We start from the raw sequence: 71577 nt of genomic DNA on the forward strand, positions 1-71577 counted from the left end.
TCATTGAACATGTGATTCATTCGGGTATTGATGTCGTTTGTGACCTGATTCAGTGCTTTTCCCTGAATCTGTTGTCCTTGGAGCAGCTGGCTCATCATATTGGCAAGACTCTTCATCTCGTCTTGTGGAGCAGTTTGAGCAGGCTGTGCAGGCTGCTGGTTAGTCGGTTGTTTCTGGTTGTGGAACTGAGTATTCTGAGCTGGGCTGAGGACAAAGGTTCGTCCTTGATTTCCATACCCCCGTTGGTAGCCACTGTTCTGAACTTGATTGCCTTGAGCATTTTCTGTGTTACCATCGGGTTTAGGGTTGTTGAACAGGTGGGGGTTGTTCCTCACGTTAGGGTTCGGGTGATAGTTCTTAAACTGCCATCCTTGCCCATTCACATAGCTAACCTCATGGTGGTCCTCAATCGCCTGGTCCGCTTCTGATGTAGCGTCTATGGTTCCTTTATCCTGAGGAGACTCTTCCATGATGAAGACATGGTTCTGATTACTCTTAATCAGCTGATCGACCTTGGCAGAGAGCTCATCTATTTTGCTATTGTCGATGCTGTTCACCTTTTGGGTGCGGTCTGTCTCTCGGTTGCTGTCAGCTGAGCTTGAGGCCATGTTCTCAATTAGCGCGAAAGCGCCTTGAGTGGATTGGGTCATGAAATCTCCATTACTGGCTGAGTTTAAAGCATTCCTGTACTCCCAACCTACTCCATCGTAGAAAACTCCGAGTAGATAATCTTCTTCAAAACCATGATGTGGGCACTCTCTGCGATAGACGTTGAATCGCTCCCATGCGTCGCAGAACGGCTCATCTACCAGCTGTTTAAAGGTGGCGATCTTCTGTCTCAGAGCTGCCGTCTTTGATTTCGTGTAGAAGTGGCTCAAGAAAGCGGATCTGACTTGTTCCCATGTGGTGAGCGATCCAGTTGGTAGGGAATCTAGCCAGCGAGCAGCCTTCCCATCGAGAGAAAAAGGGAACAAAGTACATTTGATGTAATCTGGTGGTACTCCATTCGCCTTAGTGAACCCACACATCTTCTCAAAGTTTTCAATGTGGTCCATCGGTATTTCTGCAGGAAGTCCGTTGAAGATCTTCCTCTGCACCAGACCTATCAAGGCGGGCTTGATCTCAAAGTCTTGTCTAGTGCAAGGTGGAGGGTTGATGGCGGATCGCGTAGCAGGTAGATTACGCAAGAGATTCCTTTGGCCAATCTGATCAACTTCCTCCGGTGCATTCCGTTGGTTTGCAGCGTTCGCTTGGATAGTTTGCTGCATCTGCTGCATCTGTTGTTGCATGAGTGCAAATGCAGCAGTAAGATCATCTTGATGATCGCCCATGTTAGTGCTTGTAGGTCTAGGCAGTTGACGGTTCTGACGTTCTAATCTCGCTAGTTCTTCGTTAGTGAGCTGATGCAATGGTCCTTGTGCGTTGCTCCGAGTATGTCTACTGGTCATGCACCTGGATCATTAGCTGTGACAAAGAAACAGAGGCGAGTTAGATATCTTAGACTTAAAATGAAACCGAAAAGTAGAGGTAAAAAAATCTGGTCCCCGTCGCAACGGCGCCAAAACTTGATACACTAAATATGAATCCTTGCTACTGCCAAGTTAACAGTTGTGATTATAGTACTTTAGATTCAATCCAGAGGACCAGTCTACACTTTACTCTTATAAATTTCAATATCAAGCTAAGAAGAAAATGGTTTTTAATTCAATTGGTGACGCGGAAAACAAGTAAACTAGAGATTGATTCAATTTAACAAGCGGCTAGCCTAGGGTATTTCATTGGGTGCTGAGCGAGAGCCAAACAATTATTCAAGCGCGGTGCAGTGCTTTCTAGAACTCGGATCACTCAGCTGGAACACCCCACTGTCGTGGTGGTGATCTCTTTGCTGGTCGATCCCATCATCTAACTGTCGTTGAGATGAGAAACGACTGCAAGCCTTAGAGGTCAGGTCCGATCAGTTCACTTACTACCCTAATATCTACTTTCGCTGATTAGGGATACTAAGCTCATTCAATACATGTCAAGCTATCTCCTAAGCGGCTAGCTAGGTGATAAACTTAGGATCTAACATCAAATGATCAGATTAATGGAAGCCTTAAGAATAGTATGGATGAAGAATAATCAAGAATAGCTTATCTATGTTTAGCTCATATTTCAACACCCTAAAAACCCTAGGCGAGCTGGATCACTACTCAATCATGATGCAAGCAATCAAACACATAGCTACTGAATGAAATTGCATAATAAATAGAGTAGTAAACAAGGGTTCAGAAGGTCTTCTCTATGAGAGAATGGATTCTTCTCCCTTACAAGTTGCAGATCGCAAAAGCTAATAGTTCTCTTGTAAAAACTAGCGTAAATCATAAAATAGGATAGATGGCATCTTTATATGGAGGCGCCAATAGGTAGAAAAGAAATTAGGGCAACAAGGCCTTAATTCCCGAAAATAGAAGCTTCCTTATTTGTCGGGAACAACCTCGGGATCACTCCGTCTGCTTGTTCTGCTTGAGAACAGTCTCGGGACTGTTCGTCTTGAGTGTTCTCCGCAAAATGCTCCAAAAGGACAGCTTCTCTTCAAACATGCTCTCTTCATTCTTCTACCAACTCCAGACCTGTAAAAGATCAAAAAGGACTAGACTGACTCGGATTATGGACTCGAATCAATACAAAAACACCTATACAATGATGTGAAAAACACCATATATCACGAGTCCAAAAAAAAAGATTCACTATAAGGTCACTAAGTTTTAGCAGAATTTAGACCACATGTTGATCATCTACGACGCACAACCAATTTATATACTTCTATTTCAGATCCTAGAATAACACAATTGCAATGAAAAATATAGTAATAGTAATACAAACATATCTATACATACAACTATTTTGGTCTAAATACTTATTATATAATGTCTTCTAATAAAGTGAATAGCTGATTCGCTTTTTATTGCCACCATAAGATAATCCACTAAAGTATATAAAATTAAACAAAAATATGTGAATTTATTTACAAGTTTATTTTTTTTCTACTAACAAAAACAAAATGAAATAAAAAGGAAAAATCTCATGGTTTTTTATGGTCATCCAACTCCAGAAAATCACAAGGAATGATGTAATGACACATCCAATTCTTAATATATAATTAAAACATAGATTATTTGACAAAAGAAAATCATCTAAAACCTTTTAACAAGAAAAAAGAAAATCATATTTCAAAAAATCATAACTAATTTTCAGATAACATGGTTTATTTAGTCTTCAAATATAATAACATGTCAAAATTTAACTATATATATTTTTAAATAAAAAAAATTATATTAAAAATTTATTCTTATTATTTAAATTATTTGTTAATTTTCATCCCGCCCGTAGGGCGGGCCGATCCTAGTATTCTTATAAAACAATCAAATATTTTTTATTCTTTGAACTTGATTTTAGGAATAATGATTTGTGTTTACCAAACTGAAAGGGTTCAAGATAATAAGTGCTCGAGTTTTGAAATGACGATTGGCTTAGGTTCATACATTTTACACCATTTTTTTTTAAATCAGTGGATGGTCCATACTTTCAACACCAGACTGATTCTGCCAAAGTCAGTGTAGCCGTTGATTAGTTCACACTTCACTCACCAGATTTTTTCATGGATCTAAATAATTTATCTTATCAAATGAAAATGATTAGATATACAATTCCGACTTCTCCTCCAATGAGAACCACTAGACCACTAGCACTTGGTTAGTTCCAGTGTTTAAACGGAACGCCTCTTTACCTCTCAAAGCTTATCTTCACAAACGTAAACGAAAACAATGTCGATTATTTTGTGTTTCTTTTTGTTTCTTCTTCTCCCCGCTCTTTTCTCGTTAACATTCGTGAAGAATATCAAAGCCTCGAAACAAAATCTTCCTCCTAGCCCACCACAGCTTCCGATTATCGGAAACCTACACCAGCTTCGAGGATTGTTTCACAGATGTCTTCATCATCTCTTCAAGAAACATGGATCTTTGATACTACTCCGTCTAGGGGTTCTTAGAATGGTCGTGATCTCATCGAGTGAAGCAGCTGAAGAAGTTCTTAAAACCCATGACACTGAGTGTTGTACACGACCCGTCACTATGGCCTCAACCGTTTTCTCGCGTAACGGTAATGACATCGGCTTTGGGGAATACGGTGAGGCATGGAGAGAGCTGCGTAAGCTCGCGGTTCGTGAGTTTTTCAGCGTGACAAAGGTTCGATCTTTCAGGTACGTTAGAGAGGAAGAGTGTGACTTGATGGTCAAGCAACTGAGAGAATTGGCTTTGAAGCAATCTCCGGTGAATTTGAGTAAAACCCTTTTTTGCTTAACTGCTAGTATCGTCTTCAGATCTGCCTTGGGGCAGAGTTTCTTGGAGAACAAGCATATCGATAAGGAAGGGATCGAAGAGCTGATGCTTGAAGCTCACAGTAACATGACTTTCAATTTAACTGATATGTTCCCCACTGCTGGTCTTGGATGGTTCATGGACTTTGTATCAGGGAAACGTAAGAGACTTCATGACGTTTTCACTGAGGTTGATACTTTCCTTAATCATATAATTGATGATCATCAATCCAAGAACTTCACACAAGATCGTCCTGATTTCATCGACTACCTCTTAGAAATGATACCGAAACAAGAAGAAAATGAATCTTTCAAGCTCACCATTGATCATCTCAAAGGAATCATCCAAGTAAGCAAACAAATCTCTTTACTTCATATCCTTACTTACATAATATAATGTTTTTCTTATGTTGATAGGATATATATCTTGCTGGAGTAGATACAAGCTCCATCACCATGATTTGGACGATGGCAGAGCTCGTTAGAAACCCTAGAGTGATGAAAAAGGTACAAGATGAGATCCATAGTTGCATTGGAGTCAAACACAAGGAGAGAATCACTGAAGAGGATCTTGATAAGCTTCAATACTTGAAGCTTGTGGTGCAAGAAAGCTTAAGACTACACCCACCAGTTCCTCTATTACTCCCCAGAGAAACAATGAGTCAAATCAAGATTCAAGGCTATGACATTCCACCAAAAACCATTCTAGTGGTGAATGCTTGGTCGATAGGTAGGGATCCTAAAAAATGGAAAGATCCAGAAGAGTTTGTCCCGGAGAGGTTTATCAACTGTCCTGTGGATTACAAAGGACATGGCTTTGAGATGTTACCATTTGGCTCTGGAAGGAGGATGTGCCCAGGTATGGCTTCAGGGATTGCGACCGTTGAACTGGGACTCTTGAATTTGCTTTACTACTTTGATTGGGGATTGCCTGAGGAGGGGAAAGATATGGACATGGAGGAAGCTGGTGTTCTTACTGTTGTTAAGAAAGTTCCTCTTGAGCTTCTTCCCATTCTTCGTCAGTGATGGGGTCAAGGAGTCTTTAATTTGAGTACAAGAAGTTGAACTGTGTAAAATACTTCAGACTAGAGTTGTGTTGTGATTTTAAGAATAAAACTTGTGGGGGAGGGGCGGGAACTAATGTTTTATTTTGCTAAAAAGTATTTTGAATTTTTGATGCACTGGTTTGTATCTGGATGTTGTATAGTTTCAACATTCAAAATTATCATCCATATTCTGTATTCAGATATTTTTGTTTTTAAACCTTTTTTGTAGTCTGATGTTTCATTTGGACTCAGATAGATATAAGCTCCTGTGAGCTTTTATTGAGCAAGATTAAACAAGGATAAAAGATGAATAATGAACTAGCTCACAGGAGAAGCTTTATTGTGCAAAGAAATTAAAGAAAAGGAAATATTGAATTTAGAGCACCAAGAACAAAAAAAAAGCTGTCAGTTAAAAATGAAAGTTTCTTTGTGGCAACCTTCAAAGAGACATGTGAAAAAGTTATTCACATGTCAATCATAGTTATACTAATCTAATCAAAAGAAACATGTGACACATTATGATATGACATTGAGTTTGATAGCTTTGTCTTTGGTTTGCGTCTAATAATGTTAATAGTTTTTGAATGATTAAATTTATTTTATATTCAAACAATTACTTGGTTCAAAAGCTTCAGGATAAGAAGTGCTCCAGTTTTTAGGTTAATGTTTCTTAACCTCTCAAAGCTTATCTTGGCAAACGGTAAACGACATGTTAACTTTATATGTGTGGACCATGACTTATCTTGCCGTGGTTAAGTCGCTTTTAAATGTATGCTTGTTTTAATATCTTGTGCTACGTTGTTATAATCACCAAAACAGAACACAAAACAAAAACAATGTCTACTGTTCTATATATTTTGCGTTTCTGCTTCTCCCCGCTCTTTTCACGTTAATATTCGTGAAGAGAACCAAAAACTCGACACAAAATCTTCCTCCTAGCCCACCACAGCTTCCTATCATCGGCAACCTACACCAGCTTCAAGGATTGTTTCACAGGTGTCTTCATGATCTCTCCAAGAAACATGGACCCGTGTTGCTTCTCCATCTTGGTTCTCTCAAGATAGTTGTAATCTCATCGAGCGAAGCAGCTGAAGAAGCTCTCAAAACACATGACCTTGAGTGTTGCACAAGACCGAAGACTCACGCCACATCGACGTTCTCGCGTAACGGTAGAGACATTGGCTTTGCGCCATATGGTGAGGTTTGGAGGCAGTTGCGCAAGCTTTCTGTTCTAAACTTTTTCAGCGCGAAGAAAGTTCGATCTTTTAGGTACATCAGAGAGGAAGAGAATGACTTGTTGGTCAAGAAACTGAAGGAGTTAGCTCAAAAGAAGTCTCCGGTGGATTTGAGCCAAGAACTTTACTGTCTAGCCGGAAGTATCATATTTAGATCTGCCTTTGCACAGCGTTTCTACGAGAACAAGCATGTTGATAAGGAAAAGATCAAAGAGTTCATGTTTGAGCTTCAGAAAGTTGGGTCTATTAGTAGCTCTGATCTTTTCCCTGGTGGTTTGGGATGGTTTATGGACTTTGTGTCAGGGAGACATAGGAGACTTCACAAACTTTTTGGTGAGGTTGATACTTTTCTGAATCATATAATTGATGATCACTTGAAGAACCCTGAAGAAAAAACAAATCAAGATCGCCCTGATATAGTTGACTCGCTCTTAAATACTATGCATAAAGAAGAACAAGATGAATCTTTCAAGCTCACCATTGATCATCTTAAAGGAATCATCCAAGTAAGCCTAGAATCTATAGCTCGCTATTATATCTTACAATAACGTTTTTTCTATATTTAAATGAATCAAAACATGTTTTCGTGGCGTTAGGTTTGTTTTCATTGATGTAGAATTGGTAACAAATTTTGAATTAATATGTTCTTAACTATCTTGCGTCTTTCTTGACCTAGAATATATATCTTGCTGGAGTAGACACAAGTGCCATCACCATGATTTGGGCAATGGCAGAGCTCGTTAGAAACCCACGGGTGATGAAAAAAGCTCAAGAAGAGATCCGAACATACATCAGAGTCAAACAAAATGAGAGAATCGATGAAGAAGATGTTGATAAGCTTCAGTACTTGAAGCTTGTGATCAAAGAAACGCTAAGACTGCACCCAGCTGCTCCTTTGTTACTCCCAAGAGAAACAATGAGTCAAATCAAGATTCAAGGCTACAACATTCCGCTAAAAACCTTTCTAGTGGTTAACACTTGGTCGATAGGACGAGATCCTAAACACTGGGAAGATCCAGAAGAGTTTATTCCTGAGAGGTTTATTGATTCTCCTGTGGATTATAAAGGACAAAGCTTTGAGATGTTACCATTTGGTTCTGGAAGGAGGATGTGCCCTGGAATGGCTTCAGCGATTGCAACCATTGAGTTGGGAGTCTTGAATTTGCTTTACTACTTTGATTGGAGATTGCCTGAGGAGGGGAAATATATGGACATGGAAGAAGATGGTAATATTACCGTTGTTAAGAAAGTTCCTCTTGAGCTTCTTCCAACTCTTTATCACTAAATGATGTCTCAAACTTTAAAGGATACAGAAGGAAAAAAATGAACTATCAAGATAAATGATATGATAAATGATATGTACTTTTATCAAAAAAAAAAAAAAAAAGATTAATGATATGTATACATGTTCTTATTTTTCCTGTCCATATGATGTCTACTTCTATTGAAATAATTTAAGCTACAAAAAAATCTCGATGGAATGATCTGCATCTTGTTGATGAAACATATAGTGTCTTTTTGTGTGAATAATGAAACAGATAGTTTACTTTTACAATATTCCAATTTCGACAATCTTTTTGGGGAATATATATAGTGAACTCCTTTCATGAAAATGACTTCCTCTGTTTTATTAAAACTTAGAAATATCGTTTTAAGATTTATTTTTATTATATATTTTTAATATGGTTGAAGTACAACCGCAAAAGTAATTCATTTGATTTCAGATATCCATGAAGAAAATGGCATGTTACATGAGAAAAACACCCTGATTAACAGATACTCTAGTAAACAAAAAGAAATATAAATCATTTATAATGGTGGAAACTTACCTTTATACGTTTTTTTTTTTTGTGAAAAGGCATAACTTACCTACCTTCATACGTTGAATAAAGAAAAAAAAATTCCTTTGATATCTCTTTTTAGTTTATTTTTATAAAATAGCTCCCAAAAAAAGTGTTATTAAATAATAAAAATACATTTATAACTTATGGTTAACTAATCTAGACTTAGAATTTAGAATTAAAAGATAAAGTTTTAATGATAGGATTTCAAATTTTCAAAACTAAAAAATAAATGTTAAAATTTTCATAACTAAAAAAAAATATTTTGGTCATTTTTTTCGAATGATTCTTTTTGTGACAAAAACTTAAAAATGATATTTAAGAGAATTGTCCAGAAATAAATGAACACTTTATTTATTTTATTATTGATTAACATGAAAAAAAATATTTTTTGATTGGATCAATCGGCTTGTTAATTTCCGAAAGACCACATTTTTTGCTTTTACGAAGTAAAAATAGTTATAGTTCAAAAAAATAAAATATAAATAGTCTAATTTAATACTAATAAATCTAGAAGTCAAAAATCAAATTTGACCCAACGAATTCACACTTATTATCCAGATACAGATCCCTACTATTGTAGATATATATCATTTATTTGGAACTGAATGTCATCTAGAAGATAGTTTGCTCTACATACATCAACCACTTAAATAAAACAAAGAAAAATACACTCGAGTTGAATTTTCCGTATGACTCCATCATTATCCTTTGACTAATATCGAAAACGACGCGTGAATTCAAAATAGCCGTGCAGATATGATCCTCTTAAGTCTGAACTTTAAATGCTTTCTTGATTCCAACGTTGAAAAGTCCAATTTAATCTCTCTTTAAATCTAAATTCTTCTTCACTCGGAATAACAGAACAGAGTAGCTAGAACACTAGATGTCTATTTTAATCTACTTCCTCTGGCTTTTGCTACTTTTCTTTGTAACAATAACCTTCACAAAAAAGTTCCAAACCTCGAAAATAAACCTTCCTCCAGGCCCACAAAAGCTGCCGATCATCGGGAACTTACACAACCTTGACGGGTTACTACACATATGTCTCCAAAAACTCTCCAAAACCTACGGACCAGTGATGAAACTCCAGTTCGGTTTTGTCCCTATTGTCATAATCTCTTCAAACAAAGCAGCAGAAGAAGTTCTCAAAACCCATGACCTAGATTGTTGCAGCCGACCAGAAACCATAGCGACGAAGAAAATCTCTTACAACTTTAAAGACATCGGGTTCGCTCCTTACGGGGAAGAATGGAGGGCGTTGAGGAAGCTCGCTGTGATCGAGCTATTCAGCTTGAAAAAGCTCAACTCTTTTAGGTATATAAGAGAAGAAGAGAATGACTTGCTGGTCAAGAAACTCTCTGAAGCTTCTCAAAAACAATCTCCCGTGAATCTGAAGAAAGCCCTTTTCACTTTAGTCGCTAGTATCATCTGTAGACTCGCCTTTGGTCAAAATCTTCATGAATCCGAGTTCATCGATGAAGATGGTATGGAGGAACTAGCGTCTAGGTCAGAGAAGCTTCAGGCCAAATTCGCTTTCTCTAATTTCTTCCCTGGAGGTTGGATTATTGATAGAATCACAGGTCAAAGCAAGAGCTTAGAAGGACTCTTCTCAGAGCTAGACGCCTTCTTCAACCAAGTGCTCGATGATCATTTAAAGCCAGGAAGAAGTGTGTTGGAGAGTCCAGATGTTGTGGATGTGATGATTGATATGATGAATAAACAAGGTGGAGAAGGTTCTTTTAAGCTCACTACTGATCATATCAAAGGAATCATCTCTGTAAGCAATTTAATCTAATCTCTCTTTCAGTGATTTTGTTAACTTTCTTGCTTAATCTTGATTGTGTTTTCTGACTTCATTAGTAGTTCTGGTTCCACTAGTATATACACTATAAGTTTTATTTAGATAACTATATGAAAAGTCAACATTTGTAACATTAAGAAAATATATACGAAACAAACATAGTATATATATGGGAAATTAGGCTCAATGACCATGAAAAAAACGGTAATTCACATTCTAGCTATTTAACCTAATATTTCTATACACACTATTACAATTATATATTAATACACTAATACCCCTGAAATATTACCGGCCCAACCTGCTACTATAATTAAATAAATATTTTAATTATTAATCTTACGAAAGTAACTCGTGTCTCACCGTCGTTCACATTTTTCTCTTTTAACTTTCACCGTCGTTCATCGAATTCCTCCGACGCCTCGACTCTGCATGTAATCGACAGAGTTTCCATCTCCTTTGTCCTTCTTTGTCATCTCTTCCGTCCTCCATTGTCACTCGTTTTCGGCGTTAGGGGTCTCTGTTAAGATTTAAGCGGCGGTTAATAGCACACCCTTTCGACCGAACTTCTCCAACTCGATTCTTCTCAGATCTCTGAAACTCTCGTAAGTTCTCCTTGTTTTCCATTGATTATCTTCACTGTCTTCTCGTCCCTGCTTATTTTCTTTCAATTTGGAGCTCCTCTCAAAATTAGGGTACATAATTTATCGAGAAGAATTTGGAGCTCCTCTCAGAATTAGGATACATAATTTATCGAGAAGAATTTGGAGCTCCTCTCAGAATTAGGATATATAAATAGAATAGTACACATGTCTGCCTTCATAGTATAGTAATTATGAAATTGTTGATGAAATTTTCTATGTTGATGGCGAAGAATTATGGCGAATAATAGAGTTTCAAAGACTCTTATGGTGAGAGACAAGACTTGTGCAGTGGCGATCACCTCTATTTCTACAATCGAAACTAGTGTACTTATTTATGCATATAGAATAGAAATGTAAAACAATATGTATTTTCATATTTTGTAATATGATATATTTTGTTACTATACTATTTTATTATGGTCCATTCTATTTGACGGTTACTAAAAAGTGGTATATTTTGTTTATAAATATAGTTTGTAATTTTCTTAAGTTCTCACTATGGCTACATGTTTTTGAATCTGTAAAAAACATACTATGATCTATATTGATAATTTAATATCACATATATAATATTATGTATTTATTAGATTTTGATATGTGGATTTAGGGTTTATATTTGGGTTAGGGCTTAGTGATTAAAGTTTAGGGTTTAGTATTTAAAAGGTGAGGTGGTATGGTTAGGTCATCATTAACTTCTTTCCATGCAGTTATATACATTTTATAATTTTGACCAGTATGTATTGTGTTATTTATTTTGTTCCATTCTATTTGGGTTTATATATTATATTAGGGTTTAGGATTTAGAGTTTAGGATTTAGGGTTTAGGGTTTAATCAATACAACTTGTCTGTGTGAGATCTTTTATGCATAATCTATTTGAAATAGAATATAAAAAATTATATGTTCAAACTATTCTATTTGAGATGGAATCGATTGACAAACTATTCTACTTAATATGAAATTGCATGATCTGTAACAAATGCGCTATCGTTCTTCATCATCGTAATGTTGAAATATAAAAAGTTCATTTCTATATAAAATACAATGGATTACTCTGTTATAACCATGTTTCCAGAGGTTATCATTTGAGAAGCATTGAGTACTTACAACACATATATTTTGGCCTGTAATACGTGAACTATGCTATATATCTATATGGAATAGCAATTTTAAGAACATCAAATATCCATTACGTTTACGTATGTTCTGTGTATTATTATCTAATGTCGATGCATACTCTTTCATCATATGTGTTAAATATATATGATGTACGCTTTCAGTACAATTCTGTGATTGTTAATAAGGCACAAAAAAACAACCACTTCATTTACTTTAGACAATGCAACTGGAAACTTGTTGTTGAAAAGGGTATAACCGGTTAGATTGGGTGCAAAAAGCCTGATATTTAATTATGTCAAAATCATGGCTACTTATTTAATTTGACACTCATATATGGCTATTTAGCCAATAAGCCCTATATATATTAGAGAATAAGTTATATTATGAGATGTTTATAAATCTGTTTCATAATGTTCTGTGTAGCTATATCATTATCATATACTGTGATAACAAGCTTATACTGAAATGCATGGTAAGAGTCAATTTGGTGACGAGTTAAGAAGTAGCAATCTGATTTTTACTCATGTACACTCCATTTCTACAACGTCTAATTAATATTTATCATGAAAAATTATAGTTATTTAAATCTTCAAATATTATACGTAAGCAATTCTCTGAATTTTAATTTTGTGTTTTTTCCATAAATTTTCCCTTACATTATGGTCTTCATTCAACACTCTTGAATTTAGGATATATTTCTGGCCGGAGTAAACACAAGTGCGACGACCATACTTTGGGCAATGACAGAGCTAATGAGAAACCCAAGTGTGATGAAGAAAGTACAAGATGAGGTTAGGACAGTACTTGGTGAATCAAGACAGAGAATCACAGAAGAAGATCTTAACCAACTTAACTACTTCAAGCTTGTAATAAAAGAGACATTCAGATTACACCCGACAGCTCCACTTTTATTACCAAGAGAGACCATGTCACCAATCAAGGTCCAAGGCTACGATATTCCCAAAAAAACACAGATCATGATCAACGTTTACGCGATAGCACGCGATCCAAAACTTTGGGCGAATCCTGATGAGTTTAAACCTGAAAGATTTAGTGACATTTCTGTTGATTACAGAGGATTGAACTTTGAGCTTTTGCCTTTTGGCTCTGGTCGAAGGATTTGTCCAGGTATGACAATGGGCATCGCGATGGTCGAGTTAGGATTGTTAAATTTGCTTTACTTCTTTGATTGGGTAATGCCTGAAGGGACAACAGTGAAAGATATCGATATGGAAGAAGAAGGTGCGGTTATTATTAGCAAGAAAGCTCCTCTTGAACTTGTGCCTATTTGTCCCCGTTGAACAAATTGAAGAGAAAAACACATCTTAAAATATGAGAAAATATGCTTTTATTTTCTCCATATTTTGTAGTGAAGTAATAATTTCTAGAATCGTATGTTCTTAAATTTTAATTTGCATTGTGGCATGGGTATTATGTATATTGAATACCATTTCTCAATAAATGCATGTAATGCAGGTTTGATGTGAAAATGATACAGCTTGTTACATAATTACATGTAGCTCTGAAAAGTATTGGTCTAACCAAAAGATAATAATATTCCCAACATATACACATTTTTCAGTTAGCGAATGTGATATGTAACTAAATGAGTGTCCTTTTAAAGCGCAGCCTGTGCTCTTGATTTTTTAACACATTTTGTTTTGTAAAATTATAGCAAAATTATATACTCTGTGTAAAAAATATTATACTGGGAGTGATTGGTTGGGTTGTAGGAAGTAGCTTTAGCTTTAATTTTCATCTACAACCTTAATTACCACTAATCATGCTTTATCTTGATTTTTAAAGCTACAACTAAAATATTAAAGCTACAGCAAAAACACACAAAAATGGTTGTAAAAATCTTATTTTCTAAAGCCTCATTTTTTTAGAAATTTTAAATCTACATTACTTAAAGTTAAATCAAAAATCCTACAGACAAAATGCTAAAGTAAATTTTCTATAGTTACAACCCAACCAATCACCCCCACTATTTGTTTATGTAAACCAAGTATTTAATATCACAAAACAATTAATTTAAAGGAAATTAAATTTCAGTTTTTGCGGATAGCCAATAATAATCTGCTCCCTTCAAGATTACTTCCCAAATACATTTATATACCAAAATGATTTTTTTTTTTTTGGAGGAAAAAAGATGATGCCAACATTTTTCTGTGGATCATTTAATATATTTAGAAGATAAAGAATGAAAAACCTTTTAATAGAAAAAAAATTATGAAGTCACACACTATAATATTTTTCTTCTCTTAAAGCATAATACTGGAGAAATGCGAACTTTAAAGAAAAGGAGGATGAGGATCTTGACTTATTCTCCAGAACAAACTTACAGAGACAGCTCCTCCTTAGATACCATAAATCCTGGCTTATAAAATTAATACCTCATGGTGCAGTCTTAAAATCAAATGAATGCTCAGATCGATGCCTCTAATTTTCGGAGGTGTTAGAAATATTTGTTTACTGATCCTACGGTTACCACATGATCTTTTTCTATGGTTTGGTTTCACTCACGATAATTTAATCATTTCTAATAGGTCGTCCATTATTTAACTACTTCAGCTCAAGCACATTTAGTTTTAGAGATTTTTTTGGATTGTACCCTAAAAAATAAATGCATTTTAACGATATATATATTCAAATCGATTATTTTAAACATTTTAACATACAGTATCTAACTATTATATGCGCTTTTACAATATTAATCATATACACTATCACAATATTTGGCAGCTATTTTGTATTAATATTTGGTTATATTTATCATTTCGGTTTCTTGCTAATTTTGCTAATTTGGATTTTATTAAAAAAAATAGAAGAATTATTATGTGAGTGTAACATTTTTTTTTTTAATTTTCCTTGACGTTGCTTTAATGAAAGATGAAAGAGAAACAATAGCATAAATGGATATTACTTTTTGTGGATATTAAATATTTATTAATAAATTTGGTATAAGATAATAGTATAAAATGTAAAATAATTATGAAATCTTTTACCTTGGAAATAAGCTGGTTCCCAACTTTGCTACCCGAACCAAACCAAAAACAAAAATAACTGAATTGAATTTTCTAAATACCTGAACGGATCCTAAAGCTTTAGAATCAAAGAACCGAAAGAACCAAAAAAATCGAACCGGAAGTGAACCGAAAATTGAATGCCCATGGCTATTTGCGATTGTTGTATTGTGTGTCTTCAATTCATGTTTTCTTCAATTTTAACGAAAAGGTATTATCTTTCTTTGTAAATTAAAGATATTTTTGCCTTGTAACCTACAAAGTAAAAATGTATAATACATAATATATCGTAAATCCTAATACAAGCATAGATAGTTAATATAATTAATTATAAAATCATATTTGAACATGTTGATATGTTTTCTTAACATTATAATCTTTTAAATATTACTAGATTATTTTCTCGTTCTCATGCACGGATATAAATATTTAATTTGAATTATAATTAATATGTATGATTTATTTTTGTTCTATTGATTAAAAATTTGATTATTTTTATTTGCATTTAATTTGATTCTTTTCTTAGATTATTCTATAATTTAATATATGCTATTTTAAAAATCAAATAGTAAAAATAATTAAAGTGTTGATCGATTCAATGTTACATAAATGAATATAACAACAAAAATCTTTTGAATCCTCATGCATATATATATTTTACACAAAAGAACTTAATTGAAATTGTTGGTTAATATCTCTACAATATTATTTAAGAATTTTATATTTATGTATTGATATGTTGAGTCGTTCTATAATATCCATGTATAGAAAATATTACCATAAATAATAATATATTATTCTTAGTGAAAAGTTTTATGGGGAAATTTCATGTTTACCACTTTTATAGTACCATTTTTCATTGTTATCACCAATAAAGAGATATTTTCAAAAATATGTTCTTCATTAAGTAGCAAAATACTCTTATACCCTTGTTCTCTATATATATAATAAATCATTATTTAGATAAAAAATAAACAAATTAGTATAATTTATATATTAAAATATTAAAACCGAAATGAAAAAAATAAATACATTTAAAACCAACCAAAGTTTAAAAATAATCGAGCAGTTCATATATTTTAGAACCAAACCAAAAATCAAATAAGTATAATTTATATATCTAAAATATTGATTATTTCAATTTTTAAATTACCAATTATTTTAAAATACTACTTATAAATTGAAATATCCAAAAAAAAAATATCCAAATAGTTTTTATCTGAATTATGTAAAATTATTTGAATAACCTTAAAGAATCAAATGACCTAAATATGTATCATTCAAAATAGCTATAATTATTCAATTACCCAATATTTAATCTTAAAACTGAAAATAGTTTTTTACTTGAATTATAAAAAAATTAACCAGAAAAAGAAACGAAGCGGAACCAAATTTTATCTGCTATTAGTTAATTTTTATAATTGTTACCCAGACCAAACCAAAAACATAAATCAAACGAATTTCATTTAAAAAAAACTAATGGAATGGAATCGAAAACTGGATGCCTATATTTCTAGTCTTGGGTTTCGGAACATGCAACTTAATTTCTTGTAGTGAACACGAAACGGCGGCTTAAAATCTTCAAATAGTCACCACTCGAAGAAAAAAATCATCTTCTCATTTATGGCTTGTCGTTAAATGGCTATGATGATTTTAATGCAAGCAGAGTCGTACCAAGGACCAACATGTCCCTCCAATTATTATTATTATTATTATTTTATTTTGTTTTGTCCCTCCAATTATTCAACAACTGTGATATGAAGAATCGTTCAAAATCATGAAATTATTCGTCGTCAACTATACGCAGTTATGTCTTCTACAATTAACACACACACACATACACACACACATATATATATATTTGCTAGTGTCTTAACAAAATTTATTGGATGATGTGATATATAGTTGAAAAACGTTTTTAGGATTCAACTATAATTTCAAAATTTTAATGATCTAATTTATATTTAAAAAACATAATTATTATAGCAATTTACCATTTATATCTTCTCTAATTTTGCTCCGTTTGTGTATAATTGTATAAATTTTCTCTAAACACTTACAAAAACCAATATATTCGAATAAATTTATTTGATATAGTATTATGGTAAAAAAATCATGTTACTAGAACAATATTCAAATTACTTAATTATTTTTGGATGATTCAAATATTTTTTCATTAGTGTACAAATGTATGATTTTTATATAGATACTATGTTTATAAACATAGTATCTATAAAAAAAATTAAATTTGACCAATATGTCAGATGAATAATAAAGTAATTGAATAAAAATTATTAGAGAAAATAATTGAACTAGATACATTTTTATAAATTAACTAAAAATATTTAAACTAATTTACTATATTAATTGTAATTATTTTGTCATGTTTAATATATTGGTTATAAAGTGAGATCACTTTTGAAAAGTGAGAAACATAACAATTGATCATATTATATATAATAAAAATAACAAAAAACACGTTCTAAAGTTATAAAACATAAACAAATCGAATTCATGTACATGTAAAACATGAAATCGTAGTCACTAACTAACTGGCGCGTGAGTTCTTTTTTCATGAGCTTTAAGCACGTAGGAAGCACAATTGCTAATTATTATCCATCTTTTGTCAACTACGTAGTTATCTCGAGGCCCTGGCCCGCCTATTAAATTTGGTGCATAGACAGTAGTGTCTCTGCATGTTTGTGGCTCAAAATCTACAAAAATGAGTTGCTCTAAAGATTGGATAAGATTTTAATTTTAATCAAGAATCATTTTATGGACATCGCCGGTCATGATATTTTGGAACTATAGACAATTTAGTAAGTCTAAAGAAAACCATCAGCTCTGTGACAAAAAAAAAACCCATCAGCTGAAATAATGGAATGTAATATTTTGAAATTTATGAAATTTCATCAAAATTTTCTATTGAAAACCATCAGCTGAAAAGGTCAAAAGAAATTTTTGTATTCACAGATGTATATGCATGCTACGATAAACCACGTTCAGGGCCGTCTAACAGCACGCGCAAGTGGAGCGGTCGAACAGGGTCCTGAAATATAAAAATAAAAAATTTAAAGATTTTTCAAAATATATAGATAAATTATGGTAAGAAACTTTAAAATTTTAGATATAATGCTAAATTTAGAGCTTATAATTAAAAAAAAATCAGACGAAGTTATTAAATTTTAAAATTATTTGATAAAATGTACGATTAAAAAAAAATTTGAACAGGGCCTAAAATTAATTTGAGACGGCCCTGACCACGTTTATGGGAGTTAGGTTTTTCAATTTCTTTCTAATGTTTCTGTGCGAATTGAGGTAGCATAGCAATAGAACCATCTCTAGATTAAAGGGATTATGCGTGTCCAAAGATGTAAAAGGGGCTTTTAAATTAAACTTATTTTATTATTTTTGCTTTAATTACGAAAAATACGAAACATAATTCTACCAATTACAACTCATGAAAATAAAATCAAAATCGAACCAACTGCAAGAGACCGATGCACACAAATCTTGATATTATGATTTTATTATTATATCGTTTACTTTTTTCACCACTTCACCATTTATGTGGAGTTGGAATCAGCTCAAGAGGAACTTTCTTGGCGATGACGAAAGCTCCAGCTTCTTCCATGTCTATGTCTTCAATGGTCATTCCATCAGGCAAACTCCAATCAAAGAAGTAGAGAACGTTAAGTAAACCTAGTTCGACGATAGTTATCCCCGTGGCCATCCCTGGACAAATCCTGCGACCAGCACCAAATGGCAACAACTCGTAATGTTGACCCTTATATTCGACAGGACTATCGATAAACCTCTCGGGGACGAAATCATTAGGGTTTTCCCAACAGTTGGGATCACGCCCTATTGCGTAAGTGTTGATCTCAATCATTGTGTTTTTGGGAATGTTGTAGCCTTGTATCTTGATATCAGACATGGTCTCTCTTGGGAGTAAGAGAGGAGCTGGTGGGTGTAATCTAAATGTTTCTTGGATCACAAGTTTCAAGTAGTGAACCTTCTCTAGATCTTGTTCAGTGATTTTTTCTTTGTTGTCACCAAGGGTTACTCGGATCTCCTGTTGGAGTTTCTTCATCACCTTTGGGTGTCTGGTGAGTTCCGTCATGGCCCATATCATGGTGATGGCTCCTGCGTTCACTCCCGCTAGAAACACATCCTGATCATAAAACGAACACATAGTTAATTATCATTTCAAATTATACACGTACCACTTGGTTATAGTACATCTCAGTAGGAGTTTCTAACCGTCATTATCTCATCAAAAAGTACTAATATTCTATTAGTAAATTTCAGAGAAATTCATGGTGAGAGAGAGAATCCTTAGAATGTTTAAAGATATTTAAAATAAATAAATAGAAAAGTGAAATATTGTTTACTCACCGACATAACTCCTTTTAGATGATCATAGGTGACTTTAAACGAACCGAGTTTGCTTTCTTTATTGATCATATCCAACATGACACTAATGATGTCTGAATGGTCTTCAGGTTGTCCGGGTTTCAAATGATCATCGATCACATGTTGAAAGAAGTTACTAAGTCTGGCAAAGGCTTTGTGCAACTCCGAGTGTTGTCCAGAGATCCGGTCAATAACCCACCCAAGACCCGCGGGGAAGAAGTCAGTGAACGCGAATGAGCCAAGATTGGTCTCAGATTCTAGCACAAGCTCTTCAACTTTGTCCATATCAACAAAATCGCACTCGTGGAAGTTCTGTCCAAAAGCGAGTCTACATATGATACTCGCGGTAAGAGAGAAAAGAGCTTTTCTCAAATCCACCAGAGTTTGTGTCTCAGCAGATTCCGAGATTCTCTTGACGAGCAATTCACTCTCTTCTTCTCTGATATACCGGAATGCTTTTAGTTTCTTCGAGCTAAAGAGCTCGAGCATTGCAAGCTTCCTCATCTCTCTCCAATCATCACCGTACTGAGCAAATCCAATGTCTTTGTAGTTGTAAGAGAACAACTTGGTCGCAGATAGCTTTGGTCGAGTACAAGTCTCGAGATCATGAGTCTTGAGAACTTCTTCAGCTGCTTCTCTTGTGGAAAAGACAACCACAGGGACAACACCGAATCGAAGAAACATCACGGGTCCATAATTTTGAGAGAGTTTATGGAACGATCTGTGGAGAGATTTGCCAAGTTGATGCAAGTTTCCGATAAGGGGAAGACCTATAGGTCCCGGAGGAAGCTTCCCTTTAGAAGGTGAGAGCTGTTTCAAGAAGATTAAAAGAAGAGGTAAGAGTAAGATGAAATACAGAAAGATAGACATTTCTTGATTTGTTCTCTCTTTTTTTTTTTTGTAGGTTCTCGTTTATGTTTTGGAGTGAAGAGCAATGAGTTGCGGACGATGTGTAATAAATAGACAACAAAGTATAGCTAACTAGCAAGTGGTAAAGTTTTGACTAAATCAATGTCATGCATTTATTGGATTAGAAAAGTTGAGTAATGGCGACTCACTCTATGTCTATGGCTCGTGGTCGATGGGATGAACCTCAATATTTGTTATTTTCTCTATGACTAATCTAAAATTCTTAAAGCATCTCTATTTGTCATTCGTTGATAGTTTAATGTAGTTTAATTATATTATTAATTTCTATACGATTCAAATGATTTATAAAAATCATATGTCATTATATATTTCATACGCGTTTTAGAGTTTTCATAAAATTTAATCTCTTTATTTTTGGTTTTCTTTTTATTATTTTTATTTGTTTAATTATAAAGTATTTGTTTAGAGCATTTGTACTGCAAGGTTTTATTTTCTTCTAAAATGAGTAATTCTGTAAAGGAGTTGAATTTTAATTCAATCTTACTTTATTTTGAAATGAAAATTAAGTAATGACCAAAAAATAAAAACATTGTTTTATTATGGGATAAACTTATTTTCTACTCCAGAAAAATAAAATAAAATTAAAGAAATTTATATTTTAGAATAAAACATAAAATAGAATAAAAACTTTAAAATTCTCCGGATAGTCCAAAAACAGTTGAACATGTGAAGAAACTACCGGCATTTTTTCCATTGAATTAAGTGGTTGGCCATTTCTAGAAAAGATTTAATATCTTCCAGATGGAATGATTATAAATATAGATAAGAGAAGTTTGTAATGGTACTAACATAAATTACAGAAAAAATAGTTTATGATTCCTAGAGTTTGTAAAATGTTCTCTAAGGAGGTGGTATTGGATCTAGGAATTTAATAGAATTTGACTTAATTCATAAATAAGAATTTTTAGTGCAATTTAAAAGATTTGATGAGACTTTAATGCATTATAATTTTTGTTTGTTTTGTTTTGTTGGATTTTAATGGATGTACATAAATTTGATAGAATATCAATATCTCTTCTTTTTTTGAACTACGAATATCAATATCTCTAAAACCTGTGAAACTTTTGAATCTTTGTATATTAAAAAGATAAAGAACATTATTTTATTCATAAACTAAAAGGAAAATTACAATTATGACTACTACATATACGTGAAGCAATCTAAAAACTTTCTTTTAAAAAAAATACGAACTATTTTATATGGATTTGGGATTTTTTTATGTAGGGTTGACTAGAATTTATAGAACAAGATCTAACAAAAGCTCATTCAGGAAAAGATAGGTACTATCTTCTTAAGATTTTATGATATATTATTTATTAAATATATTATCAACAACAATTTGAAATTTTTGTATTTAGAACTTTGATAATTACTATTTTGTAGGGATTTCAAAATACGGGTATATTATTTGTAGACATTGTATAAAATCTTACATATTAAAATACTAGCGCTTTGACGATGGAAAACATTTGTGCTATTTCTATTTTGTCATTTTGTTCTCATTACGTAAGAGAAAAAAATAATCATTAACGAATGTGAATATTTTCTCACTTTCATCGTCAACTACTTCATATCCAGCAATATGTTGTGTTTCTTACGATGATGACAAATCTCATCATAAGAGTAGGGAATTAGTTCTTCACATTTTGAATATACATTTTCCATTAAATTCCTTTGAAATGCCATTACTACAAAATCTACAGAATATTGAATAACACTAGAATTTAAAGTAATTACAAAATTGGTTACAAATCTTTAATCCAATAACACAAGAATTTGAAAGAATTAATGAAATCCATAATTGAATAACAGTAGAATTTAATGGAAACTATGATTCCTTCGAATTCCATCAAACTTCTAGATCCAATACCCCCACCTAAAGCTCCTACTAACTAACATGATTTCTACAGCATAACTCTTTTTTCTCTAAACTATTCATTCTTTTTATCCCACAATAACAATATAACCTTTATTTAAATATATCGATATTAATTTTATTACAAATATTTTTAGTAATGAATTTTTAACATATTATTCTTGTTCTTTTTAAGATCCATATTACATTATCTTCGATGCCATATTTATTTTGCTTTCATTACTAATACAATTTTAGGTCACTAAATGAAATATTAAAATACTATTCACATATTCTATATTTTAAAACTTTCAATAAATATATATATATATATACTTAAACTAACAGTCGAATCGAAATCCTTACGAGTGGGATTCTTAAATTAATTCATTTTTATAAGTAATAACTATATTTTTAATTAAGATCAATTAATAAACAAGTTAATGATTTTTACAAAAAAAATTATATTTCTAAATTATTTTATTTGAGATTCTGTTATTGGTTAGATAGTGAATTATGTTTTTTTTTGTTATTGAACCCAAGTTCCCTTAAACAAAACTAACTGTTTTACCAAAAAAAAAAATAAACTAACTATTTACCCAAAAAAAGAAACTAACTAGTTTTTGATTGGCGCTTGGAAAACACAAATTTTTTTATTATAATAAATTAGTATTTTGTGATTGTTTTCATTATTATATTACAAAATCTTATTATAACGAAGAATAATTTAAAAAAATTATATATTTGTAAATTAGTTTATATGAGATTTTGTATGCATATTTTTATGTAACTCCCTCTTAGGTTAGAGCATTTTATCTGGATCTAAAAAAAAACAAACCAAAACTGACCCAAAAATACAGGTCCGTTTCAAGACCAGAGAAAAAAAACCTATTGTGGTTTTTGGACCTACGGGTCACTGTTCGCATTCGGAACCTACCCAAGACCCGATCGGTATCCAAAGTACCCAAAATATTTTGTAAAAATTAAGTAATGACCAAAAAATAAAAACATTGTTTTTTTATGGGATAAACTTATTTTCTACTCCAAAAAAATAAAAGAAAATTAAAGAAATTTATATTTCAAATTTATATTTTAGAATAAAATATAAAATAGAATAAAAACTTTAAAATTCTCCGGACAGTCCAAAAACAGTTGAACATGTGAAGAAACTACCGGCATTTTTTCCATTGAATTAAGTGGTTGGCCATTTCTAGAAAAGATTTAATATCTTCCAGATGGAATGATTATAAATATAGATAAAGAGAAGTTTGTAATGGTACTAACATGAATTACAGAAAAAATAGTTTATGATTCCTAGAGTTTGTAAAATGTTCTCTAATGTTATTATGTGTTTTGAAAAAAACTAACATTCTAAGTGTTTTTCAAATAAAAAGTTACTAGATTTTGACCCGCGCAGGCGCGCGGGTGTATATTTTGAAAAATATGTTGATATTTGTTTTTCATGTAATTATTAGGATTTGGAAAAATGAATCCGAGGAACATAACCGATACCGATCCAAAGATATAGTACCAAACCCAAACATAAATTGATTAAATATTCTAATTATTCAAAATTTTGTTATTTAGAGAACCGAATCTGATCCGAACCGAAGTATTTGGGTATCCGAATTTATCTAAAAATAGATTTATATACTTATATATATTAATTATTTTTAGATTTAACGTATATAAAACATCAAAAATGATACTTTTAAATTGGTTTAAATACTTGAAAATATATATAGATAGTCAAAAGTAAATATCTGAAATAGTTAAAGTATACTCAAATCACCAAAAATACTTAAAATAATTATTGATTTCGTATCCAAAATTTTAAATCAAGCCAATTGATATGTTAAGCTTAAGTATTATGACATATGTTATTCAAATTTATACGTAATATATTATTTTATTTATACATTTTGAGAAATTTAAAATATATAATGATTTAAGACTTTAAAAATAATTTAAATTAGTTATCCAAACCCAAACCAAACCCGCAAAGATCCAAATCGAACTCAAACCAAAATTTAGAAACATTCTAATAAGGCTGAAATCTTTGACCCCGAAAACTCAAAATACAAACCGATCAGAACTAAACCCGTATGGGTATCCAAAAGCCCATCCCTAGTCATTATTATATATCGTATTTTATCATCATATAATTAATCGTATTTTATATGTACCATCATATAAGTAATCATATAATTAATAGTATTTTATACATACCATCATATAAATAATTACATATATTATATTTTTAAAACTTAATATGAAATATGAAAACCATAATTTGAGTTGGTATTTCAAATTGGGCTTTGTATTATATTTTTCTTATATATATTGACAATATTTTTTTATAATGGTTATTGAAAAATAGTTTAGTAAAAATCCATTTTTGAATATATGTATATTTTTGAATCAATTTTTGATATAAATCAAATTTGAATTATTATTTTGATTTGAAATATGTATATAAAGTTTAAATTTTGTTTTATGGTTAGTTTAGAAAAATTTTTTTTAGGGAATTAGATTGATCCATTTTGGTATATTTTAAAAGTGGCCTAGATAACTTTCAATTTTTTAAAAAAACATAAGCCCATTACTTTTTTTTTTTAATACTACTATCCTTGTTTTCAAACAAAAATATTTTTTTTTAAAAGACTGCAATCCATGTTTCCAAACACTCCAAATTTTTAAAAGTCATATTCAAGTCTCCAAACACTCCAATTTTGTACTTGAGTTTTAATAAGATAGATGGTTTACTGTTTCAGTTTTAGAACTTCCTTCTTCTTTTTTTCACTTCAGTTATTGTTTATGGTTTATTGTAAAACTTTATGAAATATAAAAGTATTGAAAGCACAAAACTCAATATAATCGAAAGTGAGGATAACATATGCTTTGGAAAACTCGTGGTGGTACAAAACTAACCGAAATTTTCTCTAAATTCTATGGGACTTGGACCAAGTTAATGGGGTTTTTTTTTGATAAAAAGTTAATGGGAATTAGAATACATTTGTTTCATATTTATTATTTTTCCATCTAGTTTCGCATGTCGAATCAATTGCTTCTACTGATCCCCTTCACGGTAGCATTGAGTGTCCACAACCTCTGAAATTAATTTCTTCAACTCGTAAAATACAGCCGAATCACATACATTCCAGGTCTATGGGCCGGGGCATCGTAGCTACACTCCGTTTTCTTAATTTTTTTTTTACATATTAGATTAGTCAACTTCTCTCTCCTTCCTCCTCCCTTAAAAAAGGCAATTTATGGTGCTCTAAGTTACGCTTCTCCGGCAACCGGCCTCGGCCAGATTCCGCTGTGAGAGGGCTCTCTTCTTCGTCTCTTCTCTTCCGCTTTTCGATACCTGAGACGGTGGCTTGAGGGTGGAGCTTTTCAAGGCGGTAGCAGTGGTGTTTGCACGGTGGTGGTAAGGAGTTTTGGCCGGATCTATAGCTACATGCATCAGATCTGAGGGATCGGTGATGGCGCATACCCCAAGCTCTCTCCGGCTCTTTTCTTCTTGCTCATGGTGGTCGAGTGTTCTTCGGTGGAAGTGACACGACAGTTTCGGGTTTAATCTTGGTGATAACATGACGTGGAGGGGTTGGTCTCCTTATATCTGGACCTTCGGCGGTCTGACTCTCGGTTTTCGGTCTCCTTTGAGGATGGCAGATGGAGCTGAGTCGGAGAACCTCTAGAGGCGGTGGAGGTGAGTGGGTCGCGGGGGTGCGGTCTAGATATATCCAAACATCCGCAATTTTGTTTTATTAAGGGTCCAACTGGTGTGAATATTAGGAATGAGTAGGGAAAAAAATACATAGGAATAATATTAGAGGAATGAAAAGAAAAATGATTCTTTATCAATTTTAGTAGGAACAAATTTGTTCTATATTCCTCTAAAATAGAAAGAATGAGAAGGAATGCAAATAAAAAATAATTCCTTGTAAATGGAAAAAAAAATTAGGAAAAATAAAAAATGTATTATTCTCTTTCATTCCTTTCATTCCTTGATCACCAATTACACCCTAAGTCTACAAATATGAATTTCTACAAACAGTGTTATTTGCATGAAGGAATGCTTATTTTGGACCTAACTGAGTCATTCAATACAGAGAATGCTTAACTGACCCTTCTGTAATTTAAAAAAAAAACAAACAAACTCATCTGATTTAGTTAATGTAAGTAATCGCATTATTAGAAATTAATAATAATTGTTAAGAGAAGAAATATTAATCTTCAATGAAGATGAATTCATACAGTATCTATAATAATAAAGCTGAGTTTTCTCTCACCTCAGCCCTCCACATCAGTACATAGCATGAGGCTTTTGTTGACACCTGTCCAAAAAGCTTAGCCAATCAAAACCTTTGGCAACAAACAGGTCATTCAGTATTGAGATGCGTTTTCTCCTACGCTTCGTTTTCTCTAATCAAAACTGTAGTCTATCATCTCGCTTCATATCCTTCTCGATGGCTCAGCCTTTCCTGTCACCTCTTTCCAAACTCCCCTTTCGCTTTGATTTTCTTCAGGCCCTAACCAGCAATCGAGCAATATATCAGGTTTCCTTTCTAAATCTAATACCCACCGCTCTACACTTCATTCCGTCGAAACACTTTCCAGGGTTTCTGTTTTGTTGTGTGATCATGAGACTCAAGAGATTGAAGGTAGACGACAAGAAGCTAATGAAGTATATAAAGATCCATGTCTTTAGATTGTCGAGTCTATATATGTTAGCTGTTGTCGGCTAGCTTGATAGACAAAAATATATATGTTAGCTATAAGATGATTTCTCTTACATATCAGTTTTTTTAATTTTCTGATTGTTTGTTCTTTGTGGATTTTGGCTTTCAGGAGCGACCTTATATGATTCTATGTCTACGATGAGGATGAGTTTGATGACCCCAAAACAAATATGAAACAAACGATGATATTTATTGATTACCGCCCAAGCTTCACTCTTTGTTTTGTTTTGTTTTGTGTTTTTTTCCTTTGTTACACTCATGCTGATTACTTCCTAATTAATTGAGTTCTCTGTGGTTTATTATTTTTTATGTGTGGAAAGGATCTCACTTTGAGTAATAGCTCCAGCAAAAGGTACAACTTCTCTTTTGAATTTGATACTTGATCTGCTTTCATTACTGGGACTCCAAATCAACTTATATTAGGCTAACAATCTCTCTTGCCTGTTCAATTGCTATTAATCTCGATTCTGGAGAGTTTCTCGTCGTCAAACAGGTTAATTTGAAAACTGTCTGATTTTGAATACTGTAATTTTACTCTGCAATTTGTTTTAAAATTCCCCTCTCTCCCTGAAGTTTGATTCTTATGATGAGTTTTTCGGTGATCTGTGGGCTCTCCAAGCTCATTCGTTCTACATCTCATCACCTTAATTTGTTTAATTACTCACGTATTCTATAATTTTTTTGGGTGTTTACTCTAGCGTTATTATTGTTGTTTTTATTGACTGGATTTTAGTTGCTAATAAACATACATGTTTCTTTGTTGATATTGTCCTCCGACTTCTCTTTCATCATATTATCTTAGTTATTTTTTCTCTACAATGATTTGATTTATTCATGACTTTCCTACTTTTGTTCATCATATTCAGAAGCTGGAAAAGAAAGTTAAGCTTCTCAAGAATCACTCACATCCAAATATAGTTGTAAGCAATAAAAGCTTTTGTATTTCTTTCAATGTTTGATAGACCCACCACGTTTTTGTTTCTTTTGTAACTTTTATTCTTTTGTGGGCACTGAAGGTATTTACGCACATTGAGAGAATGAAACTTTGAACATCTTCTTCCATATCATACTATATTCCAGAGCGTCGAAAACCATGGCGAATCCTCAAGTTCTTTTGTATGAGTTGAACGTTGATTGGCGCAAGGAAATTGCAGAGGCCAAACGTCGGTGTCAGTGTTTTGGATAGATTTGCCAACCTCCTTTATATATGGTTCCTTTACTTGTATGATTAACGATTGTTAGTTAACTTTTTAGACACAGCAACATCCTTTATAACGTATGTGTTTTTAACAACTTAGCCACTACCGACCACCACTTCCAGACTTTGGAGGTCATGTAAGTACAACTATCGACATAAACTGATCTCAACTAGCCTTCTTGTCTTATTAATTATTTTGCAGGGAAGGGATAACCAGCCTGGTGATGACATGCTTGGAGCTGGAGCGGTTAAAACCAATCCTACTGATAGGTTTAACAGTGCATCGCCTGAGAAAATACCTGATGGTGATAACGCTGGAATGCTTTAAGAAAGTGCTGTCGGCCCTGCTCTTCCAACTGTTCTGTCTCGATAAATCAACAGATAAGAAATTAAGAATGAACCACTAATGGAGGAGAAGGTTGAAGGGAAGAAGCCACACGTGACTTAACTTCACAGGCTTAGGAGAGCCAAAGGTCAGAATGGACAACCTCTACTCCTTCGCATTTCTGTTTTTAAATGTTTCCACTTTGACTTTGTCTACTGTTTCCTGAAATTAAACCAGCTGCTGGTTGTGTTTTAACTTTTAGTTGTAGTTGTTACAAGGGAAAGGTATTCGTTATATGTTCATAAATAAAAGTTCCTTTAAATCCTCTACACATAATCTGCTTTTATGTAGTTGAATAATAAACTTTAGGAATATCTAGCACAGACTGGGAACTACCAGCAAAAACATTGATTAATTAGTTGCATTATTGTTTGTTATGTGTCTGTGATATTTTTAGTAGTAAGAGTGCAACTAATATTGCAGCAATGCTGTATCAGTAGCGTACATGCTGCCCCACAATATGGGTGTTTACCAAATTGTGCCTCCCCACGTCAAATAGAAACCCAAAAACGCATCATAAATATTGATACAACAGTCTTTAATCCATTATATGGCCAGTACGGAGATTCAAGTTACATAGTAGGCTACCACTATTTCCACATGAGACTATCATTTCATCTGCTGAGTTTTCTTATAGTACCAAAGCTGACAAATGGGGCACGCCCAACAATTAGAGAAATATTACAAGCAGTTAAATAAAAAAAAGCAATCCCAAAAGGCTTCCAACAAATATATGAATTCCTTAACTCCCAGTTTTCAAAAAAAAAAAAAGAATGCCTTAACTCCCATTTTATTAACCAGTTTATGTGTTTTTTCATAACATACTTTCGTATCCTTCACTGCAATAGCACCATCTCTCTCACAAGATGACTAGAAACCCTTCCTCGAAGAACCGATCACTCACTCAAAGCTCCAAAAACACTCAGCGTGAAACGATCGCCGCGAGCTATGAGAAACTATCACATCCAACGCTACATCTAACGCTACACCTGAAGGACTGCACGAAACAACATTAATCCCATCGTGCTTTAATCACGGGCTTACCTCCAGCCTTGAAGACTATACCATCGGCTCATGCTAACAACAACACATACCACAATGCATTGTTGAAAGGCACAATATAGGAGGACGAGAAAGGTAAGATATTAATATCATATGTATGAGAACGTGTTCACATACTTGGCGTGTATGAAGCTCTATGGGCTCAGCTTCAAGCATGTAAGAAACGAAGCTCCATTATAGGTGGCAATTTATTCTGCACTACATGTTTTCTTAACTAAAAGTCAACTACTCTTAGTAACTTACAAGAGTACACAGAGCAAGCAACAATACACTCATTACAAATATTTACTTAGACAAACAACTGAACGAATATAACTTACAGATGAAACTACCCCTCCCCTCCAAACCCAACATCAGCCTATCAAGACACACTCCCTCCATAACATTAATGTAATAACATGTTGCCAATATAGTTCATAAACAAAATATAACAACAAATAGAGCCAAACATGAGTCACCAAATAGGTTTAAGCTGCTATCCCAAATCATCGGAAATCTAAAAACACAACAGTTATGCTGTAAAACAAACGCACATGAGAAATTAAACAAATTAAGCAAACCAATATGTAAATATATTTAGGAACTAGATGTAACCAAAGATATAAAACCTCGCGCGGAATAAAACATCATTTGTTGTTACATAATATATACTATTTATTATTTATGGCATTATTGAAACTATTTATATATTGTTTTAAGATTTAACTTTTTATAATTTTATCACATTATATTTGATTTTCAATTGATTTAGGGTGTGTGTATTAATTTATTATCGTGAAAAATTAGTTATTGTAATAATATTAAAATCTGATAATCTTAGAAATAAAATATTAGTTTACTTTACCTTAGATTTTCTTTAACTATATAAAATTGAAATAGAAATCAAATAAAAAAATTTAAATCATTATTTTTTTCTTAATTTTTTTCTTAATTTTTTAATTTAATAATTTTGTGTTCTCTAACAAAGAAAACGTTAATGATCTTTTCAACTCAAACCATCAAAATTTAATAAAGTTTACAATATATTTTTAGAATAAAAATAGATTACATTTATTTTTTTCAGTACAAAGTAAATTTTATAAAATTAAATATTTTAATATAAATAGTTTTAGTGTAATTTTACCCGCCCGTAGGGCGGGCTAACCCCTAGTTGTAGATAATCTTAAGCCGATTCAAAGTAAAAGTGTAATACATTTAATTACATCAATTTCAGTTAAACAATTAGACCGGCTATTTATACATTTTAACCAAACAGGTTGGATAAACCGGTTAAACGTAAGTTTGAGGATGCAATTCCGATTCTATAATACATTGGCCTCCGGACATCGGAGACTAAAGCCTTGATTACGGAATTGTGGAATGATGTTTTAAACGCAATTCCACAAGTATTTTACCAATTTAAAATTTGCGGAATGAAAAAAAAACGCAAAAATGCAGATTTGTGTATTTGTTGACAAAAACATGAAGAAAAATTTTCATTAAGTGGAAAATGAGTTTTAGTAAATTATTTACAAAATCACTACTTTCATATTATTAAATTATATATGTTAATACCATTTTAGAATTTTAAATAAATAGCAATAATTTTTAATGATAAATAGCTATGTTGTTTTATAATATTATAAAATGTCAATACATTATTAAACATATTGAAAGATAAGCTAAATATTTATTATAATAATTAAGGTATTTTTAATAAATTTTAGTTTTTCACATTTTTAATAACATATTGATATTTATTTTTTTATAATAAAGTGAATACTATTTAAAATATTTTAATTAATTTAACATATATTCCATCATTCTGTAAATTTACATTTTCCACGGTTTAATTATTTTTTCTGTAATTTAACTATTGTATACAACTTAACTATTTTTTCGCGATTCCAATGGGAGCCTAGATGTCGTAGACGACATGTGTCATAGTGGACCAGATATCAGCTTCCTTTTATTACTAGAAAAACTTACCTGTAGTCAACGTAAACCTATTTAATCTCATAAAAGATATTTGACTTAGTCAACTTAAACACTGCAAGTATCTGTATATAAGAGTAACTCTGATAGAAGTTTCTCACCCCAATTTCAATATTAATATATGTATATATAATAAACGTTATTGAAATGGAGATATCTCAAAATTATGGAAAATATTACCAAAATGTTTCAAATGAGATATTTTGGGTTGAGAAACCTAATAAATTATAATATTTATACTTTTTAACATTTTGAAAACTTTTAATTAGATACTCTCAATAAGGATGTTCTAATCCTTCTAATAACTTAGGTTACCTTAATATTCTTCTCTATTGACAAAAAAAAAAAACTTAATATTCTTCACTCATAACACAAACCAACCTAAAAACAACACACAACAAAAACATGAAGAAAAAAGAATAAGGATCAGATCAGTTACAAAAAAAAAAAGAATAAGGATCAGATCAAGAATGTCGATTTTTCTCAAGCTTCCCCTTAGAACCTATATAGGTCTTCCGATAATCGGAAACCTGCACCAAAGTTGGAAAATCTCTTCATAGATCATTTTATACACTCTCTCAAAAGTGTCAGAGCGTGGTGTTTCTTTGGTTTGGTGTGGTCCCCGTGTAAGTTAAATTTACATGAACCCTAAGATCTTTAAACATCTAGGTTAATCACATAATAGAATCATATGAATGTTTATAGAGTTATATGGATTCATTGTGCCTGAGAGATCTTCCTGAATGGATTGAATCATGAATGGAAGATGAATAGCTTAATCTCTTCTTATGAACTTTTAGGTTTCTCTCGCCTCTCCTACAATGTTGGTTGTTGCTTTTAGGATCCATTTGCACCCAATTGCTTAGTGTCCTTCAGGCAATGGAACAACATCCCAAACTTCATTCTTAACCATTGAGTCTATTTCATCTTTACTGGCCTCGACCCATTGATCAGAATTAACATCTTTCATGGCTTGTGAATAAGAAACCGGTTCTTTTAAATCCCATTCTCCAGATTCTATTTGATAAAGCACATAGTCATCAGAAATAACTGATCTTCTCTCACGAGTTGATCTTCTTAGTGCTGGTTCCTCGTGTGCTTCTTGTTCATTATTGGCGATATTTTCATTATGGAGTGGTGGATTATTCAACTGGTTTTCCTTGTTGTGCAACGTTTCTACAACAGGAGGATTCCTAACATTCGAAACTAAGGGTAAAGGGCTATTTACCCTAATTTCTTGAATGATCACATCTTGAACTTCCTTTTATTACATTCCAATGGGAGTCTAGATGTCGTAGACGACATGTGTCATAGTGGACCAGATATCAGCTTCCTTTTATTACTAGAAAAAATTACCTGTAGTCAACGTAAACCTATTTAATCTCATAAAAGACATTTGACTTAGTCAACTTAAACACCGCAAGTACCTGTATATAAGAGTAACTCTGATAGAAGTTTCTCAACCCAATTTCAATATTAATATATGTATATATAATAAACGTTATTGAAATGGAGATATCTCAAAATTATGGAAAATCTTACCAAAATGTTTCAAATGAGATATTTTGGGTTGAGAAACCTAATAAATTATAATATTTATACTTTTTAACATTTTGAAAACTTTTAATTAGATATTCTCAATAAGGATGTTCTAATCCTTCTAATAACTTTGGTTACCTTAATATTCTTCACTATTGACAAAAAAAAACTTAATATTCTTCACTCATAACACAAACTAACCTAAAAACAAAACACAACAAAAACATGAAGAAAAAGAATAAGGATCAGATCAGTTACAAAAAAAAAAAGAATAAGTATCAGATCAAGAATGTCGATTTTTCTCAAGCTTCCCCTTAAAACCTATATAGGTCTTCCGATAATCGGAAACCTGCACCAAAGTTGGAAAATCTCTTCATAGATCATTTCATACACTCTCTCAAAAGTATCAGAGTGTGGTGTTTCTTTGATTTGGCATGGTCCCCGTGTAAGTTAAATTTACATGAACCCTAAGATCTTTAAACATCTAGGGTAATCACATAATAGAATCATATGAATGTTTATAGAGTTACCTAGATTCATTGTGCCTGAGAAATCTTCCTGAATGGATTGAAACCTGAATGGAAGATTAACAGCTTAATCTCTTCTTAGGAACTTTTAGGTTTCTCTCGCCTGTTATAGTTGTTGCTTTTAGGATCCCTTTGCACCCAATTGCTTTGTGTCCTTCAGACAATGGAACAACATCCCAAACTTCATTCTTAACCATTGAGTCTATTTCATCTTTACTGGCCTCGGCCCATTGATCAGAATTAACATCTTTCATGGCTTGTGAATAAGAAACCGGTTCTTTTAAATCCCATTCTCCAGATTCTATTTGATAAAGCACAGTCATCAGAATTAGCTGATATTCTCTCACGAGTTGATCTTCTTAGTGATGATTCCTCGTGTGCTTCATGTTCATTATTGGCGATATTTTCATTATGGAGTGGTGAATCATTCAACTGGTTTTCCTCGTTGTGCAACGGTTCTACAACAGGAGGATTCCCAACATTCGGAACTAAGGGTAAAGGGCTATTTACCCTAATTTCTTGAATGATCACATCTTTAACTTTATCACTCCATAATGATGATAACGAGACTAAAAAATACACGCAGAGACAGTCAAAGGATGAAGTTGAAAACGATTTCGAAGTGGCAAGGTGGCTTCAGTTGATCAAAGTGATTCTAGAGAAAAATTGAAGTGAGAGAGAAGGGGACAAAGTGGTTTTATTCAAAATCATGGTGTTGCTTACTTCCCTGCCCAGTCACAAACAATGATATCAATGTGATGGGAGTCTTCTCACCTATTTTCCAATTTTGTCCAAGGTATTGCTCTTCCTGTTCATTATATAATTCAAGGAAAATAATATAATATGGGATATTACTTGGCTGATGGCATATATCCAAAATGGTCAACAACAGTACAAACTATTCACCAACCAATGGGCTGAAAGAAAAAATATTTTGCTACACAACAAGAAGCTTGTAGAAAATATGTAGAACGCGTATTTGGAGTTCTTCAATCGCGTTTTGCTATTATAAAAGGACCATTTGTTTTTCAGAAAAAATGTGTTGCATGACATTATGACTACATGTATAATTCTACATAATATGATAATTGAAGATGAAAGTGATCTTGACGCACCAATTGAAGTGGGAGTAGAAGCTCCACTTCCAGAGGTACAAACAGTAGAGAATGATAATATTCGGTTTGAAAAGTTTCTTGGTCGATTTAGAGGCTATTTGTTTCACCATTTGTTATCTCCATTCAAATGATTCATTTGTATGATCTATTCAAATGATCCATTCAGATTTTTGTGATTGTTTGAATGTCCATCCACATAGTTCATCTAGATGAATCATCTAAATAGATCTTATGTTTGTTTCTTTATTTTCATTTCCATTCAAATGAGTTTAGTAAAAAATTACCAAAATACCCTTGTATTGATTTAATCATATGTTCGATATTAATTTTAACTATATTACATTAAATTATTTAGTTTAGTATATTTACATTAGAATTATTTCAAACTTAACGAGTTTTCTTTTTGCGGTTTGGGCGGGAAAACAAAATTTTTCGGTTTTAGCGAGAAAACACATTTTTTCTGTTTAGGCGGAAAACAAGATTTTTCGGTTCTGGCGGGAAAACGAGATTTTTCGGTTTTGGCGGGAAAATAAAAATTTTCGGTTTTGGCGAGAAAACAGGTTTTTGCGGTTTTGGCGGGAAACACTTTTTGGCGAGAAAACATGTTTTTGGCGAGAAAACACGTTTTGCGGTTTTGGAGGGAACCACGCTTTTGCGATTTTGGCGGGAAAACGCGTGTTTGCGGTTTTGGCGGGAAAACACGTTTTTGGCGGGAAAACACATTTTTTGCGTTTTTGGAGGGAATACGTTTTTGCGATTTTGGCGGGAAAACGTGCTTTTGCGGTTTTTGCGGGAAAACACGTCTTTGCGGTTTTGGCGAGAAAACGTGTTTTTGTGGTTTTGGCGAGAAAACGTGTTTTTGCGGTTTTGGCGGAAAAACACGTTTTTGCGGTTTTGGCAGGAAAACATTTTTTTTTGGCGGGAACACATTTTTACGGTTTTCGCGGGAAAACGAGATTTTTCGGTTTTGGCGGGAAAATACAAATTTTTGGTTTTGGCGAGAAAACACGTTTTTTGGTTTGGCGGAAAAACACGTTTTTTTTTTTGTTTTGGTGAGAAAACATGTTTTTGCAATTTTGGCGAGAAAACACGTTTTGCGACTTTGGTGGAAAACGTTTTTTGTGTTTTGGCGGAAAAACGTATTTTGGGGTGTTGGCGTGAAAACATTTTTTTTTGTGATTTTGGCATGAAAACATATTTTTCGGTTTTTGCGGAAAAACACGGTTTTGCAATTTTGACGGAAAAGCATTTTTTTGCAATTTTAGCGCATTTTGGGGTTTTTGCTTGAAAAAGTAGTTTTTAGCACGGGAAAAAGTGTTTTTGTAGTTTTGTCAGTTTTCGTTTGTGACAAAAATGATATTATGTTTAGGTTTGTAATTTGTGAATTACATTAGGGGCATAATAGACATTATGCCATTTTGAATGAGCCATTTCCATTCAAATCATCCAAATTGGTTCAGCTGAATGGACTTTAAAATTAAGCCTAAATTTCCAAAAGTCATCCGGATGATTCATCTGAATGAATTGCACTTTTAGTGCCTAAACAAATAAAACTCTCATCTTCATCGAGATGGTCCATCCAGATGGAGAAACAAACAGGTCCTTAGAAAAATCAAAGATAAAGAAACTCATTTTGCACTTAAAAATTTGTTAATTGATACACTAATAGTAATGTTTAAGTTCAAATGTATTATGTTTCAATACAATGTAATGTAATGTTTAAGATAATAAAATGTTTGATATATATATATATATATATATATATATATATTATTTATAAGAACTTTGTCAAAACAAAATATAAAGGATCCATTTATAAATTTTGTAAGTAAAAATTATTAGTTATAAAATAAAAAATATATATTTAAAAATATTTCTTTTTAGAATTAAATATAGAGTAAACCATTGGAGAGAAACTTTTCTCTATTTTAGAGTTACTCTATTTTAGAGTAGAACTAGTCTAAAATAGAGTAAACCATTGGAGATGGTCTTAATCAGCTCTAAGTTAAAAAGTGTAACGAACAGCTCTAAGTTAAAAAGTGTAACGAACGCAAGAATTCGTTATCCAATTTTGTTGGGCTGGAATTCGGTAATGTCTGGCCCGGTTCATCGACATTTATATTTGGCACATTCTTTCATGGTTCAAATTCTAGAATACCAATCGATATTATAATTATGGCCAATATATAGTTTTTGGCTATTTTTTTCACATGCTAGTATAAACTTGGAACGAATCCAAATATCCAGAAAATTTAAGATATCCAGATCCGTCGAATTCTGATTTTAATATTTAATTCGGATTCATTCTTTTCAGATATCTGATTTTCAGATATTCATCTAAATATTTTATTATTTGCGAGTATCCGGATTCAGATCTGAATCCATAAAAATATTAATACTTTTTTAAAATATAAAACTAAAATAATACAAAAATTAAATATTCATATAAAATCTATAAAGAAAATATATATATGATAATAAAAATGATTTTAAAATTAAATTATAATATTATAAAATTTATCATATGTATAAATATTAATATATCATTGTAGTTATTAATAAAATTTAAAATTTTATATATTTTAAAATTTTGGATCTGGATCCGAATTTAAAAAACAAAATATCCAGATTTAAATTCGACGGATCTAACATTTTACTATATGGATCCGGACATTCTGAATATCTTATTTTGGAACGGATCCGGAGCAAATTTCGGATATGGATTCCATATGATAAATCCATGCTCTTAGTATAGTCGTATCCATTGAAACTTGTCAAGAATAGTTTCAGATCTGTATATTCAACAATTAGTTTAAGATTTTTAAACTTATTTTATTTAGAACAAAATAAATAAACTTATAATTTCGAAGCATAAGTTTTTCCACTATGTTCTTTTGATTTTGATACATAAACGTATAAATATCATTTAAACTGCACAAACATCCCAATTTGAGTTTTCCCTAACTTCAAAATGGTTTAATTCTTACTTTAGCACGCATACAAACTAACAAAAATCATTTTAATAAACGTCGCAAACCGGAACACAAATATATATTTGCATTTTGTTTTAAAATCGCCTAACCTTTCAAAACTCTCTCTAAACGAATAGTAAAGATCGTCATCTAAAAATATGAATTAGAACAACCCCTGATTTTAAATTGTCTCCAGATCGTTTTAATGTTTTTCGATTTTACCTGGTTTAGTTTTAGACTTGTGACATTATTACTCTCTGTTTGTTTTGTATTTTTTTTTTACAGTAATTCAATTCTCAGTTTAGTAGTTTAAGAGGAAAAAAATATTTGGATTAGTTTATATGAGAAGAATATGGTCCGGAAATTTTGTAATTTAAACCTATATTTTGTTTGTAAAAATGCTTATTAAGATAAGGATAACAAATGCTTGGATAAAACGAATATGATTCATGAAAAATTGAATAGTTTCCGGATGTTAATGTTATGATTTTTTTGTGTTACATTTAAATACTCTCGCGTGATGCCAATAAACAAATGACGTATATTCGATATGAAGTTTTGAAAGCTAATGCTAGGTTTCAATCAATCAAACAAGGGGACCATCATGGATAACGTTGGAAGATCATATCTTATATATTAAAACAGAAGTCATAACTTTGATTCATGTGTGATTTTTTCAAAAAAAGATCTAATGGACATATTCCTAGAAAGTCATCTTACATTTAATCTCTAATCTTATCATTTAAATTTTGGGCATACTAGAAATTTTTATTGGGCTATCATTAATTGGATTTAAAGAATAGATGATCCATTGTATTTATAGATAGTATAAATTAAATAGATATAATTTAATGTTGCAATATTATACCTCCATATGTTAAATATTTTAATATTTGTAGATGTCAATTTTAAAAAAATTATAAAAAAAAATTAAAATAACAAAAATCATATTATCTAACAATGATTAATCTTTACTACCTTAAACCAATGAAAAAAAATTTTAAACTATATAGTTTATTTTAAAAATTAAACAAAAATTAAATGTTTAATTATTTTCTCGATAATATAAATCTATGAAGCGAAAAGTTTAATTTTTTAAAAACTTTCTAAATTTGTGAAATGTTACAATATATTTGAATATGACAATAAAATAATATTTTACTAATTTTTATATATAGTTACGATTTAATAATGATATAATAATCCAAAAATATATATATAGAAGAAGATACAAATACATGTGAAAGTTTAAAACAATCTATTCAATGGAAAAAATATACCGTAAACTTGTTTAAAAAATGATAGACACATATATTATAATATATATCAATTTAAAATTGAAAACAAAATATTTATATAAAAATAAATAAAAACAAAAACCCGCGCGATTGCGCGGATCGAGATCTAGTATCCTTTTAAAATAGACTAGGTGTTGGTCCGCCCTACGGGCGGATGAGTTTACAATAAAAATATTTAATTTTTTAATTTTATAAAACTTTTAAAAATAATAAATATGATTTAAAATTATATTGTAATTTTTATTAAAATTTGTTGGTTTGAGTTGAAAGAATCATTAACGGATTTTTAGTGTATATAAAACTATTAAATAAAAATAATTAAGGAAAATATAATGATTTATATTTTTTCTTTTGATTTTTATTTCACTTTGTTATAGTTAAAGAAAATCTAAAATAAAAACAATTGATACATTTTTTTAAGAGTTTCAAATTTTAATATTTTACACTAATTAATTTCACACGATATTAATTAATCCATTTCCAAGATAATCAAATTGAAAATATAATGTAATGTAATAAAATTAGAAAAAAATATTTTTTAAAGTACTATATAAATTGTTTCAATAATGTCATAGATAATAATTAGTATATTTTATTTAACAACAAATGAAGTTTCATAATATATGTTTGTTTCACTTTATATTCGATTTTCAATTTATAATGAAATATTATTTATTTTTAAGTTTTTGTTACTTATCTTTTTAAAAATTATTTTATCATTTGTCGAACTTTGTCTTGTAACAAAAATTATTTGTTGAAATTTTTCTATTGCTAATTGATAATATTGTTTTTACAGATTAATATTTTTTTTAAATTAATAAAATATTACATTTTAAATTGAAGTTTACTTGAGCTTCATACCACATTATATCATATATTGTATTTCGAAAAAATTAGAAGTAACCAAATCATATTTAACCAAAATAACTTAAATGTAGTGTAACTATTAATAATTTTAAAATTAAGATGAATCTAACTGCATACATATTCTTTCTGGAAAAAAAATTCTTCAAAGACTAAACCAAAATAAGTAGTTTAATCCTTAAAAGTTTTTTGTGTTGGCTGTTTTGGTGTTTTTGTTTGTTTGGGTCATATTTTACGTGCTAGTATTTGTACGATGTTGATAAAAAAAGTATTAGTATGATGCTGTTGGGGATCTAGAAAGTTGAATTGTCGCGGATTCTTTAGAAAGATTTTTTAATGTCTTATATTTTTAGTCTGTTTGCCATAGTCCAAAGTTACCGATCACATTTTTTATAGCTTCAGTTCTAGTCTTCGTAATTTTTGAAAAAGAATACGTAGTTTAATTAAAGAAAAATGTAGTTGAATTCCATTTATTATGAAAGCTGAGATAAAAAAAAATCGAGACCATGGAAATACATAGTGTGCTCAAATTAAAAAAAGAAACAAATTTGTTCATTTTCTTGTAATAAAGCATATGTCATACCAATTGTCTAGGTTTTGTACTGATGACATGTTATTGTTGTTCTCATGCTCCAGTAATTTGTTAAGTAACAATTAAGTCTACTATCTCTAATTTTATGGATTAATTTTTTAATGCGCTTCCAACAATTGGCCATCCAGAATTTGTTTAGTTTCTACCCCGAAGGAATCGAACATTGGTTGACCGACTTCATGCTCTTCTCTCCATAATATTATTATACCATAAAGATAGATAGCATTGTCATATTAATGCTTGAACACTTGTTCAATATATGTCATATTGCAAGTTAAAGATATGAACTACTGGCACACCAGTCACCCAACTTACATAGGGAGTTAAAATCTTCGAACCTTCTTGACTTCTTGTTAATAAAATTAGGGTCGTCAAAGTTTGTGATTTTGGATTGTCACGCATGAAACACTGCATGTATTTATGAATTTATCCTCAAAATCAACTGCAGGAAAGTTCTGTTATAACTCTATGTCTATGATCTTAATTTGTCCCTACAACATAGGTTTTTAAAATTTAAATGTAGACATAAGTAAAAAAATAATCGAAGGACACGGTATGGAGTTAGAGTTACCATTAATATGTTTTATTTAAATATTTATCTGAGAGCATAGAAATTGAAAGAAAATTATGTAATGTAAAAAAATATATAATGTGAACTTAAGCTTGTAAGAAATAGAAGGGTTATAAGGTAGATCACTTACTCTGTGCGAGCCTTCTTGAGTGAGCAACCAGCTCCTGGAAGCTGTTGTTGCTATGCAATGATCCTGCCAGAATTGAGCTCATCACTTGTTGCTTCTGCTGCAGATGGACCCCTGGGGTTCATGGAGAGGTCATTACGTCAAGTGTTCGGGTCAGTGGCACTTGTCTTGTCACCATCTAAGCAATTGCAGGAAATTTATATCGTCACCATGCTGTCATCAGGATAGTTGTGCCCACCCTGTCAATGATTTTTTTATGAATTACAACGCTTCTTAGTTCACTGATTTCAGCCGCACGCACATTAGTCAAACATGAAATTTCGGCATAGAAAACAAAAAACACTGCAGACTCTGTACCATCTGAAATGGACAGCTCCACACGATATCTTCAAGTTTTAAATGTTGCAAATGTCTAAGCAGGATATGTTGGTTGGCCTAAATGGTTTATGCGATGTACACAAATGTAGTTAATGGTCTGCTTACCTGACAACACCAACAGAGGTTAAGTCACTACATGCAGGAAGAGATCCCATTAGAGCAGGATATGTAGCACAGCCACTGCCCGTTTCAATCAACTCAGCTTTTTCAGTGCACAAAACTCGGTAACCTGTGATGCAAGGTAAAACTTGTTTTAAAGATGCATTCAGTAAGAGGCGGCCTGGGAGATTGACAAAGATAGTTAAACTTGTTTTAAAGATGAAGTTCAAGATAGCTACCTCCGACGAATTTTGGATTAATGCTGGTAGCTACGATCACCTTAGGCTCGACGCCAAAAGATATCATTGAGGGAATATAGGAGACAAACCTGCTCATCGGTTTATGAGAAGGAACTGAAAGATCTAGAATTTATCATCAAGGAAATTAGAAGAGACAAACCTTTGCATCAAGGAGGAGCATGTCAAACCCCCATTAGCTCCCCTCCCTCCCCTTCTTCACGTTTCTTGTTTCCCAAAAACGCAGCAGGTGCGTGACCACAGTTTCAGAACAGCAACCGCACTTCAAATCAGAAAGAAGTATATGGGATGACACCACTGTCGTAGGTTACGTTTGAAAGGTAGATACAACCTGATTGATAAACAGAACAGTAAAAATCATATATAATAAACAGAACAGTAAAATCATATGGCAAAACGGGCAGACTCCAAAACATCAAATACAACAACATAAGCAATCACCTCAGCATTTTTCTCAGCGTTCTTGAGAGAATCAAGAACAAATTGAGCAGATTTAGCAGGCCAACGTTCTTGACCATTGGAATGCATGTTCTTAGCTAGAGCATTCCTTCCAACACCTCTGCAGAAACGGGGTGAAAGTAATAGCCTGTTTGTGAGCTATCACATCCTCAAGGTACCTCTTGGCCTTGAGCAATGGTAGCTTCCTGACAGCGTGCACTGTTTAGCGAGTGTTCTGTTTCAAATAAACAGAACAAAAAACACTATGAACAACATTATGACCTCATTAACTGAACTATTAGTCACTATCTAGAATGAATTTACCATCATGTACTGAATCTTTATAGCTATAAGAAAATTAAATTAAGATTCACCCAATCAGGATGACCATTTCAATGTCCCTGAAGTATATGTAAATTGCTACAGATCTCTGCTTTTTATCAATCAGGTTGTATTTACCATTCTCCTAATCGCAAATCTAACTAACTTCAAAAGAGACGAAAGAGAGAGTTTATACCTTGAAGTGAACCCTAAGATCGGATCCTCTAGCCTTGCAAGCTGCAAAAAACCAAACGCAAAAATAGTCAACAAAATCGAATACAAAAGAGCGAGAAATGTTACTGAGAAGGAGCTTTACACTTGGTCTGGTTATTGTGTTCTTGTGAGTGCTTCACCTGCGAAATTAGCAAACACATAATAAGAAAATCAGAAGTACGATTCATGCGAGAGAGATGAAGTGAAAAGCTTAAAGCAAGTTACCATGGATGCGGTTAACAAAAGACTCGGCTGCAGAAGCGATTCTTGGTCTTTGATCAAATAAGAAATAGAGCAGCTTCAAACGACTACTAACTCTAGAGCAGCTTCAAAAAATAGAGCAGCCTTAATTTGAGAAATTGATTTAACAGCATGATCAGACTCGTCAGACCAAGGTGAGAGCCACTAATAAAAAATAGAGCAGCTTCGATGGAATCAAGACCAAGAGCAATGATATTAAAATAGTTATAAAAGTCAAGCTCTTTGTCTTCTATACGTGAAAAATGCGGCACAATCTCCACTCCACTCACTCTCTCCATGACACGCTTTGCAGCTACCTCTGCCTTAGGCTTTCCTCATCCTCAAGTCTAATTACAAAGACACACAAACCAAATCAATCAATCGTATATGAAACTATTAATCCTTACATGAGAGGAAGAAGGAGAAATCACCTGAAGAGGAACTGGCGATTGAGATTGGTGACTTCGATCCGATCCATGTCAATCACATCCAGATTACGAAACCCGGAAAGGGATGAGATCGTAGGGATCAGATCGTTGTCTGCGCAAGAAAGAAGGAAGCTAGGGTTCGTCAAGACGTCATCTCCGTTTTGCGTAAGGTAACGGGCTTACGGGCCAACTCCATAACAAAAAAAACAACGGAGCCCAATTGAACCTGACGTGGAAGAAACACGCAACACCATTGGTTAAATATTTCATCCGACGTGGACGGTCTCAGCGATGAGTATATCTTCCTTTTAGTATAGGATAGATTTACAAAATTGCGTCCGTAACTTTTCTTCATTAAAACGCCCAACTTTTAGATATAGACAAGAGCCCACGTCACCCAATTCCAAAATAATATTTGCATTTGCTTAAAAGTCAAAAGCAATATATGTAGCAAAAGCAATTTTCTCGACTCTACATATAAATGCAGCCATATATGTCTTGTGTAAGGATGGTAACAATAATTCCAATTCGTTTCTATTTTGTTTTATAATAGTATTTAAAAATAATGTTTGTTTAAATAATTTTTATTTTATTTGTTTTGAACAGAAGTTGTTATTCTATATTTATAAAATACCACTTCCATTTTTTTACTCTTTTTGTCATTTTTTCTATTTTTACTCTAAATTTAGAAAAATGCTATTAAAGTATATTATAATAAACATTATTTTTTATTATAGCGTTTTTTCAAAAAAAATAATAAAGAAATATGAATATATTTATATTTTTTTAATCTGAAGATATTTGAATTATAGTTTAACTAATCTTCTACAACAGTACACACGATTAATCTGATTCAAAAAATTTAATGAAATCTAAAATATGATTTTATTTTTGTCTGGTCAAGTAGTATCAACTTTTTTTTTTTTTTTGTCATCGACTTTTACAGACTCATATTGACTCTGTAAAGTAGTATCAACTTAGTTCTTGATATGGTTAGAACCCAAATATTTATAATTTCCAAGATTAATCATGACATTTTTATCCTTAGAACAATATAGTTTTTTGGAACAGTATTGTTAATAATTATTTTATCTTTGCCTATACCAACCTATTTAATTTAGTAAGTTTCTGTATTTTCATATATTCTTACAATGAGTATAGTTTTACTATATATATATTTCTTAAATCCAAAAAAATATATCCTACCTTGTATTAATATATTAATAAAAAATATTAATTAATCAAATAAAGTGCTAGGTTTAAAATGTAACTTTGTTTAAAATTAAATATATTAAAAATAAAACAATACTCTTTTCAAAAGAATTGAGATTACAATTTCTTGTTATACAGGTGAGAGTATAATATCTAAGATGTATTTTGCAGTTAAATTGTGTTTTGCATTCACATTAACAAAATAAATCTTTAATGTAAAAGCTCGAAAGTATTATACATATAATTAGTTATAAAGTTAATTTTCATTAATTTGTTAAAAAGATATAAACAACGTATAAACTAAAGCGGTAAATAAATTTGAAAGAAAAATAACATTTGCTTGTTATGCGGGGAAGATGATGAATCTCGCAATCACCTCTTATTTGAATGCTCTTTCTCTTCAAGGGTGTGAAATGCTACGGAGGTTTCACTCATCTTCAGTGCCGTTGATTGTGGTCTAATATTTTACAGTGGCTGCCTAATGCCCACTCGGACTATGGTTAAACTGGCAATTCTTCAAGTATGGCAAGCAGCTATATATGAACTCTGCAAAGAGAGGAACAGACGGTTGCATGATGGTTTGACTTTACCGCCTGTTCATATTCATGAGATACATATCTGATTATCTGAGGGATAAATGATCTGCATTACTGTCCCTTAGCCACCCGCTTGGTCCCCGCCTGCCGCAGTTCTGGTTTGATCCCCCATAATCGCCGGTCTTCCTCTGCTCTCCTCATCTTTTAATCTATCAGTCATGTATTTGATCCATCTTTGTTCTTCTTATATTTTGTAAAATGGTGTGCTTGCCTTATTATTATTAGCTAGCTACGTTCTTTATTAATGAAAATCCTTTAACAAAAAAAAAAATAATAAATGATTAAGATTTTGAAACAAGGCAGTTTCCTAGTAGCTTACTCTTACCCACTAGACCATGGAAACCACGTAACAGTGGTATTATTCGGTGTATGGACGACCACAAGTTGTTCCGTTGAACTAAGGCCAACTCCAAAAGAACACCAATATACCAAATTTATTATGTTTCATTTAATGATATAGTTCAATTATTTGTTTAATTATATTATTAATTAGTTCAAATTGCAAGTAAACATAAGTACACTATATTATTTGTATTTTTAATTATTTTAACATAACTAAAATATTTTATTTATTTCAAGTAAGAAATTACTAATTGATTATTATCATTTTCTTTATATTATAAAAAAAATAAAATATCATAGAAATTTATATTTATTTAATTTCAAGTAAGAAATCACTAAATGATTATTATCATTTATTTTATAATATATCATTTAATTTATTTATTGTAATATATTTTATTTTAAAATATTAATTATAATCTTTATATGAAAAATTAATAATATTACGCTATTGTAAAGAATATTTAATAGTAAATAATTAAAACTTTATGTAATACTATTAAATTCACCAAACATTAAATAACATTTTTATTTTATAATATTGTTAAACTTGCATTACTAATTAATATTTTTTTATTAAAATAAAGATATTATTTTGTTATGTTCTTTCAATAATTAATAGTTTGTAATTTAATATAATATTTTATTTAAAATAGATAAATAAAAGGTATAATACAGTTAAACCAAAAATATAAATGTAAACAAATTTTATAAATATAAGATTTCAAAATAAAAAAAAACATAAAATCTAAGTGTGATAAAAAAGTTATTTATCAATTACAAATAATAAAAATATAAAATAATTAAAATTGAAAATACTAAATAATATATTATATTACTGTTGGTGTATTATTCGGTGTTATAGCTGAAAATGGCGAAAAAATATGACACCAAAACTTTAAATTTGGTGTAATTTTAATAATAAATTAGGTATTATAGTTGGAGATGCCTAATACAGAAAAAAATCTCCATCTAATACTAGGAATGGTTTCTTCCATAATACTATTACTTTAATGTTTCGTTAAATAATTAAATTTTATATTTAAAAAAAAAATAAAAGTTTATAAACTAACATAATCAATACTATTAAAACCAAAGGGCCTTTTTTGAGGTACCCTTTAAGTTGACAAGTATTTACTATTCCTTACCACTGAGATATATTTAATATATGCTTTTAATTTAATTCAATATTTCCATGGTATCTTTTTTTTCTAATAAACAATATGTTGCATTTTTTCTCTTTTGCCGTTCAACTTCCTCCTTTTAGTCGATATTATTTCTCTGTACATAAAAAACAATAGCTATAATTTCAATTAACGTAACCAATCATTAACCATTTGTTTTTTCATTGCTTATAGAGTAGATGGCTGTATGCAGGTTTTATGTATCAAAACTTACAGCATCATGGTCAAATAACATTTTGGATTCAACGTTTCAAGGTTTCCAAATTGACAAGTAATATATATTGTAGCTAAAGCCTGATATAATGTATTTTGTCAGTATTCATAATTATGAAACCGTAACGTATATGATCATAACTTATTAAGCCCTAATTCACAAACCCTAAACCCCAAATATTAATGTTCTTATTTTTATTTTTTACCTCTCATCTATTGAAAAACCCACAAAATTACAATTATGGATAATTATTAACTTAAAGCCGGCGTGTTTATAAAAAGTATATATTCAAATTTAATACTATGCCAAATTCGTTTATAACTATTCAAAATACTGTTCCAGTTATTATTATAGTAAAATCTTTTTCAAATCATTAACAAACAATAGAAACTAGAAAATTAAAAGTCGTTACATAAAAAACTAATATACTAGAGCAGAAAAGTAGGAGCCAATCCTTATATTTACCAATCTTCCACAAATACATTTTGTCAAATAGAAACGAAATAAATCAGAAGTTTCTAACAAACATCGAATATGCTGATATAGAAAATCTTAATTTCCATAGCTTAACTAATTTGATACTCAAGATATGTAATATTCACAAAATATTCTCTAACTGTATAGAATGGGAATATGCTAAACTATCGGCCTTGACCAATCTAAACATCAAAGCAATCACGTTCTTTTCAACGAATAATAGCTATAATGTCTACCAAGCAAAAGATACCGTGCCTTGATGAGGTTAGTCCATAGAAATAGACATGGTTGATCCAAATCAAAGTGCTACACACCTGGAAACCATCCAATGCTGTTTTTTTTCTGTATGTTTTGTTTTCATGAAATCGTGTAAGTTAACATGTATGTTATTCTTATAATTTCTCTGGTTTTGTTTTTCTTCTTCACGTTATATAAAACTAGCTATATATGTATCAAGAAAAAAAGACAAAATGTAAAATTTGATCTACCTTAACGAATCTGTTGAAGTGCTTTTATGTTAGATCTCCATTTTTTTTGCAGGTAAGCCATCAAATCAGACGATTTCACGAGGATCTACTTTTGAATGTTTCAGATCACTTCGATTTCTTTTGATTCATAACATCAAAGCCATCTGACAAATCAATAAATTGTTTCAGAAATATGTATAGCTTCAACTATCTATGAAGGATGAAGAATGAAGATCAAAATATTTACCGGGGAAGAGTTTCGCCGAAGAAAATCAAGATTAACAAAATATACCTTTCCCAATCGCCATTTGAGATATTTTTTTTTGTTTTTTAGACAGAAATATTGTCTGAAATTAGAAACAAAATTGTATGTGCGGTTGCTTTGTTTCTAACGTTGGGCTTGGAAAACTATGTATTTAGAGTTCTTACGGGCTTTGCATAAAAAATTGTTGATTAAAATTATATCTCATTTACTATTTTTATTGACCATGAAAATCTAACACATTAAAATCTTACCCATTAAATTTAGCACAGTTACAATTACATAGCAAATTTAAAAAAAAAGATGAAATAATAAACTATTAAAAGTATAAATTATTTATAATAGAATTGATTACATTTTTTTTTGAAACGAAAACATTTATCTGAATCATAGTAGTGAATACTTTATTTAATATTAAAAATTACATACAATTTAAATTAATAGTATAGATGGATCATAGTAATTTATATGTACTTTAGAAAACAAATATATTTTTTACTTGACAATAGTAATTACCATTAATATAATAAGATAAAAAAAATCATACAAATATTTTATTTAATGTATTATTTTTCAAAATTTACATTACATTTTAAGCTTCTAAGATACATATAGTAAAAAAATCTTAAGATGAAAGATGAAAAAATTAAAACAACTAATTGCCAATGTATTAAAAATATTAAAAGTTTAAAACTGATATTTTGAATATTGTATAGATCACATATTTAGCAACAAGTTTAGTAGTAACAATCTTTATTTTGTTATTTTTGAAAATGTTAGATATATCATATACTATTTTATAATGTATTTTGTATGACGGGTCAAAAAAATTCATATACTAAATTCCATGTAGTGTTAATCTGATTCATAGTTATTACATATATGTATTCAATTGAATATGTTTATTTTGTATATTTGTTGAAATAAATATATTTGCCATTTTATCAAACACCTAAATCTTACCTAAATACAAATTTCATTTCATTAAAATAAAAAAAAACTTAATAAATCAACAATAACATTTTGAATAAATACCTAAGGGTCCCTCTCTGTTAAAAAATATTCTGATATATCGTTTTGGTATGAGTTAAAATGACATTTTAAAAATATATTGATCTTGCATTTTAGAACATGTTAAAAATATCTAATAAAAGAATCTGTGAAATATATAAAATCAGGTGTAACTAATCCCTTTCGATACTGATTTCATGAAATTAAAAATCTCACATTTTGGCCCAAGTTTTAGTTTTAAATTATGATTATGTGGTTTGACACGGGTTAGAACCAATGAAAAAAATATTTTTTTACATCAACATAAACATATTCATATAAAAATAAATAAAAACTTAAAAACTAAATATCTATCATCATTAAACAAGGTTTCAGATTTTACACACAAACTTATGATTGAATATTTTAAATTTTACAGTTATAATAGAATTAGGGTTAACATTTATAAAAACTTATTTTGCTTCTCAATTTGTAATATTTAATGTATGGTGTATGCAAAATAAATAATACAGTATCTATAATTTAATACACTTCTAAATAAATAAATAATATATTTTAAATTTTACAGTTCTAATATAATTTAAATTCTGAGTATATTTTTAATGTGTATTTGATATTATTATGGGAGTATTGTTTATTTTAATATATTCTACGAGTTTTAGTTTAACGGGTTAAATAGGTTATTCCATTAAAAATATTTATTAAATGTGAAATTACTTAAATTTAGTGAAGAACATATTAACACATTTACATATATATAAATATATATATATATATATGTATAACAGAATTTATTAAAAAAATAATTTTCCAACATTTTTTTAAGAATTTTGTTAAGTTTTCAGTGCGAGTTGATATTGATATTGGTTTTCAGATATTGTTACACTTTAAGAACTGTTCGAGTATATAAGCTAGAACTAATAGAGTATGAGATTTTGATTTTGAGTCGATTCCAAGTTGAATTTTTTGGGTTTGAATAAAAAAAATTCCTCGAAACAAAAATTAAATTAAAAAGGTTATTCGTTCTTCAAAATTAAAATTAAAAATATACCCGCCCTTTAAGAGGGCGGGTCAAAATCTAGTGAATATTAAAGCTGTAAAAGTTGACTTTCCAATAAGAATCCGTATCTGTTTTCTCCATTATTTTAAGATACTCAATAATAGCTCACGTGTTCGAGGTGTTATAAGTTTCCGTGTTGGAGTACCATTTTCACTTTCTCCATAGCCAAAGAAAACAAAACAAAAATGGCTATCTCTTTGCTCTGTTTTTGCTTCGTTACTTTCCTTACATTAATCTTTCTCGTTAAAAAGATTAAACAATCAAAATGGAATCTACCTCCAACCCCTCCTACGTTTCCGGTCATCGGAAACCTACACCAAATCGGAGAACTGCCTCACAGGTCACTTCAAAGTCTAGCACAAAGATTCGGACCTGTGATGCTTATTCACTTCGGGTTTGTACCCGTGGTTGTAATCACATCAAAAGAAGCAGCTGAAGAAGTTCTCAGAACTCACGACCTAGACTGTTGCAGCAGGCCTAAGCTCGTGGGGACAAGGCTACTCTCGCGGGACTTTAAGGATGTCGGTTTCACGCCATACGGTGAAGAGTGGAAGGAGCGTCGCAAGTTCGCGGTACGTGAGCTTTTCTGTCTGAAAAAAGTTCAGTCGTTTAGGCATATAAGAGAGGAAGAATGTAACCTTCTTGTCAGAAAACTGTCGGAATCTGCGGTAAATCGAACTCCGGTTGATTTAAGCAAAACCCTTTTCTGGCTGACTGCGAGTATCCTCTTTAGAGTTGCCTTGGGACAGGACTTCCACGAGAGCAAGTTCATCGATAAAGAAGAGATCGAAGAGCTTGTGTTTGAAGCAGAGACTGCCCTAGCTAGTTTCACTTGTTCTGATATTTTCCCTGTTGCTGGACTTGGATGGCTTGTTGACTGGTTCTCTGGTCAACACAAGAGGCTCAACGATGTTTTCTTGAAGCTAGATACTCTGTTTCAGCTTGTGATTGATGACCATATGAATCCTGGAAGAACCAAAAATCATGAAGACATCATCGATGCAATGTTGGATGTGATTCATAAACAAGGCAAAAATGATTCCTTGAAGCTCACGGTAGATCATATCAAGGGCTTTCTCGCGGTAAATCAAGAACTCTCTAGCTTCTTTAAACACATTCACATGGATGTTGTTTAAACTTTAACTTATTTTTATCTTTTTTTAGAATATATTTCTGGCAGGGATAGACACAGGGGCCATCACCATGATATGGGCAATGACTGAGCTCGCTAAAAAACCTAAACTGATGAAAAAAGTTCAAGACGAGATCCGAGACTGCCTTGGCAACAATAAGGAGACAATCACCGAAGAAGATGTCGACAAGGTTCCTTACTTGAAGCTGGTAATAAAAGAAACATTCAGGTTACATCCAGCAGCTCCTCTTATACTCCCTAGGGAAACAATGTCTCACATGAAAGTTCAAGGCTATGATATTCTCCCCAAGACAAGGATCTTGGTCAACACTTGGGCGATAGGAAGAGATCCCAAACTCTGGACGGAACCAGAAGAGTTTAACCCCGAGAGGTTTATTGATAGTCATGTGGATTATAGAGGACAACATTACGAGCTCTTACCATTTGGGTCTGGTCGAAGGATGTGCCCTGGGATGCCCATGGGGATTGCTACTGTTGAGTTGGGACTCTTGAACTTGCTTTACTTCTTTGATTGGAGAGTTCCTGATGGAATGACACATAAGGATATCGACACAGAAGAAGCTGGTACTCTTACTACCGTCAAGAAAGTACCTCTCAAGCTTGTTCCAGTTCGAGTTATGTGATCACTGATCAGAACAAACTTTAGACGTTGGAGATGTTATTATGAATAAAAGCATTTTATATGCAGATGCTATAAGCATATATGTATCATATGAGTATTATTTTAATGTTTGTATTATACACAAACTAACATTTAGCATATCTTATTACCGTAGACAATTTTACAAATTGCAGTATAGATAAGACTTATTTTCCTAAAGAAAACATAATCACTCAATCTCGAAACATGTGGTTACGAGATACGAGTAGGGTTTTGTTCATATGGGGAGTTGATAAAAGGCTGGGCCATAGACATGGTTTTTAGAAGAATTGGCCTTTTCTTAAAACATGTGGCGGGGATATTAAAACATGCGGAGAAAGAGCTAAGATGTATTATTTGCAAAGTAAATTTGAGGTATGTTTTCTATACACTCATTTTCACTAAATAAATATGACATAAATTGTAGAAAAGATAATATGACTTACGGTTAAATATGACATGGAAAATTACATTTAATGTGTATTTATATTTTTAGTAAACTTTATAAAATATTGTAATAAATTATATATTATAATTAAAATAAATCTATTTAAATATGATATTAAATAATATAATAATATAAATATAATAATAATTTAAAAGTTTCGAAATATTATTTATTTACTTTTCTACAACTATACAATTTTACTACTAAAAATGATTTTCAAGTTTTTTGTAATTTTTTTAAAATTAAAAAAAAATCAATTTTTTAAAAAATTAAAAAAAAATAATCTTAATATTATTATCGTCTTTTAAATATCTACAATTTTTAGAAATACTGTTTACTTTTACTTTTGATAATTATACACAACTTTTATATCAATTTTCTTATGAAATTTATACAAGTTGATTTAATACATTTTATCCAAAAGAAAAAGATAAAATATATATCTAAGATTATAATTTTAAATATATACATATATATATTCTTAAATATAATTTAAAAAAACTGTTTATTTTATCTTAATTTTATGTTCAATTAAATCCAAATTTATATTAAATTATTAGTAAGAAAATAATAATAATAATAATAATAATTTATTTTTAGATATAACAAGAAAACATATAAAAAATTTGTCATGTTTTTCTAATTAACCAAACTAAATCTTTCATCTCACAACTACAAAAGTTATATCACAGTTTATTTTCTTTACCTAGACAATACACATGAGCTAAAACGTTCAGATATCCAAATAAGGAGAAACATGGTTTTTTTCAACCCCTGCTATTTGTGTCATGCATTTTTAGACCCAAACAAAACATAAGTGATAAAACTAATCTAAACTAAAATTAATTTAAATTTCAGTCCCGAACTTATATCCATAGTATCAAAATCTATCTTGACTAACTTATCGTTAGTCAAATGTTAAACAAAGCTTAGTCAGATAATATGTGGCATTAGATTTATCAAGCAAAAGGAGAAATGTCGTTGTTTTGTTTCATTAATCAAAACGACTTTGTTTTAAATTGGGGCAAAAATCATCAAAATTAAAACCCCTAACTCTTTTTTCTTCTTTGACGACACTCGATTATCTCAAGCCAAACTCGGAAAACACAGAAACTTGAAGAAACCATATGAGCTTTTGCACGCGAATGTCAGGGCGTTGAAGGAGAGTTTCAAAAGTTAATGTATATTTTAAAATTAAACTTCATATATATCAAAACTTTCGAAACTCTCTTTCAACGCCCGAACACTCGCATTAATGTATATTTGATTAAACACGAATTTATTATTGCATTTAAAATAAAGTTTTATTTACTTTTGGAAATTCTCTTTAAGAAATATTTATTATGATTTTTTGACAAACTAAAATTGCATTAAACTTAAAAGAGTTCAAAATCCGTTAAAAGAGGATACAACAAGCTGCAAAGAACCAAACCAACCAAAGTCGTGAAAAACAAATTAGACAAGCAAAAAGTAAATCTTAAACAACAAACAGACTTATAGATAAAGGTTCACAGGTTCAACCAAAAAAAGTATTATGACATCAACATTGTGTTTTTAACGTTGAGATATGAAAAACAGATTGAGAGATAATGTCTACATTTTTTTGTAATTTTGTAAATAGTTCTAGTAACCATCATTGTAGTTTCTTTTATAACCATCATTGTATGTAGTTTATGTTTTCTTCTTATAAACAAAATTATTTTATTTTTCTATTCTAATTTTCTATTCTTATTTTGTAAATAATATATGAACTAAATGTTAGTTTTATATAATTATGAATCTATAATATAATAGTACAGTTTCCTCTTTCCTGAGGCGACACGTTAGCATTTTGGTCGGTCCCATTTTTATAATCACCAACATTTATAACTTTAAACTAAATGATACTTTGTACATTGATTGTCGAAACTAATATATATTTATGAAGGTCGGAAACCTTTGCTTCTTCGGTTTTCTCTGTGGGCTGGGCCTACAAGTGTATTATGAGTTTCATTTTTAAATGAGGTTCATCACGTTATACGAAAAAACAATAATTATAGTTTTTCCATATTGGAAACTGTCTTCGTTTAACATGAGTTAGGGTTTTTTTCATCATTGTCTTAGACAAGTCTGAGAGTTGCGATGTGTGTCTGTTCGTAATCTATTTTTTCAACGGTGAACTCTTCATCTTCCCATCTTAAATTGCTTGATCTTAAATGTTCCTGATTTGTAGTCTTTCTGTAAACCCTATATATATGATTCTCATCTTTGATAAACCCAATCTGCATCTCCACAAAACTCATTGATTCCTCTTAGCTCTATCTTCTAGAAAATGTATCTCTGTCTCTCCAGTTCTTCAAACCGGCGTTCCCGGCATCCGTCACTCAACTTTCGAGTCTCTCCGTGTTGGTCGTAGCAGTCAGAGCATAGCCTCTAACCTCCTCGCTTATGGGATTTCCTGAATTTCATAAAAGACGGTGAGTTTATGGGAATCACGGTCACGCGCTTGCGCGGAAGCAATGCCCCTAGTATATTTAATAAGATAGATATTAATGAAATGGTCTAAGCTATAACAATATTGTAGTGTAAATGTTATAGAATCATGTTTTAATTGAATAGATTCAAATTGTTTTGGATTTTTTTTCCTAACAAGTAAAATTTATTATCATAATAGTACTTATTTGAGTTTGACCAGAAATAAATTCCATGCATGTGTATATCGCCAATATGTAACATTTAATAATCACCAAATATATGACATTGTGTTTTTAACTTTTAACATAGGAATAATAAAAGGAATTGAAAACATATTGAACGGAACTCATGTCATGATAAAATACAGATTACTTGTAAATACTTTCCCTCTACATATGTATGTCTCTTCCATATGATTCACCAACCCCAAAACAAAAAAAATTAAACGCAAGAATATCAAAATAAATTTAACATGAAGACAATAAAAGTACTAGAACGCATGTTTTCCTTCATCTTATTCTTATTGTTCTCCATCACCAACAACATGGCTTATCCTCTCTCTACAAACTCTCGCTGGATCATCAACGAAAAAGGACAAAGAGTGAAACTGGCGTGTGTGAATTGGCCAGCGCATCTGCAGCTCGTGGTGGCGGAAGGGCTGAGCAAGCAACCGCTTGATGCCGTTTCCAAGAAGATAATGGCAATGGGTTTCAATTGTGTTAGGTTAACTTGGCCACTAGATTTGGCTACAAATGAGACATTGGCTACTAATGTTACTGTGAGGCAATCTTTTCAGAGTCTTGGTCTTAGTGATGACATTGCTGGTTTCCAAACCAAGAACCCATCGATGATTGATCTTCCACTCATTGAAGCTTACAAGGTATTAATATAATATTTTCTTGGATGCTTTTTAGAAGAAAATAAAAGATTTAACAGATCTAATGATGACAAAATAAAACTATTAATTTATTAATTGCAAGTATTGTTTTCTGAAAGTTTCAAATTATAAAAATTGGCATAAACGTAGGTTTATAATTAAACAAATATTAGTTTGAAATAATATTTTCAACTAATTAACAATCGAATTTTGTAGATTTTTACTTTTAAAAACTGCTCTTTTCATCAAATTACATTGATGTACTAAGATAAATGAATGTATAACAATAAATTTCTTTACCAAAGAAACAGTTAAAAACAAAAAAAAAAAAATCACTTTTTTCCTTTAAAATAAAAAAAAACAAAATCTTTTATTTTGCGTCTTTTTGCAGAGCGTGGTGACTACGTTGGGAAACCACAATTTGATGGTGGTATTAGACAACCACTTGACCAAGCCAGGGTGGTGCTGCCGCTTCAACGACAGCAACGGTTTCTTTGGCGATACTTTCTTTGAACCTGGCTCGTGGATCGCCGGTCTGACTAAGATAGCCACACTCTTCAAAGATGCCTCCTATGTGGTTGGTATGAGCCTCAGAAACGAACTTAGAGGACCTAGACAAAACGTCGACGATTGGTTCAAGTACGTACATTTGTATAACTAATTATTCGCACTTGACTTTATTGTTCTGTCGCTTTTCCAAAGTACATAATAGTTTTTTTTTTTTGTTGACAAAAAAAATAATTTTTTTATTACGAGTTGGCTTTTAATTTGTAAAGGTTATGGCCATAGTTAACAAAAAAATATAAATATATATACGATCAAAAATATTATACTGTAGTAAATTACAACAACTTGCTCGCCAGCAAAAGAAAAAAATAACGTATTTTTCAATCATTGCTTTCTAATCATAAACGTTTATAACTAAAAAAAGTGCTTGTTATATAAATTTATTTTTAAAAACTTTCTTTCGTTACGGAAGGTAATATTTTTTGGTCAAAACAGAAGGTAATATAGGTTTCGTACTTTTCAAACAGAAGATATATTAGTGATCTGCATATATATATTACTAAATGTATCAGATTTTTTGTTACAAAATAATATATTACTAAATATATCAGATTTTTTGTTACAAAATAATATATTGCTAATTACGATTTGTTAATCGTCTACAAACAGATTATATTGACCGAAACTCAATTTTAGCGATTTTGAATAAAAGGTCAGAACAACGTCGAATGATCTACTTGTTTGTACTTCTCTTTGTCTAGATTCGGTTGGTCTTTAATTTCTTGACCAATCCAAAACTATCTCAAACATTTTTCTTTTTGAATGAAAGTATCTCAAATTTCTCAACCATTAACCACCAAGCATTGTAATTGTAAATATCAGTACCGGATTAAAACTATATATGCTCTATATATTAAGGGAATGATGAATGAGATAATGATAATATAAAATAGCTCTAATTTTTTGTCTCATTAAATATGCATGTAGATACATGCAACAAGGAGCCGAGGCAGTTCACGGAGCAAACCCTAACGTACTTGTAATCCTTTCTGGCCTCACCTACGACACCGACCTTTCTTTCGTCCGATCGCGACCCGTTACCCTAACTTTCTCCCGTAAACTCGTCTTTGAGATCCATCAATACTCTATCCCCTACACAAATATATGGAGTTCCAAAAACCCTAACGACGCATGCGGGGACATTCTGAAAATCCTCGACGACGGAGTCGGTTTCAACCTCCCGGAATTCCCGGTGTTTCTTAGTGAGTTTGGAATCGATGTGAGAGGCGTAAGTGTTGTCCAAAATCGTAATTTTGGATGTCTATTAGGTTGGGCGGCGGAAAATGACGTAGATTGGTCGATTTGGGCACTTGCTGGAAGCTATTATATCAGAGAAGGTGTGGTCGGAATGATTGACTATTACGGTGTCTTGGATTCTGATTGGATAAGTGTTCGAAACAACAGTTTCTTGCAAAGATTGTCTCTGATTCAATCACAGCTTCAAGGTAATTAATTAGTCCACATGTTTTTGATTGTCAAAATAATTTTTATCATTCGAAGTTTTTAAAATTTTAATTTTTTCGTCTCGAAGTTTGGAGTTTCGAATACATGATACTTGATAGTATAAAATCAATATTTACTAAGTTACAACAATTAAATATACATAATCATATAGGAATAAATAATCTTCAAATTGCTATTCAGGTTAGATTTGTTAGATTTAATTAATAAATTACAAATTTTCTACTGAATCTTTGTACGGTAAAACTTGGTTTAACTAATTGACAAAAATAAAAATTAATAAATTTACTTATTCAAGTTTTAGCGGCAATGAATTGTTTTTCTTTGTATGTATATATTCCCTTCCCTGCATAGTTAACGTCTCGCCTTCTTTGGTTAACTAACTTGGTTTACCAGGACCGGATCCTCAACCCAAAGTCAACAATCTTGTTTTCCACCCGTTGTCCGGACTTTGCATGCTACAATCTTTCTTAGATCCCACTAAGGTCACTCTCGGTCGATGTAATGAATCTCAACTATGGAACTACTCTACTGACAAACCTTGAAACTTCAAAACAAGTCGCTATGCTTAGCGAACACTGGACCAAATGCACCGGTGGTTAAGCTCAGTGAGACGAGTTGTTCCAGCTCTAAATGGCAAACCATCTCAGCCTCTAAAATGCTCTTAGCTGCGACGTCAACTAATAACTCGCTTTGTCTTGACGTCGATGGAGACAATAACATCGTGGCTACCAACTGCAAGTGTGTGAACGGCGAAGACGGCTCGTGTGATCCGATGAGCCAGTGGTTTAAGATCGTCAAAGTCACTATATAAATGATGTTTTCTATCTATGGGATTAGCAATTAATTAAGTAACTCACATGAAGCCTATTAGATTATGTTATCTTCTGTTTCCCCTATGAAAATTATAATAAAGACTACACAATATTGCTATGAAATTTGGGTCTAGATTGCAGTTTTTGCACTGCTACAAAACAGCAAACGATATGTTATATGATTCAAAATCAGTCGAAGAACTAATATAATGCTATCATGTTAATCAGTGTGTCAAAAGACTCAAAACCACATATCTCTCACCGGCTCATACTAAGTATGGGTCATGTGCAAACTGTTCTTTTTTTTTTGGCCAAATGCAAGGTTAGTTATATCTACAAAATATGAAAATTGGACATTTTTCATACAAATATATAAAAAATTAGAACTTTAAAAACACACAGAAAATTTGATTAAAAAATGGACCATGTTCATATGCACTCTTGGCACATGGACAAAGCCGGGACTAAATGTGATTACTGTCGACAAATAACCATTGGTAATTTGTTTGATCAACTTTTGACATAGCTTAATATAGTATACGAAATCATAAAGACATTCAATACAAACTAATTACAACCAGTCCACTTACTACAAAATTTAATAAGGTAAAGCTAAATGTCGCGCTAGTTCAAACTAGATATATACATGTTTGCGGTAAAAGACAAAAAAGGGTTAGATGAACTAACGTGGGTTTCGGTTGCGTTAGATTGACTTGGTATTTCTGCAGGTATTATAATTGTGAGACAATATCTCTTAGCAACTTTAGTATTTCTGCTTTTCAAGGTTATAGAATATCCATTCTTGTAATTTCCCTGATCAAAAGCTTTCCAGGTAATACCTCAAGAAAGATCTTGAGGTAAAGCTCTCCGTTCTTGTACTCTTCTACAGTTCTACTTATCAAGCTTGTTTTGCAAGAAAGATCTAGTTTGAAACCTATATATCCCTCAATTTAAAGTTTATAAAATTATTAACTAGTCTTTTTTTTGCTAAAATTTAGAACTAGTCTTTTCTAGGAACACTTTCCTACAAAATTACGAGTTTCTTTCTTGTGGGTTATTAATTTAGCTTCTCGGGTCTTTCACGGATTAAAGAGAACAAATAAATCATGATAATTTGATAGAATTTTAAGCTCAATTATATCTAGGCTATTGATTGAACTTATCAAGGCCAAAACTAAGAGATGAAGATACAAACACAACAAATTTACATCCAGAGACAAAAGCCTCAGTTAATCCACAAGCTTCATAGAAATTGCAGTTTCTGCTAAGGGGTTCTCCCTGAAAACAGGGTCTCAGCTCCACTGCACCTCGCAAAATTGGATTTCCTCATCGGCAACAATAAAATAATTAATCAAGAAAATATATATATTTTTAAAAGGCTCTGAATTTATATACAGCTTCTTCTATCAAGAATTTTCTGAAGCAGAACTGGCGTAAAGCTGTTAAGATGTAATCGTCACTGCCACTAAAAATAAAACATATAAATATATACCAGAAGACAGGTAACACTGTGAACATTAAAGAGATATATAAACACAGTGCTGTTTAAATTCTGGCCAGATTAATCTTTGCTCCGGAAACTTGAACATCTCTCACTTTTATATTCTTAGAGAGTTCACCATTATGAAGCACATTCTAACAAATATATTCGTCTCTACAAGATGAATCGAAATCAAATTAAAGTAAAATTACGACAGATGAAAAAGATATAATGTCGACGGCTATGGAGCGGGTTTGAAAATTTAGGGCTTATAGGGTCTTTGTTTTATAGAGAGAAACAGGAAGGATTTAAATTAGGGAAATTTAATTAATGGGCCGGCCTATTTTGACTGCGGCTCATATTCTTAGAGGTCCATCATTAAATTTTGGGCCGCTTTTTATTAGAATTGTTTTGTTTGGTAAACGAAACAGATCCGATCCAAAACTAAAATGCACTACAGACGAAAAAAAAGTTTCACTTTGCCTTGTTTGTTATTTTCATAATCATAAGTGAAAAATCATTACATGGAAAACATTTCCTATTTAATTTTTACTTAAATTTGATAAATTTTTCTTTGTAAATAATTTTGTGTAATTGTGAAATCCACTCAAAATAGTTTTATGAGCTAGAATTTCAATAAATAATAAAAATAATAATGAAAAGGCCATGTCAATCTCCTAAATTTTGGTTGACCTCTTAACTCATGATATGATATTTTTGTTCTTACACTTTTGACTAAGAACCAGCTCTTATATCTTTTATTTAAAAGATAGTTCTTAGCTTTTTTTAGTTAAAAGCTAAAAAAGGGTTTTTAGTCGAAGCTAAGAACCTCATCCTAAAAACTCGGAGTTAATCATGGTCTTACTTAGTATTTCGTGGAATATTCTTGGTGCCATTCCAAAAAAAAATGTTTTTACTAAATTTATATTTTTGTATTTGGTCACCTGAAACTTTTAATCCCCTATATATTAAAAGAGAAGCATTACAACATATTTTTGTACTCACATGTCATCACCATAATCATTATTAAAATCCTTAGAAAAATATGTTGGTTCATATAAATATATAATAAGCTTTTTATTAAACTAACCATAAATTAATCATAAATATTGTTCATTGTTTCCTTAAATAAAAATCACGGAATTACCTAATGTGACTAAAGTATATATGACAATTAATGATTTTGAATAATAAAGATTTGATAAAAATCAGTCTATTCTCTATCATTTTTAATTCATTTTAAAATAAATTAACCAACCACATTAACTATATAATAAAAATTTAGATTGTTTCGCATATGTTATATTTTTAATTTTAAAAAACGAATATAAATGACCAAATTTGTTAAAAATCTCACACTGAAATTTTTATGATCCATGGTTTAAAATTTATATTATAACAAGATACAAATGATTACGAAATTACATAAATAGGAAGTCTCATTTAATAAATATTTTATATATGCATATTAATATTTTTAAAAAATAAATTATATACCATATAAAATACATAAGTATTTTAATTTCGAATTCGATTTGAAATTTTTTGATAAACATTTTGAACAATTATTGACAACTTAATATTTAAATTTTAAACTTTGCATTGAATGTTCTTAAAATTATAAATTACTAAAACTATTAAACATCCCATAAATTTTTTATTGTTATCATTGAGTTAAAAATTTTGTTATAAAGAAATACAAACGATCAAAAATAATATGAGTATAAAATATTTTTTAACAGATGTCAATATTAAAAATGTACTATATATCTATGTTAATATCATTTAAACTTAATTTTATAACATATAAAATAGAAAAAGTGTTTGTCTGGATAAATAAAATTTATTTAAGTATTTGTACCAATTTAATTATATACGTAATAGTTACTAAATTTTTAATTATTAAATATATATTTATTATTTCATAATATGTAAAAAATATATAATACTTAAAAATAATTTATATATAATATTTATCCCGCGCAAGGCGCGGATTTTAACCTAAGTAATCAAATTATACCTAACACCCTTAAAGTGATTTTCAATTCTAATTGGATTCCATGATATTTTTAAGACCCAATCCAAATCAGCCTAAAATGCCTTAAGGGTTATTTCCATCCAATTCAGATATGGTTTCATGTTTCATAATCCTTTTAAAAGAAAATTAAAGCTAGGCACATCTAATCTAACATCAGAAAAGAAGTTTAAAGGCTGCAGTCAACGATCACTATCAACTTAGTCAAGCACAATACGAAAGGTGAAGATTTCACCACGTGTCGAAACCCCGTCAATCAGAGAGATAGATACAGGATATGATCATCACTAGCACAGAGTCTTTCTATTGTCCCTTTCAACAGGTCACTGAGTAAGACAGCTATAAACACTAGAACTACAACGATTAGATTTTTGCCTGAAAAGGAACTCCCGTACCCTAGGTCAACCCAGTTCTAGACCCCAATCCCTTTTTCACCATATAAGGAAATATAATTCCAAAATATTTACGAATTTCTTTATCCTTCGTTCAAAATGAAACAAAATGGATAAATATGAAATTGTTTACCATAAATAATCATGATTTTTATAAGAAAACACATTCAAATGGGTAATGTGAACGACATGTTTTTTTTTAAGAATATAAAATAATTTTGCATTTATAAATCATGGAATGTTTTTAAAGGAACACAAATAGTCAAGAGATGAAAAAAATGATTTAACACAAAATAAATACCGGTATGCATGCAAACAAATTTAAAACTCAAAATACTCCTTTAAATATATCATCACTTAATTAGTCAAAAAATATACCACCACTTAATTATTTACCTGACTGAACTAAGTTAAAATTCATTGCTACTTACCTCGTTCACCCAAACTACCACTTTTTGAACTTTTGATTTTAATAAACTGGATGTTGATGAACAACCAAATAAAGTTAGATTGAGACAACATACCAAGCACAAAAACTTAACAAAATGATGTCTAACTACACTTCTTACATTTTATGGTTTACATTACAAACACAGTTTCTAGAAAGATGTCTCTCCTACCACCGTTAAACCCTGTCCACCGTCTATGCTACTGCTGGAAAAGTCATCTTCCTGACTATTATAATGGTCACTACCGCAACATGATCCACTCACAGAGAGATCTTGACCGTCCATTGGCTCAAGATGTTTACTATCGAGTCCGGTGCAACCGTTGATGTTGATAGAGACCGGTTCCGTTAGCTGCTTGCCGTCTCGTGGAGGCGTAAAAACTACCGGAAGGTAAAGCTCAGCCTCGCACGGGAACTTGGCGCTCTTGAAGTGTTCCTTTAGATCCTCCAAGCCCTTTTTGACGATTAAAAATAACAAGATAAAAACACATAGTGACACCTAATTATCATAAAGTTCAATACATGACTTTTGTTTAATTATAACTTAAGGCTGAGACTTTGGTATATGTCCACGAGTCATCTGGTGGAACTTACATATGTTAGCAGAATATTTCGATGGTTAAATCAAGTTTGGTAAGTTTGGCAAATCTTGATGGTATATGTGACTTGAAAACACTAAATAAATGTGTAATATAATGTATACCTGAACTCTCGCATATGTGATTTGGCAAATCTTCTGAGAATTAAAAACCTCCCATCGTTGAAGATGAAACGCCTTGTAAAGCCTCCAAGCTGCCTCCGGAGACGTCATGTTCACAAACCCATAACCAACATTGCACTTGTTGCTAATATCACAGCAAAAAAATAAAAGAGTTGTCAGGTAATAGATACAACCGATACTATACTGTCAATGAAGTTCGATGTTTGATTACTTGAAATCCATTGGGAGATACACGAAATCATAAGAAGAAAATGGTTGATGATGAGCTTCGTGTTCGTCTTTCCCCTCGGTGATCGCTTCGTTGATGTGAACGCAGTGATTATCCAGCATATTCAACAGCAGCTTTTGACTAATATCAAACCCAAAAAGAAACATTGTACCTTTAAAAAATTAAAGTGGAATCTCATATACTAAACCTATAGGAATCTGAAATATAAGAGCATCCAGGAAAATGATAGTCAATTAGTGTAATATGAAACAAGAAGATAATTAAAAGCTTGATGGAACATAGCATAAGAGAATTTTATCTAGAATATAAAGCTTTGAATATATAAACAGCATATTAGCACACGAATCCATGTGAATATTATAATAAAAGATTAGAAAGATCTAAATCTTTAACAATCCTAGAGTTTGAAAAAGCTTCGAAACTTTAATCCATACAAATACTTAATTGAAAGATCTAGTCTTTAGCCATCCTAGTCCTTATTATAATACTGATAGTTGGAAATAAAATAACTTTAAAATGCTAATAATTAGATTATATACCCAACCTGTACTTGTTTGGTATGTTCTTGATCATCAAAGTGGTACGTGGATCTCTGCAACTTGGATCATCCATGGTTTCTTCACTGATAAGAAACTGACTTAGTTCCATGCTCTTCATATGTCTTTTCTTTCCCCACTTAGCCACGTTCTTGCTCTTTGTTTCGGACTCCGCTCCTCGGATCTTATTATGCTCATTATCATTGATACACAACGAACCCATAGAAGCTTCAACAACAGAAACTCCATTATTAGGGCTCACATTCTTGTTTTTATCCTTCATCAGAGTAAGAGGCTGCCTCATAGGAGGAGCTAGAATAGGTGGTGGTTGAGCCGGTTGAAACGGTTGAAACAGTACATGTGGTTGCCTTAGTGACCTGAACTTGTTCTTAATCCCACCTGGTCGGCTATATTCGATCACAACTTGCTTCCCACAAATCTCTTCACCGTTCATTCCATCAAGCGCTTTTGCTGCATCCCTTACATCGTAAAACTCAACGAATCTTTGATGTTTCTTGTACGGTGTCTCTCTCAACTCTTTGATGGGACCTGAAGCCAAAAAATTACAATATTATCAACTGCTAGAGCTAATTAAACGGTATAATATTGTCTATATATCAAAAGCTAAATAAGGGCATGATTAATACTAATCATATTGTAATTGAAAATGTTTAAGCTCCTGACATATCCACTAATCGGGTAAACAAAACTAAAAAAAAAATGTAACAGAATTAAGACAAAAACATTGCAGAAAAAAAAGAAACATATACCGTAAACTTGGAAAATCTGTCTGAGAGCAATGGAAGAGACTTCAGGGTCTAAGTTAAAGACCACCAACGTTCCTTGGTTGCAACCGTTAGGAACCGCACTCGTAGCCGGAACTACAAACTGAGCCCACACGGGTCTACCGGAAACAAACCCACGCACCGGTGAAGAAGAAGATGGCAAGCTCCAAACGCTACCACTGCCACCAACCTTGGCTTGGTGCTGCATGTGTCTACCACAAATCTCTCGAACAGCTTTTTTAGCGTCACGAAGATCGTAGAAATGGACGGTCACGATTCCTTCCGAGATTCTCTCCATTTGCACGCCACGCACGTCGCCGAACACCTCTAAGTCGCGTCTCACGGTAGACTCCGTGACGTCACGCGGTACGGAGATCAGAGAAAGAGATCGCGTCGGCGACTTCGACTGGAAAGGAAGCCGTTGAACGGCTGAGACACCGTTAAAATACGGACGCGGTGGTGGTGGTGGTGGTGGTGGTGGAGGAGGAGGAGAAAACATCATCGGATGTGGTGGGAGGTTAAAGAACGTGAAAACTCTTGGTACCGTCGGAGATAATCCGTACGACGACGGAGGAAGCGTGGGAAAAGGTGGCGGCCGCGGCGGCGAAGTGTAGGGAAAGTAAAAATGGGAGGAGATAGGGTTTAGTGGTACAAACTCTTGAGCTCGAGGGTCTAAAGGAAAAGCTCTAGAATCTTCCATTTTAAAAGGTTTTGTTGTTGCTGTTGTCTTACCGGAGTTCTGATGTTTTTACCGGTGAACGTGATCGTGTGAGAGAGAGTACTGTAACGTCGTCTCCCTCTCTTTACTCTCTTTACTCTATAGACAAGACAGTGGAAGGGAACAAATGTTTATTTTATTTATTTTTAATGTTCTTTATGTCTTTCCATAAGCATTTAAGTTTCCTCGAAAATGACTGTGGCTTATAATCCTTTTCGGAAAGTTACATTAATACCCCTACTAACTTTTTGGTAGGCTTGGGTTCTGGGTTTACGAGGCAGTATATATGTAGATTTAAGTCCATACGCGACACGAATACTGTGTACGTGGAAAATGTTCGTCTTTAATTTTATGTTCTGCAGATTTTCTTACAAAAATAATTGAAACTCTGGAAAGAAAAACAAAAACCCAAAAAGTGAGAAGTTGTATATTAATAACTGTCGAGTATGTTTCAGAGAAAAACCATCACTGAATCGAACAAAGAGGATGATGGGAGAATCGAGAGTAACTCCCGCAGCATATGAAAATGGGAAAGATCTCGTTGAAAGCATTTCAAAACTCCAGATGACTAAAACAAGCCATTGATCGGCATTATTTAGCTAGTATTAACTCTTTACGTCTTAAGTCGTAATGATACTCGCGTTTCGCGAATCTGTGGTTACATTACAGATACGCAAGACCACTAATTTAAGATTGCATACTTCCTCTAGTCGCCACTCTTTGCTTCTGGTCAAAGAGGTTAAAGTGATCCTCAAAGCGAAGCTATTTGGTCTAGACCGTTCTCCACCTGGGCGCAGCTTGCAACAGTCTACTTCCTCTTCAGAGACCTATTTACATGAGTGGTTTCACCATTTCGACGTCTAAGATACTGCTAAGATAATTTTCAAAGCCTTCTTTCATGCTGCACAAGTGTTTTTTAAATTTTATTTGCCGTAACCAATCATTGTAGTTTTGTAGTTTTTCTTCAACTTTTTGTATTCGAAAACGATGTCCCTTTATGGGAGGAGATTGAATTAAAAAAAAAAAAAAAAAAAAAAAAAAAAGAAATGCATGCTAGTTATAATATTAAAACAAGAAGGTTTTAATGATGTAAGAACCAAGGATCTTTAAAAGCAATCGTTTTTTTGTTTTCTTTTTTGGTGTAAATGTTAAATAAATATTTAAAAGGGAAACTATATATTCGTGATCTTTTTTTTTTTGTTTCTTTAACAAATAGTTTTGTTTATTGCACATATTTGTGTAATGAAGAAAGTTTTGTTAAACACGAAGTAGTGACCAAACACACGTGCACATGAAAATCTCGGTTCGAGAAGAAGACTCCCCCAAAACCATAATCTTGGTTTTCGTTTTTTAGATAAAATAGTTACTACTTCTTGCTTACCACGTTTGCTTTGCTTCCCCACTAGAAAAACTATAATGTATACTTATTTTTCTTATTTGTTGTACAAATATGATTCTCCTCGGCAACCATACAATATTCGGCAAAAAAAAACACAAACTTTTCACGAATTGCCAAAGAAAACCTGTACTCGAGTCTGACCAAAAAAATCATTTACTTTTGTTGACTTTTTTAGTTTATTGATAAACTTAAGATTGACTTGCCAATTTAGCACGCCGTGAACTCACAGTTAACACAGTGTTAACCAGACGCTAAATGTTGGCTTTAAGTGAAACGACATCGTTTTATCTCATTTGAAAACGACGTCGTTTTACATGATTTGAAAAAATAATCATGTAAACCCCTGGATTCGAACTCGGGTTGATTGGTTCAAATGACAAGGTCTTTTACCACTGGGCTAGTGAAACTTTCAATGTACTTACTAACATGTTTACTTTTATTTGGTACTGATTGAATATAAAAATATTCTCTAAAAACTTAAAAAGATCTTTAAAATTCCAAAAAATTGAAAAATAAGAAACTTTTTATAAAATTAATTTTGAAATTAAAATTGAAAATAAATTTTATTTTTCTTTTTAGAAAATAAAAACTCTTCCAAAATTTTCTAAAAAACTAAAACGATCTTTAAATTCCAAAAAATTGAAAAAATAAAGAATTTTTTTATAAAATTAATTTTGAAATTAAAATTGAAAATAAAATTTTATTTTCCTTTTAAAAAATAAAATTTTACTTTTCTTAAAAAAATAAAAAAAATCTTCCAAAATTTTCATAAAATTAATTTTGAATTAAAATTAAAATACTTTTTTTTAAAAAAAAAAAATCAAAAAATTTCCAAAATTTTCATTTTTTTTAAAAAAATCCAAATTTTTTGAAAATTATAATAAAATGCAAAAAATTAAAGTTACAATTATCAACTTTTTATGTGTGTATAATTAATTTCAACTTTTAGCAAATGTATTAAAAAATTGAAAATTTTGGAATATTTTTTATTTTTTGAAAAGAAAAAATAAATTTTTATTTTCTATTTTTATTTCAAAATTAATTTTATAAAAAAATTTTATTTTTTCAATTTTTTGGAATTTTAAAGATCTTTTTAAGTTTTTAGAAAATTTTGGAAGAGTTTTTATTTTTTATAAAGAAAAACAAAATATTATTTTAAATTTTAATTTCTAAATTAATTTTATAAAAATCTTCTTTATTTTTTTAATTTTTTTGGAATTTTAAAGATCTTATTAAGTTTTTAGAGATTTTTTTATATTTAATATGTACCGAATAAAAGTAAACATGTTAGTAAGTACATTGAAAGTGTCTGTAGCCCAGTGGTAAAATACCTTGCCATTTGACCAACCAACCTGGGTTCGAATCCAGGGGTTTACATATTTTTAATTTCAAATTATGTAAAACGACGTCGTTTCACTTAACGCCAACAATAAACGACGTCAAATATTTCTGTTAAATTTATTGACGGCGTGCTAAATTGGTAAGTCAGCGAAAACATTGTTAATTAATTCTAAAGTCAATGAAAGTTTGGTGTTTTTTTGGTCAGCCCAAAAGTTCATGTTTCTTTTGGCAATTCGTGCAAAGTTGAGGTTTTTTTTGGCCGAATTCTCTCAAAATATTAGAGAATTTGTTTAATGATTTTATTATTCTTTATTCTTTGTCTCTTTTTCTTTCAAAATTCTAAATTGACTTGGGTATCTTTTTTTTTGAACCGAATTGACACGAACCAATCATATTGAACCGAAAAAATCGGTTGAGAGTCTGGTAATGGCTGTAACTTTATAATTTTGTTGTAGAAAAAAATCTGTAGACTTTTTGTTGTGGCTTTAGACTTTATTGCTGTAGAATTTTATGGAAAGCACTAAAAATTGCTTTGGATATTTGTCTCTGCAGAGCACTTGTACAGCTGTAGGTTATTTCAAGAGCTGTGGTTTCAAAAAAAAAATTAAAGTTTGATTGCTCTAAATTTAGTGCTGTAAAAATAAATAGAGATGTGTACAGCACCTACAGCAACTACCAATCACCTCCATAGTTTTACAAAACCAATCATATTATCCAAACTGAAATTGATAACCAAATCGGAACAACGCCCCGTCCCCCGGCCCACAAAACCAAAATATCCATCAAACTGGTTAGGCAAATCATAATAGATTTGAAAAAGAAGATAACTCAGTTTCCGGGGAATTCATCGGAAGCTAGTTATTACTCCGGAGAAGCCATGAAAAGTTTCGGCAACGAGAAGAACCTCACTTTTCTGTGATATTTGTCGATGATTGAGAACAACCTATTCCAACGCGTCACTTTAGTGGGTGGGCGAAACTATGATGTAATAAATTGATTTGAAATTTTTTGTTTAAATCGGTTTGTTAATCGGTTCTGAACCCTTGACTTATCGGGTCAAATAAATATAATTTTTTTTAAAAAGATAACTCAGTTTCACCAAATCAGTAGCTTTATGATCTTGAAGAAGTGGTAACATAGCATCAAGCTTTCTGGAAGTAGAGAAACGACGTTTTTCATATGAATTTTTGTTTTTGGCAAAATGGCATGTAACTAAAATATACGAAGCAAAGTTTTAATTTTTTGTTTCTTTCATTATTTCTCATCGTCTCTTTACCTGTTTAGTATTTAGTGTTTACCTACTTGAAAGGTAACTATTGTCGTTAGGTTACACGTAAAGGGTATTATACACAATAAACCATATATATGAGAATCACATACACGAAGTTTTAATGTTGTAATGATATGTACCGTCCCAATGTTATACATGAAGGGACAAGCAAAATGCTTATACATGATACATCTACAAGAAAAAGTATTACAAAACATTCATTGAAAACATTATTAATTTCTTAAAATTACATGCACCAATCACACCTCAGAAAAAGAAGAACGATCCAACCGTCGTAGCAGCGACAGAAACGAATCCAATCATAGCGGTGACGCCACTGCCGGAAGTTTGCTGAGGCGGCGGATAGTTTGCGTACGAAGTTTCGCTTCCGATAGGTCCGGCGACTGCCACATCATCATCTCCGGGAGTACCAGGTGCATCATCGTCGGTTGTTCCGATGGCGTTGTCGTCTCCTGGAGCCTCTGCTGCCTCGACATCTCCACTGGTCGGAGTTGTTGAGGTTGGAGGTCCAGCAGTGGTTACCGACGGTTTATCGGTAGCTGATACGATGGCGGTGGAGACGGCAATGAAGAGAAGAAGGAGAGCTACGTGAAGGCGCGCCATTATGTTAGTTAGTTAATAATCCCCAAAAAACCTTTTTTTACAAATGTTTAATGGGAGGTATTTTCCTTTATTTATCTACGGTTTTTAGTTGTGTAGAGAGGCTCTTTATTTATATATAGTTGTTGATCATAATGCGAAATTTAAGGTTTGCTAAAAAAAGTTAATGGCATACCTTATACTGCTAATTTAAACTTCTTCCCTGCCCATTAAAATGTGATGTACCCTTTTGTCTCAATCCTTCAAACATTGCATGCAAACAAACAAAATATCAACAAATAGAACTTTTTCCATTAAATGTTCTTTAATCAAGTTTGGTAACTTTAGTTATAGTTAAATCATAAAACCTAGATTAATCACCAAAAGTTAGAAAAAAATATTACAATCGTTTCAAACTAGTGATATCTTGGATTTAACTTCTACTTTATCTGAGAAGTATAACAACGACATTGTTAAACTGAATGAGTAATAGGATGATAATGTAATATAAAATGTATCAAGTCTAAATCTAGAGGGCTCTTTTTAAACATATACTATTTGACTAAGAACATCTCCAAAAGACACTCTATAACTTCAAATATAAAGTTTTTTACATTCCAAAAAAAAATATCAAAACTTCAAAGTTTTGAAGAGTGAAACTTCAAATATACAGTTTCACTATTCAAAACTTCAAATTTGAAATTTCATATTTTTATTTGCATTTTGGTCCCTACAATCACATATCACCTTTATGATTCATAAATA

The 71577-nt window shown here is 31.5% G+C and overlaps 6 protein-coding genes, 2 long non-coding RNA genes, 4 other non-coding genes and 4 pseudogenes across 16 annotated transcripts; 7 read left to right on the forward strand and 9 right to left on the reverse strand.

Moving 5' to 3' along the window:
- Positions 1-738: 738 nt before the first annotated feature.
- On the forward strand, positions 739-845 carry LOC125602123. The gene has a single exon (XR_007334631.1). It is a non-coding gene; the product is annotated as a small nucleolar RNA R71 (small nucleolar RNA).
- A 2802-nt stretch (positions 846-3647) lies between these two features.
- LOC106432913 (cytochrome P450 71B4) lies at positions 3648-5620 on the forward strand. The gene is made up of 2 exons (XM_013873758.3): positions 3648-4706; positions 4775-5620. Exons 1-2 carry the CDS (start codon positions 3807-3809, stop codon positions 5381-5383), a joined length of 1509 nt encoding a protein of 502 aa, XP_013729212.1. The 5' UTR covers positions 3648-3806; the 3' UTR covers positions 5384-5620.
- Positions 5621-6239: 619 nt separating this feature from the next.
- On the forward strand, positions 6240-7973 carry LOC106432912 (annotated as a pseudogene).
- Positions 7974-9299: 1326 nt separating this feature from the next.
- On the forward strand, positions 9300-13555 carry LOC106432914 (cytochrome P450 71B23). Of its 4 annotated transcripts, none has more exons than XR_007334627.1 (3): positions 9311-10259; positions 10729-10888; positions 12735-12870. XR_007334627.1 is itself a non-coding variant. In XM_013873759.3 (2 exons), the coding sequence occupies exons 1-2, from the start codon at positions 9366-9368 to the stop codon at positions 13344-13346; spliced, it is 1506 nt and encodes a 501-aa protein (XP_013729213.2). In that variant the 5' UTR covers positions 9300-9365; the 3' UTR covers positions 13347-13555. The 4 variants fall into 4 exon arrangements, 2 of the variants coding, with proteins under 2 accessions (XP_013729213.2, XP_022568820.1); XR_002662712.2 differs by lacking the exon at positions 12735-12870 and adding an exon at positions 11158-11336; XM_013873759.3 differs by lacking the exon at positions 10729-10888 and having other exon boundaries at positions 9300-10259; positions 12735-13555.
- A 4896-nt stretch (positions 13556-18451) lies between these two features.
- LOC106432919 (cytochrome P450 71B22) lies at positions 18452-20475 on the reverse strand. The gene is made up of 2 exons (XM_013873765.3): positions 19470-20475; positions 18452-19245 (listed from the first exon to the last, which is right to left on the reverse strand). The coding sequence occupies exons 1-2, from the start codon at positions 20355-20357 to the stop codon at positions 18631-18633; spliced, it is 1503 nt and encodes a 500-aa protein (XP_013729219.1). The 5' UTR covers positions 20358-20475; the 3' UTR covers positions 18452-18630.
- Positions 20476-25130: 4655 nt separating this feature from the next.
- On the forward strand, positions 25131-28867 carry LOC125602120. Of its 2 annotated transcripts, none has more exons than XR_007334629.1 (4): positions 25131-26942; positions 27130-27940; positions 28037-28355; positions 28421-28867. It is a non-coding gene; the product is annotated as an uncharacterized LOC125602120 (long non-coding RNA). The 2 variants fall into 2 exon arrangements; XR_007334630.1 differs by having other exon boundaries at positions 25131-26837.
- A 13039-nt stretch (positions 28868-41906) lies between these two features.
- On the reverse strand, positions 41907-43846 carry LOC125602121 (annotated as a pseudogene).
- On the reverse strand, positions 42733-42856 carry LOC125602126 (annotated as a pseudogene).
- A 2991-nt stretch (positions 43847-46837) lies between the features above and the next one.
- LOC106432905 lies at positions 46838-48596 on the reverse strand. The gene is made up of 3 exons (XR_001286490.3): positions 48358-48596; positions 48132-48274; positions 46838-47985 (listed from the first exon to the last, which is right to left on the reverse strand). It is a non-coding gene; the product is annotated as an uncharacterized LOC106432905 (long non-coding RNA).
- A 1979-nt stretch (positions 48597-50575) lies between these two features.
- LOC106432895 (cytochrome P450 71B19-like) lies at positions 50576-52385 on the forward strand. The gene is made up of 2 exons (XM_013873746.3): positions 50576-51525; positions 51608-52385. The coding sequence occupies exons 1-2, from the start codon at positions 50629-50631 to the stop codon at positions 52217-52219; spliced, it is 1509 nt and encodes a 502-aa protein (XP_013729200.1). The 5' UTR covers positions 50576-50628; the 3' UTR covers positions 52220-52385.
- Positions 52386-54582: 2197 nt separating this feature from the next.
- Positions 54583-58975, forward strand: LOC106413927 (annotated as a pseudogene).
- A 1105-nt stretch (positions 58976-60080) lies between these two features.
- LOC125602125 lies at positions 60081-60192 on the reverse strand. Its single transcript, XR_007334633.1, has one exon. It is a non-coding gene; the product is annotated as a small nucleolar RNA Z278 (small nucleolar RNA).
- A 39-nt stretch (positions 60193-60231) lies between these two features.
- Positions 60232-60326, reverse strand: LOC125602124. The gene has a single exon (XR_007334632.1). It is a non-coding gene; the product is annotated as a small nucleolar RNA Z223 (small nucleolar RNA).
- Positions 60327-60342: 16 nt separating this feature from the next.
- LOC125602127 lies at positions 60343-60491 on the reverse strand. The gene has a single exon (XR_007334634.1). It is a non-coding gene; the product is annotated as a small nucleolar RNA snoR137 (small nucleolar RNA).
- Positions 60492-63237: 2746 nt separating this feature from the next.
- Positions 63238-66645, reverse strand: LOC106424284 (protein terminal ear1 homolog). The gene is made up of 5 exons (XM_013865035.3): positions 65470-66645; positions 64708-65248; positions 64146-64283; positions 63917-64058; positions 63238-63667 (listed from the first exon to the last, which is right to left on the reverse strand). Exons 1-5 carry the CDS (start codon positions 66182-66184, stop codon positions 63365-63367), a joined length of 1839 nt encoding a protein of 612 aa, XP_013720489.3. The 5' UTR covers positions 66185-66645; the 3' UTR covers positions 63238-63364.
- A 2893-nt stretch (positions 66646-69538) lies between these two features.
- LOC125602122 (anther-specific protein BCP1-like) lies at positions 69539-70926 on the reverse strand. Its single transcript, XM_048773965.1, has one exon. The coding sequence runs from the start codon at positions 70834-70836 to the stop codon at positions 70480-70482; it is 357 nt and encodes a 118-aa protein (XP_048629922.1). The 5' UTR covers positions 70837-70926; the 3' UTR covers positions 69539-70479.
- Positions 70927-71577: the final 651 nt, after the last annotated feature.

Source organism: Brassica napus, unplaced genomic scaffold (genome assembly GCF_020379485.1).
Source record: "Brassica napus cultivar Da-Ae unplaced genomic scaffold, Da-Ae ScsIHWf_2746;HRSCAF=3513, whole genome shotgun sequence".
In the NCBI taxonomy this organism is placed as follows: domain Eukaryota; kingdom Viridiplantae; phylum Streptophyta; class Magnoliopsida; order Brassicales; family Brassicaceae; genus Brassica; species Brassica napus.

What these genes read in the sequence shown, in the direction of transcription:
- LOC106432919 (XM_013873765.3), bottom strand. Translation starts at nt 20,357, where the DNA reads ATGTCTATCTTTCTGTATTTCATCTTACTCTTACCTCTTCTTTTAATC. An exon ending in ATCTAAAAGGAGTTATGTCG is followed by an intron (nt 19,246 to 19,469) that starts GTGAGTAAACAA and finishes TTTTATGATCAG; the next exon opens with GATGTGTTTCTAGCGGGAGT.
- LOC106432914 (XM_013873759.3), top strand. Translation starts at nt 9,366, where the DNA reads ATGTCTATTTTAATCTACTTCCTCTGGCTTTTGCTACTTTTCTTTGTA. An exon ending in ATATCAAAGGAATCATCTCT is followed by an intron (nt 10,260 to 12,734) that starts GTAAGCAATTTA and finishes TCTTGAATTTAG; the next exon opens with GATATATTTCTGGCCGGAGT.
- LOC106432913 (XM_013873758.3), top strand. Translation starts at nt 3,807, where the DNA reads ATGTCGATTATTTTGTGTTTCTTTTTGTTTCTTCTTCTCCCCGCTCTT. An exon ending in ATCTCAAAGGAATCATCCAA is followed by an intron (nt 4,707 to 4,774) that starts GTAAGCAAACAA and finishes TTATGTTGATAG; the next exon opens with GATATATATCTTGCTGGAGT.
- LOC106432895 (XM_013873746.3), top strand. Translation starts at nt 50,629, where the DNA reads ATGGCTATCTCTTTGCTCTGTTTTTGCTTCGTTACTTTCCTTACATTA. An exon ending in ATATCAAGGGCTTTCTCGCG is followed by an intron (nt 51,526 to 51,607) that starts GTAAATCAAGAA and finishes ATCTTTTTTTAG; the next exon opens with AATATATTTCTGGCAGGGAT.
- LOC125602122 (XM_048773965.1), bottom strand. Translation starts at nt 70,836, where the DNA reads ATGGCGCGCCTTCACGTAGCTCTCCTTCTTCTCTTCATTGCCGTCTCC.
- LOC106424284 (XM_013865035.3), bottom strand. Translation starts at nt 66,184, where the DNA reads ATGGAAGATTCTAGAGCTTTTCCTTTAGACCCTCGAGCTCAAGAGTTT. An exon ending in ACAGATTTTCCAAGTTTACG is followed by an intron (nt 65,249 to 65,469) that starts GTATATGTTTCT and finishes TTTTGGCTTCAG; the next exon opens with GTCCCATCAAAGAGTTGAGA. An exon ending in TATCTCCCAATGGATTTCAA is followed by an intron (nt 64,059 to 64,145) that starts GTAATCAAACAT and finishes CTGTGATATTAG; the next exon opens with CAACAAGTGCAATGTTGGTT.